At 33.7% G+C, this 72,089-nt stretch overlaps 4 protein-coding genes across 10 annotated transcripts; 2 read left to right on the top strand and 2 right to left on the bottom strand.

Moving 5' to 3' along the window:
- Positions 1-14,725: 14,725 nt before the first annotated feature.
- On the bottom strand, positions 14,726-15,318 carry LOC121251609 (inhibitor of trypsin and hageman factor). Its single transcript, XM_041150887.1, has 2 exons — positions 15,195-15,318; positions 14,726-15,078 (listed from the first exon to the last, which is right to left on the bottom strand). Exons 1-2 carry the CDS (start codon positions 15,211-15,213, stop codon positions 14,885-14,887), a joined length of 213 nt encoding a protein of 70 aa, XP_041006821.1. The 5' UTR covers positions 15,214-15,318; the 3' UTR covers positions 14,726-14,884.
- A 2,156-nt stretch (positions 15,319-17,474) lies between these two features.
- LOC121251485 (myosin-binding protein 1-like) lies at positions 17,475-23,162 on the bottom strand. Of its 3 annotated transcripts, XM_041150747.1 has the most exons (5): positions 22,946-23,161; positions 22,042-22,219; positions 20,850-21,826; positions 19,205-20,732; positions 17,475-17,901 (listed from the first exon to the last, which is right to left on the bottom strand). In XM_041150747.1, exons 3-4 carry the CDS (start codon positions 21,754-21,756, stop codon positions 19,225-19,227), a joined length of 2,415 nt encoding a protein of 804 aa, XP_041006681.1. In that variant the 5' UTR covers positions 21,757-21,826; positions 22,042-22,219; positions 22,946-23,161; the 3' UTR covers positions 17,475-17,901; positions 19,205-19,224. The 3 variants fall into 3 exon arrangements, with proteins under 3 accessions (XP_041006681.1, XP_041006679.1, XP_041006680.1); XM_041150745.1 differs by having other exon boundaries at positions 20,850-22,219; positions 22,946-23,162; XM_041150746.1 differs by having other exon boundaries at positions 19,205-20,726; positions 20,850-22,219.
- Positions 23,163-25,098: 1,936 nt separating this feature from the next.
- On the top strand, positions 25,099-33,140 carry LOC121253248 (iron-sulfur protein NUBPL). Of its 5 annotated transcripts, none has more exons than XM_041153239.1 (9): positions 25,099-25,353; positions 25,434-25,551; positions 26,476-26,598; positions 27,202-27,299; positions 29,438-29,564; positions 30,733-30,818; positions 31,757-31,882; positions 32,539-32,749; positions 32,841-33,140. In XM_041153239.1, the coding sequence occupies exons 1-8, from the start codon at positions 25,327-25,329 to the stop codon at positions 32,704-32,706; spliced, it is 873 nt and encodes a 290-aa protein (XP_041009173.1). In that variant the 5' UTR covers positions 25,099-25,326; the 3' UTR covers positions 32,707-32,749; positions 32,841-33,140. The 5 variants fall into 5 exon arrangements, with proteins under 5 accessions (XP_041009173.1, XP_041009172.1, XP_041009175.1 ...); XM_041153238.1 differs by having other exon boundaries at positions 32,832-33,140; XM_041153241.1 differs by having other exon boundaries at positions 25,100-25,353; positions 25,451-25,551; positions 32,539-33,140.
- A 28,884-nt stretch (positions 33,141-62,024) lies between these two features.
- On the top strand, positions 62,025-66,146 carry LOC121253578 (calmodulin calcium-dependent NAD kinase-like; the record flags this gene model as incomplete). Its single annotated transcript, XM_041153577.1, has 8 exons — positions 62,025-62,277; positions 62,467-62,690; positions 62,790-62,851; positions 63,526-63,747; positions 64,619-64,751; positions 64,972-65,294; positions 65,406-65,550; positions 65,726-66,146. Coding segments are annotated over 8 exons (1,599 nt in total), but the record flags the coding sequence as incomplete, so codon positions are not given.
- Positions 66,147-72,089: the final 5,943 nt, after the last annotated feature.

The following is a 72,089-nucleotide window of genomic DNA, read 5'->3' as shown; positions in this document are numbered from 1 at the left end:
CTCTCATCATGCTCTCATTACTTCCTGAGTCTCTCCTTTTCAATGGCACGTACGTTTAGGACATTCGTCTATGCAACTTGTCCAGCAAATAATCTCACAACTATCTCTACCTGTGAAGGCTTCTCCAAAATCTTGGTTATGCTTATCTTGTTGTCAAGCAAAACTCCACCAACTTCCCTATGCCTCCTCTGAGTCTCAGACCACAGCACCTTTACAATTTCTGTTTACTGATGTCTGGGGTCCTACTCCCATGTTGTCAAAGGGTGGTTTTCGTTATTACTTGTCTTTTGTTGATGATTACAATAGATTTACATGGATGTTTTCCTTAAAATGTAAATATGATTTAGTTCAAGTCTTTTTATCTTTCAATCGACATGTTGAAACACTTCTTAATGCAAAAATACGTGCCTTACAATCTGATTAGGGAGGCAAATTTCATTCTCTTAATACTATTTTATATTCGTTTGGCATTTCACACCGTTTATCTTGTCCATATGCTCATTCTTAAAATGGATCATTTGAAAGGAAACACTGGCATATTGTAGAAACAGGCTTAGCACTCCTTGCTTATTCATCTTCACCTTAAAAATACTAGTCCAGCGCCTTTACGATTGCTGTTTATTTGATTAACCGACTTCCCACACATGTGCTTAATAATAAATCACCTTTTGAAATGTTGTGGAATATATGTCCGGACTACAATTTTTTGAAAACTTTTGGATGTCTCTGTTGGCCCAATCTTAGACCATACAATAAACATAAAATAAACTATCGACCCCTTCCTTGTGTCATCCTTGGATATAGTCCTAATCACCATGGGTATTTTTGTTTTTATATTCCCACTTCCAGAATGTATGTGTCTCGAGATGTCTTGTTTGATGAATGTGTTTTTCCTTTTCAACAGACCATTTCCAATCCGACTTCCTCTACTCAATCAAGTCTACCCATTCCTCTTGTACGGCCCACTGAACTACCTTATATAATCCATCTCCAACTCACTCACGCCCAGCACTCCAACACCTTTTATTCCTTCTGCTTCTAATGATCAAAGCCCACAGCCCACTTCTCCCATTCCATCTCCAGCTCACCCACGGTCCAATACCTCAACACTCAGCCCGTCCAATATTTCTCCAAAATCTTCCACCTCCTTCAGTCCATCCAACATTTCATCAAGGGCTCACTCTACATCTGCAGAAGCATGTATGGCTAATTGCAAGCCTGTCGGTAGCCCAATGTCCCCTTCGACTAAACTTTCAAGTTTTGACTCTACCTCTATGGAAGACCCATCCTATGGTAGGTAGCTTGCAATACTTGCTATTTACAAGACCAGATTTAGCCTTCTCAAGCCGTCTCAGTAAATAGAGTATGTCAGTTCATGCATGCACCCTCTGTTTCTCACTGTCAATCAGTAAAGCGCATATTATGCTATTTGAAGCAAACTGTGGATCATGGCTTAATCATCACACCATCTCCTTCTCTTGCTCTGTCTGCTTTTTCGGATGCCGATTGGATAGGGTGCCCAAATAACAGAAAATCTACAAGAGGCTATTGTGTATTCTGTGGTAAAAGTTTGATTTGTTGGAGCTCCAAGAAGCAGTCAACCATTGCTAGATCCAGCACAAAGGTTGAAAACAAGGCCTTAGCTAGTGCAACCTGTGAACTCAGTTGGGTACAGTCTCAACTTTCAGAATTCGGCATTTTTCTGTCCAAGCCTCCTATTCTCTACTGTGATAACTTGGGAGATACCTACCTCTCAGTTAATCCAGTGATGCATTCCTGAACGAAGCATGTTGATATTGATAACCACTTTGTACGGGATCGCATTTACAACAAGACTCTGCAAGTCTCCTTTCTCTCAAGTAAAGATCAAATAGCGGATGTTCTTACCAAACCACTGTTCACTGCCAGATATTGTTTACTTCGATCGAGCCTCACAGTACTTCCAGGACTGCTTGGCTCGCAAAGGCATATCAGCAATAACACCACAGATGAAGAGGCCAGCACAACGTCCTCAACAAATAAGCCAATTATCACACAAGCTATGGAATAGTCTAGAATACTTTTACCCTTGTATACATGTCACATTCTGTTAGAAAGAATATTCTCATCCTTTGTGTATAAACAGGCACTGTGTACTACACATCATCTTAAGGAAATGCAAACAAAATTCTTTCACTCTTTATTCCTTCTATCTTTCCATCACTACGATAGCGAGAATTGCCACCACCCCGAGAGTTTGAGATTTTAGTGACAGTGAATGCAGCGGGAGACACAGAGGAGTAATCAAGAGACTTTTGGAAAATCTCAAAGCTTTCGGCCTTGGAGACAAGATCCTTGAACTCGGGCAAGGGGGAGAAGGACATCTGGGCAATCAAAAAACTGAAAAAATCAAAGCCTAAACCTCTGAGAAACCAGTGAACTTTGTCGAGATCTTCGACAGGGCGGCCCATGGCTCTAAGTTGATCACATAGGGCTTTGAACACGAGAGCATACTCAGTGACAGTATGAGTTCCACACTTCATAAGCTGCAGATCATCCTCACGATGAAGCTCACGAGTTTTGGAGTGGTGACTGAACGTGTTTTCAAGTGCGAGCCATACCTCACGAGAAGTTTCAAGGCCGATAACTAGTTCAGCAAGATCCTCTTCAGTAAGGGATGAAAGCAGGAGACTAAGCAACCGCTTATCCTAAAGTTTCCATTCCTGGTATTTGGGGTTGGGTCTAGAGGACGAATTCATAGTAACCATGGCAAAGGGCACGACAACAGAACCATAATCAACGTAACCGAGAAGGGCTTGACACTCAAGGAGAGGAAGAAGTTGACTTTTCCAGAGAAGATAGTTGGAAGAGAGTTTAATAATAACTATGTGAATCATGGTGTTAAAGGACAGGGAAGAGGCGTCGGAGGCCATAGAATCGATGGGAGGTTAAGTCACGAGTGGCTCTGATGCCATGAAAAGTTCTGTAAAACCACCACACTTTTAGGGGTGGCAGACGTTTCCATTGATATAGATGGTTACAAGACATGTACAAGATAACAAATATAAGAAGGGAAATGATTTCAAAATCTGCAAATATAATCTCCTACAATCGAGGTATGATTTTCTACAATCAAGGGTCAGCTATGTCTATCATGGAGGATTCTGAAAATCAGGGACAGACTTGCTGGAGGTTGATTTCCAGTTATTCTCTACGTATTCAAGAAAGTATATTTTTACCGGAGAAATTAGAACGTACGCAGATGATGTCGAAACTAAGGTACTGGGCCTGAAGTAACATGATCAAAAGCAGCTAGCTAGCCTAGCCTGAAGTTCGACAAATGGATCCCTAGCTACTAATTAATTACTTCTCGATCGATCTACATAGGCAAAACAGGGCCGCTAAGAGAAGCTGCAGCCCAAAGGAATTATTATTAATTACATGGGAAGCATTAATTATAAACATTAGTGAATACATAGCCAAAAGCAATTAATTAATATAATTTCCAGCATGCATGACTACTACCATGCATCAGTACTCGATCGGTGAGCAATACTACTTGAGTGTTGAGACTCGTCAAGTACTGCAACTACACATCATTCCTCAAAGGAAAATGCTAGCTGTTCCATGGACTAGTATACCAATGTTTTATTTTTTATTTTTTATTTTTTATTTTTTAATAGTTAAAGAAGTGATTATTAGTGAATGTATGTATTTTTCTAAAATATTTAAAAATATTTAAAAAATATATTAAAAAGAATTATAAATACAGTGATCGATCATTATTTTATCGGTTGGCTTTATCAATTCAAGTAGAAGTGTCCTTCCTCGTAATTCTAGATCCGGTGTAAAATTAACTTCGTCTCCAAAAAAAAAAAAAAAAGGTAGTTCTTTAAGCTAGAGGTAGAGTAGTACTAATTATTATATTTTAACTTATTAATTATAAACATGATCAAAAAAGAAATTAGCTCGCATAATTGCCACCTTTCTGAATCATTATGGTCATATCTGGTTAAGTCATTTATATATTCTTTTTTTTTTTTTTTTTAACTTCAATTCAAACATCTTTCAATTTTCGAAAAAAATTTGCCTTTAACTTTTGATTCAATCATTTCCCTAAATTTCAACGAAAATGAAAACAAACAAAAACCAGAACAAATTTTATAAAAAAAATAAAAAAAATAAAAAAAAAATCTAATTTAAAAAATATATATTAATCAAACAACGTTTCAATTTTATCTGTTTAATTTTACAAAATTCAATAAATAATATATTAAAAAATCTTAAAATGTTGTTAAATATTCTAAAAATTTATCTTAAACAAACAATATGCATGCGACCCCTTCTTGATGATCTATAATTACTTTTACAAGGAAAAAATGTTCTAAAAAGATACCAATTAAGCTAGCTAGTGATATAGTTTAAAGCAGCTTAATTGCTAGCAAGCTGGCCCTGGCAAAGCATATATATACATGAATAAATATAGATAGAAGTCACTGTTGGGAGCAACCATTTTGCACACATGATGTAGCATCATCTAGACCACACATCTCTCAAGTCTAAAATAAAAAAGTAGAGAACTAAAAGCAGCCATATATTGAGTGTAAAGTATGCACTGCTACAATAGTTTCTCTCTAGTATTACTCTATATATACATATATATGTGTGTGTATCTTATTATAGATTAAAAGAAGATTTGAAAAGCACTGAATATGAGAGAGCTGATCTAATGCATGGAAAAGGCATCTTACTTTTTATATCAATATATATAAACAGAAAATATGCGGCCACCCAGCTTATTATATATAGAATCACTTAATTTTCGGCCATTTCAAAAACTTTTTAATAGTCGTACTGTATAAACTCAGAAAATTTTAGTTCCTCCCACCTGGCTCGTTTTGTTTTTTTTTTTTTTTAAGCATTGTCTTTCACACCCACTTGCATGTATTATTGTCGGTCTTCGGAGACAATGGTCAAGAAAGCAATTTAATTTATTCCTTAAAATATATATTCTCATTCTCATATATGGTACGAAAGAGATTAAAGACATGATTATGAAAGTACGATAAATTATCCACAAAGAGCTAGAAAAGGCAGAGGAATCTTCTGCATGAGATTAAGAAATGATTGGCCACCACCAATATATATATATATATATATATATGCAGCATGTTTCGGCGCAATTATTAACTTTATTCCAAGATTATTGGGGGTTTTATACTCTTTAATAATGGAAGCAAGGGCGACAACTGATCCTCTTCCTATTTTTTTACCATATCCCTCCCGATAGTGCAATGTAGTAGTAGTACTACAGCCATCCACGAAGTTCCATGAGAGCTAGTCTTTTGTTATATATATATATATATATATATATATATTAATGGAGCCCCGGCCAAGGCCAGGATACGATCTTCCATTCAAAACCCTATCTAATGATGGATTCTGACGATCGATCCTGTTCTTTGTACGTTTCTTTTATTTATTGGAATCTTTTTCGACTTTCAAGCGACGTGCAGAAATTTCTAACAAAATCCCTCCAGAAACAATAAAAATACAAATGATCAAGCTACACACACGCACAGTGCTTAATTTCAGTGATAAACAGGATTTAACTTGAATATTAAGATACCGATGAAATTAATGCAAATGCTTAAGGATCGAGATGACACCCTGCAGAAATATATATCACTTCTTGCGCGCTTAAGAGTTAAGAGAATCACTTGAGATTTTGTCATGATGCATGGCGGGCGCATTAAGGTTTATTAGTACGCTAATGACAATAATAGTATATAGAAACCACATAACCATTCATGTCGATCGTTATACCCCTGGAATATTTTACCCATATATTGAATTAGAATTATATATTAAGATATAGTACTTGAAGGCCGTCTTTAGGCAAATATTGAGTTATGCAAAATTAACCATACAATCATCTGATAATTAACTGATCAGAGACAATAACTAGTCGTGTGTGATTACAAAATGCCTGTTATATATGGGAGTGATCATAAACTAGAGCTGGACTCAAAGGAAGGCTAGGGAGGATGAATTCGACGTTTTCTTTTCTTTATATTAAGTTTCTAGTCTTTTTTTCTTTTCCTTTTTTCTTTCTTTTTTCTTTTGTCTGGCAAAGCTTAAAGTACTCTGGCTAGTAATTGGCTTCTCTGGACATTAACTTATAATGCGTTCATTAAGTGGCCATGAAAGCCGGCCAAGTGATCATTTAAGTACTTTAAAGGATGAATATGGTTAAACATGATTTGCACCGGACTGGACTTGGAACATGAATGGCATGCATAAATGGCAGGCACAGTGATCATTAAGCTAGCTATTGCCAAAGTTATCCATTGAAGAAGATCGTAATGATGTGACAGATCTTAAATACATACATATAATTACTTTCAGATCACTTGGAAAGCTAGCCTGTAATTAACTAGAGAAAGGGTAGTGGAATTGGAGAGAAGAAAATTAAAAGAAAAGAAAAGAAAGAATGAGTGGTGGAAACTTTATATATACTATGACTTTCAGTAGTTTAGAAAACTTATTGCTAGCCGCCGCCATCTCTATATATAATATCATGGCATGGAAACTATATATATATATATATATATGGCATATATCTCAAGATACCTGGCCCACTTCGCATGTTAATTAAGATCAGGTCTTTTCACGAGATTGCGCTGCATACCTCTTGTCCTTTGTGGTACGTGGAGATTGACTTTCCGTAATGATGTCGACGTTCTCGTTGTTAGCTAGATTTATCTTGCTTGGAACGGTAATAGATCGAAGAGAAAGACGAAGAGACCAGAAACATTTGAATTTATATATAGGAACAAGATCATGAACATAATTATTTCCGAAAGATCAGCAATTATTAGTTATTGAACACTTGGTATTGCTCATAACTTATCCAGAATATATATCACGTACGTTGGAAACTGGAAAACTGGGTAATTTTAAGTAAAAGCTAGCTCGATCGTTCGGTGTTTAGCTAAGTACCTAATTTGCATGCATTCAGCGGCCGGCCGGGGTTGTTTACTAGTTAGATATAACGTACGGCCTAGACAATTCTAACCGATCCTATAAATTACCATTCTTTGTTAGCTAGCTTGGATCGTTTAAATTAACTTAAATTTACATGATGTTGAAAGCTATGATCTATTAATAACATGTCATGCATGTGCAATACGCAACATTAATTCTAGCTTAACACACATTATATATATAAAGAGAACATCAAATAAACATTTTGATCCATACATAGGGAATTATTTCGCCTTGATCTGATCTTTTCTAGCAGTAAGCATGAACACATGCGCGTTTATTTTATTTTTTGGTGGGGGGAGGAGTAGTACTTTAAGCATAAGGAAACACACGTTGAGAAGTGACATATATAGGAGCTAGATCACTCCACCAAAACACACTTAACTACTTATAAAGCTCCATCAATATGGTCATGAGCTAGTGGCAATGACCATGATCGCCAGGTGTGGGGATGTAAGTACAAGGGTTAGGGCCTGAAGGCCGTGGTATCTCTCGGCCTAGATCTTGTGGAATTAATGACACTTTTTTTGCACCAAGTAGTACTGATGATGAGTACTTCATCATCATGTCATCCAAAGGCCTTGCATGAGTAGTGACAAGAGTACTGGTGGTGGTAAAGATCAAGAACGCGAGGAACACCGCCTTCGCAGCATTGCAGAGATATTCAGCATTCCTCCAGTACATGAACAGGAATCCCATTTTGCTAGATCGAACTGGAATACTTAGCTTTCAGCTAATCGATCGAGGAAGATGGAAATGTATATATGTTTGATCAAAGGCTAGCTAGCTTCATTGTTGAAGAAATATGTGCTCATACCATGCGGTTTATATAGAGCGACTTCACATAGAGCTCCGTGAAGTCGCTCTATATTGGCAAAAGTTGCCATAGGCGCTAGCTAACTTGATTATAAAGTTTCCATTCTTTTTTTATAATATTTGTAAAGAAACAAAGCAGGAACACCACAAATATTGCGTGCTGATTAGACCGAGTCATGAGATTGTCTTATCTGAACTTTTAGTATCCTCGTTTTTCTTGAATTAATAGTACTCTTAATTAAAGAGGGCCTAAAATTACCAACTCCAAAATATATTAACAGCACAAAATGAGAGACTCTAAGCCCTAGTACTACTGATGCTTCCAATTATAACTCGATCCCATTAAATGAGAAACCGGAAATACAAGAAGTAAATATTATAATTAATCTTAGAGCTAGCATGTACACGACCTCGAGCTCTTTCATATATAGCCTCTACCATGAACAACAATCAAGCACATGATGCAACCAAAAGACACGATCATGATGCAATCCAATTTGTAGGGGTTCGTCAATGATCTAAGCACTTTTTTTTTTTTTAAGGCATCATCATTATGATAACCGTGATGTTATATCTAAGTTCCGCTTTATTAATTGAGAGAATTAAGTTTTCTATTTGCTGTACATTGAGTGATGAATATATTAGAGGGAATTCATTGGGTTGAGATCACGCACAGCTAGGAGGGATGAATTTTGGTGCTTTTCATAGCAAAGGATTACAACCATAAAATAACTCTAAGCATGTACGTATATTGATTTACTGTAAACTCGATCAAGCGGTCCTCTCAGCTCCAATGTCCAGTACGCTTTCTCTTAGAAAAGAGAATTTACAAAAGAAAAAAAAAGTTATATGTATTTTAAGAAATTAGAAATAAGGCGATGATCTGATCTAAACATTTTTTGAAAAAAAAAAAAAAAAAACAAAAGAAATTCTACTTTACAGAATGTATGTGTACCATATCATGATTTACACCATGATCATCAGTACTTATTGCCAACTTCGTTACTAGCTATAGCTCGATCCATAAATACCGTCCACGACGTTGTACCGGCCGACGCGACGTTACTCAAAACATGCACGACAAATTAAGAGAGATATATATGAGAGTGCTTTGATCATTTAGCTTTTGAGGGATTGAAAATCGAGTGGCTTTTTGACCAAAAAGCAGCAGCAAGATACCCATTAAATGGATACGGGTGAAAATGGGAAGGATTTGCTCACATATAATATGCTTTTTCTAACCCTAGACAATCATCATCACCCATAAATTAAAACGCATGCTTTTTGCAACCACTCTCTCGCCCTTTTGTTATTTTGATTTGGATATATTTGGACTTATTCACAGCGCCTGGTTTTTCTTTACTAATTATATATATTTTAACTAATTAAACCGGTGTTGAATGAAAATTAATAGTGCTGCATGCGAGATGGTAATATGGGATTTCTGATTTCTCCCAAATTAATTTCATGTTGGATTTTTCACAGTGATCATGCATGAGCAGATTGAACTTATAGCTAGATCATCATGATTTCATGGTACTTGATCAGTTTCATTTTGTATGTTTATCTAATTGGCTGTTCATGTCAACTATATATTATGAAGTTAGATTTTTTGAAGGAATTACTATACAAATTAAATGAAAACTTGCTAATTAATCGACTCGCTAGCTGTACGTGTACGTGTGTGTGTGTGTATGTGTGTGTTTAAAGTAGGCATTGATGCAACTATATAAAATTTAATAGAAAATTACAATGAAGAATAAATAAATAAACAACAATTAACTATATATATTGAATTTAAATTATAAGATCACGTCCTAGCTTATACCAGCCATGCATGCATTTATGTTCAACAAATGTGTGATGAGGTTTTAGAGTTGATGAGAATTATTAATGAATATCCTGCATCATGATTCCCTGCCAATCTAAGGAAATAATTAAGGATTTCTTCATCTTTAATGAGATATTGATATTGCTAAATGAAATCTATATATAAGTACTACTTTTGGTGTTTGATGGCGTGATTTTTTTTTTTTTTCAATAATATTGGAATCACTTGCAAGTACTTTATATATGAACAATTTTTTTATGTTTTTTATACAATTGCAAGTACTTGCAACGATTGTATCAACGCTAGCTCATACAATTGTATGCTTTTTAAGGAATGACCAACGCTAGCTCCTTTCAACGATCATGTTCTATAATATTATACGTACGTATCATCATAACTAATAATGTTTTTTTAGTGTCTCAAATGTACAACTCTTATGTAAGTTTTTTGTAAAAAAGTGTGCCCCATAAAAAAAAAAAAAAAAAAAAAAAAAAAATACACTTTTTAATGGTGGAGTATACTTTTTTATAAAAGACATATATATATACGAGACTTATACGTCTTAAACTTGCATATATCATTATTGATTTGCAGATCATGCTTGTGAAACTCAAAATGCTTGCTTAAATTCAATATCATTCCTAGTTCGCTCTTAAATATGATATAAGGTTAAAAGGAAAGTTGCCCCCAATTTGAAATAGAATCGCTGAAAAATGATTGTAAGAAAAAAAGCTTTCTAAAAAATAGAATAAATACGTAAATGGTATCTAAAATTTAAAAATATATAAGAGTAAGGAATCGGTTACCAATACTCTTTAAAAAATAAGCCATAATTCTGGATGATCATGACATGTAAAGAAAAACTTTAGTAGAATTAATTGAAGATTCCAGAGAACATTTATTTACTTGTTAAATTAATATATAAACGTCCACTAAATAGTGCTGCTCTAGCTAGCTAGCTCGATGGTGATCATGATCAAAGGCGTATACCTTTCTAGTAATTAGCTAGAGTAATTCGCCTTACCCTTATTTAAACTTAGCTAGGGTCTAAAATGAGAAAAAATATAAAAATATAAAGTACGTTCTACATTATTTATTGCTGTCTACATACATTTTTCAGAAAGTATTGATTAATAGATGTTCATGTAGGACTTATTTCATATATATGTGTGTGTGTGTGTGTGTGTGTGTGTGTGTATATATATATAATATTCTCTTATTTAAAATTCTCAAATTGAGATAATAACTTGAAAAGATTTTGTCACTAACTGCATGCATGTTTAGACATGTTCATTATGACTAGTTGTTCCTTTAATTTTGGAAATTATTCTTCTTAATTATTTATAGAAACTCATGATCGATCATCATGTGAAATAGCTAGCATTTGTCGTTTTCACTAAAAACAATTAATAAAGGTAATCTTGTTCCATTCTTAATTTATACATGTAAGCTTTCAGAGAAAGGACATGATGAGAAAGAAACAATTAGATCATACATGATATTAAACCTGAAGAAAAGAAAAAAGAGTGGAAGATATAAATAAACCGTGCATGCGCGCAGTAGTCGTCACATGATCACGATGTAGTAGTACTACTTCCATCTCAATCGTAGGAATAGTACTACTGAGTCCTTGGCGTATCATGAATTAATTGAACCCATCGGTATATATATAATATTCTTCAAAAAGGATTAAGTTCTTTATTAATATATTTAATGCTAACCGCGGGAGGATGCATGATCTTATACGTAATCACATCACTTTTGATCTCTCATATTTCCATCTCAATCTTGGGAATAGTGTGCGTGCGCATTAGTACTGCACTTACAATTAATATAATATGATTCAAATGATTAACGTGGGACTCGATCGTGATTACATGTCTGTCCTTTACACCGGCCTGTAATATTGCTTCTTAATATATCTAGAGTTGTGTTACACTAATAAAGAGATTATATAAAATTAATATTTTTATAGATTAATGTGATTTGATGTGACTTATTAAATTTATTTTATAATAAAAATAATTTTACAATATGACGAACTACATGAAACTACATCAATTTACGTAATTATTTTTATATAATATATTTATGATTAGAGTATTTCTCATATATATATATATATATGCTAAAATTATATTCCCGACAGTCTACTAATATTAGCATGTATAGGTGCAAGCTGCAAGTTTTTTAGTTTAATTAATTTGGCTAATCAGTGTTCAAGTTTATATGTAAAGCAAGTGAGTTAATAACTAGCATATAATATAGGAATTAGACTACATTTATTTCAATGAACATTAAGGATCGAAGATTCTTTAAAATAGAAATTTACAAATTCATATTAATTAATGGGCACGTACACTAGCTAGCTAGCTATATATAGCCTATGATATATAACTAAGGGCCAAGGCAAGACATGATTCAGTGCTAGCTAGCTCTCAAGTAAAGATATATTATAATTAATGTATGGTTACAATTAATTGCGTAGATTACGTACCCAAAAGTAGTTAAAAGCTTAGCGAATCTTTTGGAGCATTTTGAAACAAATAAAGCAAATGATGTTTGCCAATATTGGACTTTGATCATCAGCAAACCACTATAAAGTCATGACTTGGTGGCTCGATCATCATGTTAAGTTTTAATTCTTATCTCATGGAGATCATGTGCATGTGGTACTTTCTCTCTATATAATAATTACTTGAAATTGATAGTTATTCACTACTAATTACTTTAAAACATTAGCATCCTTCTAGTAACTATCTGCATGATTAGTGGATCGAAGATCAGAGCTGATGATGATAAGATCACTGAGTCGACTTGTCGCGACGATTCTAAGTGGTCTAGCTGTACGTATCTTAAACGAAAACAAAGCAAGCAACGCATCTTCATTTTTGATATTTTCAATTAATGGAACCTCAAAGATGAATATATGCCCACAAGTGCTAGAAAAAGATCAGAAGCTTTAATTATCTCAGAAAATTTTACACTATCTATGTATATATATGTCCAAACGAGTTAACGTTGGCGTGAATGGGAGGATCATGAGATATATAACTATGCAAGAAGATCGATCCAGTACTACTAGGTTAAATTAATCTTAAAGATCATGTGTAGATGAAGTGAGGTAGCAGTACTAGCTACCGCATCGATCTGATCGTAGGTTTAATAATAATTAACGTTAGAGCTTGGAATAAAGAGAGATTTTGTAACTTTTACTTTCAGAGAAGACTCTTTCATAGCTAGGTTTTTGGGGATGAATCCGTTGAACACACCATGTCTGCAAGGATCTGAAAAGGGAGAGATCGATAAGCTTGCAGAAATATAGATGTCAGTGGAAGTTAGCGATTATTAATGTAATTTAATGTTGTAGTATCATCTTGATCAGCAGGATTAACCGGCGTTCTGAAAATTTTCAAAAAAACAGAGGTTTTGAAGAATATATTTTGTTTTGGAAAAAGAATATGAATCACGCATCATCAAGTATTCTTACGAGAGGAAGAAAAAGTATATTCTTAAGTAACATGCATTATAAACGCGCTTTGTTGAATTATAATATGCTATATATAAGAGGTTATTATATTTATAGATGGTGGCTAGCTAATATTCCCAATATGTTAGAGATCATTGCAATTCTCAACAATTATATCTTTATACATTCTGTAAGTGTTTATCTCGGACGGCAAATCTTGAATCTGATGCGGTTGTTCCACAAGCTTTTCAACGATTGGTGTTTGTCCGAGTTCATCATCGTCAAATTCATCTAGCAGAAGAGATTGCAATCCTCAACGTACAGTACTATATATCTTTATATATTCCAACATATATGTATATATAGATCACAGTCAACACAAACAAGAGCACATGCAACTGAGTTTACGACTGATGATGATCATGAGTTACATGATTTCCCATGATGCACAGCTAATCAGCACTTGCAGCAAAGCATAGCATGCTATATATGCTTTGGTGTAGGTTCACCAGTGGTTGGGGCCTGCATATATGCCCCTTTGACGATTCCCAGGTATATATGTAAGTACTGCAAGGAGAGTGACCAGATTAGTGGCACAGGTGACCAAGCTGGCCGGATACAAAATATTGTTAATTCCTGAAACCGAGCAGAACGACTGGTTAGGGATCGGATCAGTGGGGCCTGGTCACCTTCAAACACCGATCTAGTACTTATATATATATATATATATATATATATGAACATCATGCTGTATGTAGTACTGTAATTTATGAATACACACATATATTCGTATGTACGTACAGTACTACGTTCTGTGGAGGGCTGAATTAATTCGTGTAAATTAAAATAATTCCCTTCCGTACGTATATATGCAAAGGATATAAATATGAGAAATTCTATTTGCAGTCCTCACTTGAGGACTATATGTGCAGGCACATTATTAAATAAGAGAAAACATCATTTTAGGAGGGATAGTTTTGTAATTTTAAAAAATTTTAAAGTTAAAATAGCTTAGGCTTGCATTGCAATTCCCATTTGGGAACTGTATCTAGCATTGCTTTATAAATATATATATATATATATATATATATATATCTTGTTCCATTTTCCTATATAGTATAATATATACTGAAAGTACTATATTTATTTTGCAATATCCTGAGTCATTTTTAATTTTCATTAATTTCATGTAATCCAAACTATTAATACCATCAATTGGCATTTAAAATTTTCATTTTTGTCCATTTCGCGGTAGATCATGATGACTAATTGGCCAATTTTAAGATTGTGCCGCCACATGTATTATTTCTCATCAAATCTCTAAAAGAAGTTTTAAATTATCGAAAAGTAGTAGTTAATTTGATCATGTGTGTATATATGTACATATTTAAATATGGCAATTGATCAGGGTTTAAAATTATATAATTTCGAGATAATTTTTAAACCACTCACTTTGGGATAAAACGTCCCATTAACTACCGGGCACCTGTATATAATATAGCCTCCATTATAAAATAAAGTACCTAGCTAGGGCTAGGAATTTGTGGGGCATGGAGTTTATATATTATTTGGACAACAAACGATTTACAAAGAGGCAGCCCGCCAACGTCGTACGTAACCAATGGCTAGTACAATTATTTTACATATTAATTAATTTATTACACAAATCTCCAAGTACCAATTGCCTGGTGGGCATGCATGCAGTACTTTAAGCCATTGAAATGGCCTACCTAGCTAGCTAGCTATCCAACTCGAGGAACTTCATAAACAACACCACTCTCCTTAACCCAAACCCTGACCCTGTCACACCTAAAGTCCTTAGTCACTGGCGTCCCTTCCAGCAGCACAGTTACATGCACGTTGCTATTCTCTGCTTCTATCTTTTCCGCTGCAGCCTCCCCACTTGCTCCAACCAGCTCCGGCCATGAGTTCTTACCTACGTACATCCATCATTTCTTATACATATATTATAATATCGATCTTTCTTTGAGTACTGATTAGTACATGCATGCATATAATATGGCAATATCAGACGTTGGAAACAAAACTTACCTGGACATTCAGATGCCATTGTACGTACGTACACCTTTCTGATCCCTTTCTCGTTCTTTGTAATATATATATGATGTTTGAGTGAGTTCTTCCTGATTGGAAGGGGTATATATAGATGTATGTAGATTCAAGTGGTTTGTTATACAAGTTTCCATAGCATTTTTTTTATTGAAGTTTTCATTAGATAGTCGTCGCAGCAGCTTTATTTGAATATGAATGCAAACGATATCTATGACTTTGCCTCTGGACAGCTCAGAACTGCTTATCCGGCCATTAGATTAGGCCGGCACGACATTGCCTTATTGTGAGGCAAAAATATTGACCTTAGAACAACTAATTAGAATGTTGACTTTTAGAGAATTTACTCTACGGTTGGCATTAATATCAAGTTTAAAATATATGCAATATGTCATGTTATGCATATAGGAAAAGTGATGATTTATAAGCCTATAATTTTCCATCTCCTTTTGGTATAGAACCAACGGCGAGAGATCAGACCGGAATGCATGGATAGAGATGATCAGGATCACTCAAAGCAAAAATTGGTAGTGTGAAAATGAGATACGTACTTCTGATAAATGAAATTGTGAAAATGAGTATTTTATTTTAGACCAACATAAACGACTCAACTTTTTCAATGGTCAAGGTAGTGTTACGTACCAGGCCAGCTTATCTGTTTTCTTGATTCTCCCATTATATAATCATGATGACTTGATGATGCCTACGATGCAACCATTCAAACTTATATATCGAGTTAAGGTACGTGCATTTGGCCTTACTTCACATTAATTATAAGCAATCATTTTAATTGCAAAATAAATATTTAATTAATTTGGTGCAATTGTATTATCTAGTTGGCTGATTGACATTCTAATTGACAATACAAAACTGATCAGGCGTTAAGTGAAACTTCTTAATTCCTAATTTATACACGAAAACCTTAAACATTGCATTCTGTAGTACGTAAAATATAGCCCATGTCAATTCTTTTGAAATTTACTTTGGAACATCAAAATTAAAGTTTGGATATAATTCAGTTACATTTGAAATTTGTAGAATTTAGATAAACATTAATGATAAAGTGTTCAAGCTTTAATAGTAATATAGCTCATGTAGTATTTTGGGTACGAAAAAAGTCATGTTATAGCTAGAAAGCAATGTTCGTTCAAAAAATTGTGTTAGTTTTGTGATTGTTTATAAGATCAATTAATGTCACATAAGGTTATCCATAGTCCTGCCATTTTTTTTGGATCACAAACTTTAAACCGTCACAAAAAGTTAAAATTGTTGTAGTAGAAGAAAGAATGAGAGTGGAGTTACTATAAGAAAATTGTTTATTTATTGTCAGTTATTTCCTATGAAAATGACTATTTTCGTCACAAATAAATTGTCATAAATACTCATTTTTCTTGTAGTGACTAAAGAGAAACTGGTGATCATATATATTCAACAATGTACGTATAACTTAGGATGATAGCTAATTAAGGATATATATATACAACTACATATGATTAATGCCTGAACTACTTGCCTTAGCTCAGAGCTCAGCAAGCTAATTATGGACTTGCTTAGGGCATAACATTGCCTTACGAAAAGAGAGAGAAAAATGGCACGATAACAAAGCATTTAAATTGGGGAGGAATTCCAATGATTGTAGAAAAGGAAGAGCAACCAATTCAATTAGCCATAATTAGCGGTATTTGTTCAAATCATGATTAAAAACAAGTTTTGATAGCTAGAATCCAAGAGAATTACCAAAAACCCCTTCAAATTAAATTCCTTAAGCATAAAGTAAATGAAGATAAAAGGAAAAAGAAATACAACGTCCATCAACAGAATAGTAGTACATTTTTTCGATAGCAAATGTAATAGTTCTTGATATAATTCCTAACTTCCAATATCCTCAATGGAATTAATAAAAATTATTTTGATGTACCAGTGACAATAAATTATTTGCAAGTTACAAAGCAAATTGTATGAAAAATAGTAACAATAATAACACCACAAGAAAGCTCAATGGGTTGATGTGCATTAATTATCATATATTTCAATCTCTAGCTGCAGTGCATGGTATAAGAATTTAAGGCATATAAGTAGTGGTACGTAGTACTCATGTATACAGCCATCAGACACAAGGAAGAACTTAGGATTAATGGAGATGAAAGCTTTTAAATGATGAAAATCACAGGAGGCAAAGGTAGTACGTTGCAAAGGTTGTGAAAGAAACATGAGTAGAACGTTGCACGAACTCTATTTGCAAGTTGCAATATGCTGGGAAAATATCTGGAATTACATTCATCTATAATCTTTATAACCATTGAAATAATTATATGTATAAATTTACAGTTGAAATGGTTTGCCAATGATCGAGCAAACTTGAAAACAAGAAAGTAAGCTAAAAAAGAAATCATTCATTGTACAATCTGACATACCTTGACATCTTTTCAATAACTCAGTAGGCAAAAAAAGGAAGACACAAGAGATTACTTCTATAGCTTATAAACCACCCTAGTTCCTAATAAATAAATCTTCTTCTTCCAATAACTTAATATAGTACTTCTACGCGAAACCTTACCTTGGTTTTTCATATTTGCAGGTGAATTGGAAAAACAAGCCATGACTTCTTCGGCTTACACCCGACAACTGGATTAAATATTCCTTTAGTCTTGTTTGTTTTCTGGATCCCTTGTAGTGATTTGGCATACATCTGAAAAAAAAAATATATATATATATATATATATATATATATATATATAATAGGAAGAAGATGAAGAAAAGGGGCAGACTACCAAAAAAGCAACACAATAAATTCAGACGTGGAGAGATCAAAATTAATACAATCAATAAGGAATGCCAACTACGTCAGAATTTAGACCGACAATGCGGGGATTATAAAGTTGAAGTTGAAATGCAAGTATGACAAACTCGTATGTATAACTAATCAAATTTGCATGAAATTCTCATGTAATTAGTAACTTGATATATATTCACTTAATGAAGGAAACACATAAACAAAACCAGAATCAGCATAGATTTCGTTCGCCTTGAAGGCAAAATGAGTTCACCCATCAGCATGCAGTTATCCTAACAAAAGCTTTGTTTTCCCTGTATGTTAATCTCCACAATATGATCCTAGCCTAACTCAATAACTGAAATATTAACAAGTTGATGTATAATCTCTGTTTTATTAGCTAACACCATGATGTTCCAAATTTTATTAAGGAAATAAATATTTGAAGATTTGTAAGGAAGTCACTCTCAAAAATTTAATAGTAAGAAAACAATAAACCATTTCTCAATAGTAAATGGAGATGATATTCTTTCAAGAAAAACAATCATTTCATTTACTCTATACCCAAGTGTCAATTCAATACCAAGATTTTGCAAGATCTATTTTTCTACATCCATTATGCCAGTCAACATGGGTATTAACTCATTTTCTATCATTTGTCAATCCGAAAAGTTTAGGACATCATCGGAGGAATCCATGTGTCTTTCTTGATCTGCATGATACACCCAAACCCTAATAACTTCACAACAAGGTCAATTGTCCTATTGACTTGACCTTTTGATATACATAAAACCTTAGCTAGACCACTTAGGGATGGAAAAAGTGTGAAGAACCAATCATTATCTAATAATCTTTCAAAAATAGATTTTTTTTTTTTTTTTTCTAATTTAGCAGATCTCTGGAGGTCAATGTTATACCTAAAAAACCTCAACATTGGCAAAAACAAGAGACGGTAAGTTTTATTGGTTCATCAAGGGATGGCATTCATTAAGATTCAGAGTTTTCAGATACTAAAAATATAGAAGAGATTTTTGCTTGTTGTGAAGATTATACAATATAATAATTTTATATTTACTCTGGAACAGACATTAACATTTAAATTTATTACTCAGAAATAAGTAAGAACCAATTAACATACAAAAATATTATATGATAGCGTAATTTTATTAACTAAAATGCGTGTGAAATCAGTACAACTAGATATTTTTAGTATGCTTACCGTCTTACAATGCATTTCATTCAAGTAATAGATTGACATCTCAATCTTATCCCAATTTTCCTCAATTCTTGCAGTTGATGAGCTATCTCCTGAACAAATTGCAATCCCTCACTTCCGTTTCGAAGAGAATTAAGACTCTGTTCAAGAAAATCATTATCTGCTTCAAGTGCTTGCAATCTTTCATTAAGGTCCACTATTTCATTTCCAAGAGCAACAAAATCCATTTCTCTTTGGTGCATCAAATGCTTTTCCCCATTTGAATTGACAAAATTATTCCCGTCACTAATATAGTGATTATCACCATTTGAAGCAGCTGGCCCCTCATGAGAAGCAAGGCTTCCGTTAGATATATGTAAGTCATTTTCCATACACGAACCTTTCCCTTCCATTTGACAATTTGATTGATGATTCATCTCACAAGTAAGAAATTCTTCTCGGTCCTTTATATCTGTCATTAGTTTTTCAGAATGTCCACCGTTAGGCATGTTGGATAGAGTACTATCACAAGAAAATTGATGGAGCTTCCTCTCCAAATTCTTCAAACGTTGTGAAATATACAACTTTTCTTCTTCAAATTCTAAGCAAGGAGTTGCAGCAACGAAAGGTTTATCATCACTGCTTTTAGGTACCTCAGTCATCATTGACTTATAATGGACATTTTCATTATCTATTATGGATGGGACAATAGTACTTTCCAAAACGACACATTCTTTTTTCAAACCACTACTTGTCTCATGTATAATCTCTGCCATCGATTCAGTGGGAAAATTTGATCTATAAAATTCTACCTCTGCTTCCAAATCTTGTATCTCTTTCTCTTTTTCAGCCAGGAGATCATTAGCTTTCTCTAGTGCCTCTACATCATATTCGGCTTGCTCTTCCATCATTCTCAAGTATTGAAGAGCCTCCATATGGAGTGCTGCCTTCTCCTCCTGCAATCTCGTTATCATGGCCATTGCTTGATTTGCCGCTATTTCAGATGCATTTCTTTCTTCCTCTAATTCTTTATACAAATCTCTAATGAATTTCCTGTCTTTATCTACCTGTTGTTTTAACTTATCAAGAATATTTTCACCTTCAATTTCACTTAAACTTGCATCCAAAGATTCAAGACTTGATTCCACGGAGACCGGCTTTTGAAGAGTTAAACTTCCATTAGAATTGGGAGCATCAATTTTCTGCTCATCAGAACCATGCAGTACAGGACTTGTACTACTTGATGATATAATAATCTGCTGAGCAGAAAAATCGTCCGATGGCAATAGCTTTAATTCTTCATTAACTCTATCAATTTCCCTACCGATTGGTTGTCCTATGACAATATCAGATATTTTTGTTTCCTTACCATTGATGACAGATTTGCACACATCTCCAGGATCCAGATGAATCGACTTTATAATAGCAGGGTCCTTTATGACCTGATCAGCATGAGTAGATGTTCCAGATGTTGTACAGACCGAATTTAGTACTTCTTCATTCTCATTGAGAGACACATGTCCAAGGTCACTTGTACCAGTAGCATCTGCAGCTAGAAATTAATGATTTCAAATAAGAGGGTTAATTTGATGATAACAAAGAATACATAGATACAAACACAAACACACAATTAGAGAGAGAGAGAGAGAGAGCGAGCGAGAGAGAGTACACTTCTTTGTTGATGCTCCAGCAGATGGGGGGTTATCATCAAGAGTAATAAGCTGATCAACTGGTGCAATAGAATTGGATCTTTGACAACGAGGAAGCATGAGAGAGCCTTTTGTTGATTCTCCAAAAGATACTTCCATTACATTGGCTACTTGAGGAATGTCATCTAGTGAAATACGCTCAGGCAGTGCAAAATGGTCAAAATTTTGATTGACTTGGAGCCAATTAAGTTCACTCAATCCATGGTCAATAGCAACATCAGAAGCCAAGAATTCCATATCTTGGGGTTGGCTAACATCAGGTTGCACAGACGAATCTACAAGTGAAGACATAGGATTATAATGATGGATTGGCTGCTTTAGATCTAAACCTTTGGGAAGTGTTTTGATGGGCGTTTTTGATGTACATTGAACTTCAGAATCTTCCTTAGGTTCACTTTTTTTAGGAATTACACAACCACCTTCATCATCATCAGTACATGGGACCTCATACTCAGAATCAGAAGTGATCTTCAACTTGGAGTATCCAACATGCAACGAGGGATCAAAGCCACTTTTTCCAATCAGATGAGATGTCTCCGAACTAGGAAATTTATCCCTTATCTTCTTCAACCCATGTCGGCGGTTTAGCTTGCTATGGCTCGGTAAATGAATGTAATTACTAGATAAACCACTCCTAAGTAATTTAAGTTGTTGTAGCCTTTGGGCCTTTTGTCTTGACCTCCAAGGCTTATTGCAACAAGAGCAGAGCTTTGTACTCTTGGAACTAGAAATAAAATCATCATTCCGTAATAAGCTCTGGAAACCATAACCAACAAGATCCATTCCCAATATACCGACCAACAACTTGTGTGTTTCACGGATTGAGTTGTTCTTCATGGCAAATGACAAAAGACAATCTTCACACATTCCACTGCCACCAGCAAGCTTACCATGAATGTGACAAGAAATCAAAGATGATATCTCTGATCTGTGGTTGCTGCAAAGCATATGCTGATAAAATTCAGGTTTTTCATTGCCTAAGAGATGGTCAATCCTTGAGCACAAAATACAAGGTGGTTGTAATTTACAATAACTTGCAAATTTTGTTAGAAAATATGATAATATAGCATCAACGAGCAGCAGAAATATTAAAAACCATTCACAAGCTGCAGATATCAGGACATCTGTAAACCCAGATGAACTCTTCCTTACTTTGACAAATGAGTTTCCAATTGCTGCCATATCCACCCAAACTATTCTAAAAACTGCATGAGTTTCCTTATTCTGTATATCCAGGAAAGGAGGAAAGGCTCAATTTGTCAAAAAGATAGATATCCAACTCCTCCCAGTTCTCAAAGTTGAGATTCTCATCCTGAGCACAATCGTTGATCTAAACACAATGGTAGATCAAAACAATGAAACAACTTAGGAACAACCAAAATGCAACTGTAAGCTTTAATAACCAAAAGACAAAAGTCATTAAGACAATTCGATAATAGTCAACCTAAGATAAAATCTAATTGTAAGGAATATGAAGAATAGATTTTCCTTTGTAGAGAGAGAAAAAAAATGAGGGAAACATATCTCTGAGAAAGGCATAAATATCATGTACAACTCAATTTTCAATATCATGCGATATTCAAATTTTATTGGATATCAATAAAATCAAATAAAAAATACTGATTTTTTAATGCAAGACAAAAGAAACGACTGGGTAAAGTACGGTGTCAAGAATCTTAAAGTGAACAAGATCTTAAAAAATGTGGGCAATTTTGGCGATCCATCATAGAATCAACCAACAAGAACAACCCTTATGGAAACCAAAATATAAATTCAACCACAAGGAAAGCCCACCCAATTAAATGTGAGAAACAAAACCCAAATTCAATTCATGCATGCACATTGATAATATCTTCAAAGCTAGATAAAAACCCGTCTTTTAGGAGATTGTAACAGGCAAGACTGGCACTCCATGAAAGTTTTGAATGTTTAAAAAGTAAACACAAATTTAATAAGGAATAGAAAGACGTAAATAAATAAAGATCAAAAGGATCATAGATAAACACAATGTACATTCAAAAATAAATTCAAGCAAAAATGGACAAAATGTAGGTACCTGGTCAGGAACAATGATGAAAGAACCGAAGGAGGAGAGGCGTAGCTGCAAATTTCGGTAATTAAACAAAAAAATGGCAAGAGAAAATTTAAGAAAACAAAGAAAGTAATGGATGAGAAGAAAGAGGAAAATAAGAAATTACAAGGAGGTCCCTGTTTGTGTCTAGGAAAGTGAGTGACCGTTGAAAACAACAGTTTAGGATGTTTGTTTGGTTGCCATATAGAGGAAAGTTCAAAACTTTCAAAGATGTAGTACAGTCTTTGTCTTTTTTTCCCTCCTCTCTCTCGTGTTTTTTCGTTGCATAGATAGTCTCCAACTTGTCGTAAAGATTTTGGCCGAAATAGAGACCGTATCTTATATTTCTAGTTAGGACATACGTGATAAAAACTTAAAAAGAATAATGATAGTTATAGTTATAGGTACGTAACCATCGTATAATTATTTTAAAAAAATAAATTAATATAAAAATTATATAAAAATAAATTAATTTTTTATTAATAGATCTCATTTTTTTTTTAAAATGACTATACGATATTTATATATTTTATGACTGTATGTAACATTATTCAAAACTTAAAAAGTTCAGATCTAATTGATACCGAGTCCAAACCAATTATTCCATGCAGTCTAAACTAGGTTGGAGTTACGAACCTTATTATTTTGAAACTGGGTAGAACGACAATAAAGAAAATATAAAGGTATCATTTCTCCTGAAATATATGGGAGGATAGCCCAAGACGTCCAAACATCTATTCAATATGCCAACACTATCCTCTTTTTTTTTTTTTTTTTTTTTTTTTTTTTTGAGTTGCCAACCTCTAATCAATACATCCACGTGGTGCTTTTCAAGGTATGATCAATGTATTGTGGATGCGGGACCATTATAAAAAAATCTATTCATTATTTTAGTTCTTATCATCTTTTCATCATCTCATAATATAGTATTAGATGATAAATTTATAAATAAAATGTAATCATTAATTTCTAATCACCTAATATCACATCATAAGATGATAGAAAGATAATAAAAATTAGAATGGTGAGTAGCATTATTCTATTTTTTATTATCTACCTTTATGTCTATTTTACAACTCCTAAATGAATATCTTTCTAATAGTGTTTTAATGGAATTTGCTTTTCCTAACAAATTTCCTTATTTTCAAACTAAAATGTTCAACAAGTTTGGGCAGCACTAGGCTTTCTTTTATCCAATCCTCATTTCAAGTTCCTATATGTAGCAACAAATTAATAGCAAATTTTCTTTTCTAACGCTCATATTTGATTGATTTGGGGAATGTGGATGACATCTGGCTTAATGAATGCAATGAGTTAAGTGAAACCTCATTTGTGTTGTTTTTAAGGGGTTGTTTAGACACTTAGAATATCTTAAAATTCTATGAATAGTAATAAAATGATTTGAATGAAGATGTTTTATTCGATTTTAAAAAAAAAAAAATTGAATAAAAGTATTATAAAATTAAAAAACTATTTGAATATATCTTTTGTTTTCAAATTTGAAAAAATATATTATTTTAGGTGTTTTATTTTAAAAATTTGGGATTGACTATATTTCTAGAAAACTAGTATAATTTTCATCAACTTTTAGTAGGTGCTGAAGTTTTTTCATTTCAATGCAAGGATCATTAAAACTAGTAGAAATTTTGTTTAAACTCTATCAATATTTTGACTTAACAGATCCCTATATCAAAATATGTAGACGTGATTGAACTAAGGATCAAAGTGAGGGGTATAATCAGTTTGGTTCGTTCGAATTTAGATATTTTTTAGAACCGAACTAGTATACATCGATTTTAAAAATTTACGAATTGATATTGAACCAATTCACCACCAAATTCAAAACTTTCGAATTTTCTGATTTTACGGATATATAAACAAAATTATACTCCAATAAAATTTTATTAGTTGATTAATTCGTATGCCTCATTTTATGTTATATTAATTTTATATTATAAAATTAAAATTTATATGTTATATCAAAATTTAAATGTTATATTAAAAATTATAAGATTAATTTATGTTATATTAGAATTATTGCTCAAATATGCGAAAGAAAGAAATATTGGAATTTCCAATCTTTTTTAGAAAAATAATACCAAGAAAGTTTCCTTATAATAATTATTTGTTTTGTTTTTTGGTTACTTACAGAACGCTTTAATGGACCCTTCAAGAAAATTAGAAATTGAAGCGGGTTGCGCGGTGGCACCAGCTTTCTGTAGGACTCGACTTAACACCTACTGAATTAAATCTTCCAGACACAATAAAGATCTCGTCTTTGTCATTTTTCAGTTCAAAAAGAAGCCGCAGCCCGCAAGTGAATTCCTTTACTCCTGTAGGATTCTCATTTGACTTGCAAGGAATTCATGGAGGGGTTTTTCAGGTCTTTCGTTGTAAGTTATTTGCTTTATAATTCTGAAATTTTCGTTGCCGTTATTGTTGTCGTTTGAAGGAATTGAATAGTTATGTGTAGAGGCTTGGAGGTATTAGGAGTTTTTCAAGCGTCAAGAAGGATCTTCATATTGAAGGGGTTAAGCATGCTATAGCCGTTGCTTCTGGCAAAGGTGGTGTGGGCAAGTCCACCACGGCAGGTATTTTTCGGGTTTGTTTTTCTTTTCTTTTTTTGTCGATTTTTGATTAAGATATCGAGTTTTAGGTTATGGTTTTTTATTTTTATTTTTATTTTTTTATGTGGTAATCTTCAATGGAGTGAAGAATTTTTTAATCTTTATCGTAATATTTCCTGGCATTTGAATTTTGACCTATTGGATCGTCTTACATTCGTATAAACTGGCCTTCGATGTGCTTATGATATTCAGATAAAAACTAATTGATGGTGTTTTCGGTGAGTTGATGACACTCTAAATTATGCTTTGGTTTTTAATCATTTGCTTTTTGGCTCAATGGGTTGCTCTAAATTGTGAATTTTGGAGCCCTGGCTGAAATAGATTAAGTTTTGCAAGGATAAGGTGTGGGTCTTGGGGTGGTGGTGGCTACTTGGACTTGGATTCATGGCTCATTGATCACAGTGTTTTTTTAGTCTCTTTCCAGCGGCTTAACAGTTCGGAAAACAGTGCAATTGCAGTTGCATTATATGCTTATAAAGCACGATAACTACCATTTGTGTATATTCAGTAAACATGTGTTATGAAAAAGTAAAAATGAGTTTGATTTCTTTTCCTTTTAAGAGAAAAACGTGTATTACATTTTTTCTAGTTTTTGGTTACGTTTTCCCATTTGAAGTAATTGAATTTCCTTGGAGTAAAACTGGGTTTCCGGAAAAAGAATTTTTTTATCAGTGGGTTGCCGGAAAGAGAATTGGTGGTAGAAAGAACATGGTCAAACTAGCACAACATGTGCTTTTACCTTGTCATCTTTGTAAATGTGAATACGAAGCAACAAATTTAACATCAGGCTCTTTTTTAATAATTATGTAAGCAGGACAAGACACCTACCAATACTTTCCTGCTGGTTCTAGTTTTGTTGTGGGCTTATGCATACTGGTTGGTTTGCAGTTAACATGGCTGTTTCACTTGCTAACAAGTTGAAACTGAAAGTTGGTTTGCTCGATGCTGATGTGTATGGACCAAATGTTCCCATTATGATGAAGATCAATAGTAGACCAGAGGTGACTGAAGGTACTTGTTTCTCTTAATATTACCCATGGTGCTATAGAATTCCCCTCTGTCAAATTTTGGAATGTGTATGAGCAGACACCATGTATCAACTATATCATTGCCGTTGAAACTGATTAGGGATACTCGAACATCGTTTGTTGAGTTACGTTGGATCATTTAATTAGTATGCAATCTTTGTTTGTTTCACCATTACAAACTTTTTAAGACTTTTTTCATGAGCAATTAGTTGTAAATTTTCTTAGTTGTTGTGATCCCTAATATGGAAAGAATTCATATTTACATGCAGTTAGACATTGTTACCTTCGATCCATTTATATGGTCAGGCTGTCGTCAGGCCAAAACAACAAAACAAAAGGAGAAAAAAATGTTGGTTGGGTCCTCTATGTTTGTTCCGCGGTTATTTCATTTATAAATTGATGAAATTAGCTCATTATTCTTCTCCTTAATCTACATTTCATGCCTTTATTTTGTGTGGGTTCTAGCCATAAGTAATCAACTTTTCTTTATTTTTCTTTTTTATATGTAAAAGTAGACACCTTTTCACAATCTGTTACTCAATTACGAACATAGAGACTATTCCTTATGTTTGTTTCTCTCAAGCAGATAAGAAAATGGTTCCAATTGAGAACTATGGAATCAAGTGTATGTCAATGGGATTGCTTGTGGATACAGATGCTGCATTTGTCTGGAGAGGTCCCATGGTATGCCAACATAATTTTTAGTGCCTTTTTGTTATCCTTTCTTGCTTGAAGGTGAAGTTGTTTCAACTCCTTTTATATCTTACCAGCTTAGATGCTAATGGTTTGTGCTTGGATATACTCATTTTGAATAAATCTCTCATTGATCTATAATAGATAATATGGCCCTACCAATTAGCTTTGGTATCTTGTCTGAGATGTGTCAACTAAATTTTTTATTTATGCATTAAACATGTCATCTAATGGGGATCGTAAAGCATTGGAATGATGTAGAGGATGATAGTTTCAAAATCCTTTCTTGCATATAATTTTCAGGGATTGCACACCCTTGTCCCCTTCTAAGAGAATTTACTGATAAAAGAGAAAAACTACAGGATAAATGGTCCAGATATATGAGTAGATCTAAGAAATTGGTATGCAAGTACATTGGATTATATTATTACTGTACGTTTGAAGATATAAAGTTAACAGTCAGTATAATTGTCTTAGTCATCATGGGATGTACGCCAAATTGGTTTAAATGTCAGCCAACTGATTTTGATGGTTATGTCCATGAAAGAGGGGGGGGGGGGGGGGGGGGGGGGAGAGAGGAGAATTAGTAGAAGAATAATTATAAAGAGGATCATGATTCATGTCCTTCTTTGCTATAGATCATGATTCATGTCCTTCTTTGACTATAGCAAATATTACCTCTCTTGTTACCTTGAGTGTTTGATATGACTTGATCAGTCGTCGTGTTACCTGAAGCTTAACATCATGTCTAACACTTAACATTGAGATTAATTTTGGTTGGATTCATGGTGTGTTGAATATAATGTTGATGGTGAAGCTTTGGATGTTGATGATTATATAAGCAATCGAGTGAGGCAGTGATGGGCTCTTGGTTTGATAGCACGGAGTTACGCTGATCAGGAGATGAAGTTGCTTTCAGTTGTTAATTTGGATCAAGGGCTTGACTTGATGTGATGCTAAGCTTTGTGAGCATGGTGCCAGGCTCTTAGATTGGGAAGCAGGGCAACTGTCACTAATTGGTGGCAATGATATAGTTTGGTGTTAAGGCCTTCCTCTTTGCAGCAAGCCCTAACTAATCTTCTTCCTTTCTCTCACATCTCTATACAATTCTCGATGATGAAATGGAGAAATAATGTGAAGAATGGGGTAGAAGCTCCCATTGTGTCTTACAATTTGACCAAGATTAATAAGGCATAATTAGATTCTTTTTCCCGTCTATATAGGTGTAGACCTCATGTATACATCCTGTGTGCTAGGGCTAAAGCCTTTTGCACTTCTTAAAAAAATTACTCCTCATCAAAAAATAAAACTAGACCCTATTTAAATGCAGAGTTAGGCCTAGTTAAGTTGATATGGTTTTGGACATCAAACAATGGAAAATCTTGGGATTCATTGCCCATATTCTTTTGTGCCTAATAATTCATAAGGAAAGCTTTATAGCTGCATTTTAGTGTCAAAAACCTACTACAAGTTGCATCCTGTGTATGTCAAGGAAAAAGCACAGAAAGCGTAACTTGAAATTCCTTTTTATTAATTATTAAATTTATGATTGGCTTGAGTTTGGACATACCTATGTAGAGGATGTAAAAATATTACTTTCTTGAGAGAGGATGAATACTAGATGTATGGAAAAGATGGAAGCAGAAAGGCCAGGGTAAATATAGTGTGAATGTCACTAGTTGATGAATTTGAATCCCTATTTTGTTTCCCTTCAAGTTGGAAATTATTTTTTGTCTGGGGTTAGCAATAAATTGTTTTACATTCATCCAAGGGAACCGCAATGTTAACTTTGATGGTGAAAAGTATGAAATAGATTCTATTGTATTATGTTTTCATTTCTCTCTGTTTCTTGAAGTGTTCTGTAAGAGTTGGAATTTTTCTGAATGTTACTGTCTCACCTTTGACTCTGGCAGCTTTAGTTTTTCATTAGACCTTTTCATGGCAAAACATAGTCTCCAAGTGATTACTTTTGAAGAAACTGATTTCATTTCCCTTCATGAAGGTCTTGCATTTGTTTTTCCTTTCGTTTTGTTAAATGATGTCAACTTGGACCTTGTACTCCAAAGAATCTAGGTTTAGAGTTATTTCATTTCTTGTTCTTAGAAACCTGGTTAGCTGAATCCTTGCAGGTAGGGAATGCTCTTGGAAAAATGGTCAGAGACGTTAACTGGGGGAATCTTGATATTCTTGTAGTGGACATGCCCCCTGGCACTGGTGATGCTCAGATAGCTATTTCTCAATTGTTGCATTTATCAGGTAGTTGAAGAATTTATCAACATAATTCTAGAGGCTTTGGGTCTATTGCATTAATGGGTGTCTCTAAGTGGAGCTAAAATCAGACGCGTCAGTCAACTGTTGGGTGGGTTAAATCTAAAACAGACTTTGTATCAAATTATATGATAATCCTGTATGCACGTGATTCTCAACACATATTCCTTTTAAGTTGAAAACTAATAAAGGTGATCAGCCAATGATTGATGAAAACTAGTGAATCAGCACTTTGCCTGGTTCAGTTCCATTCCAATCCTGTTTTGGTGTAATCCCTTAACTGGGATAAGTATGGAACTTGTCATGATTGATTAGGATGTGAATAGTACAAACTGTAACCCAATGAAAAATTAAATAGCGAGCGCAGGGCAACACAACCAGAAGGATTGTAGCATAACAGAGTCACATTATTGATTCCTTGCCTTGGTTCTGCATCAATTTCTTTTTCTTTCTTTGCTTTTTTGTATTTGTTGGAGGCTCTCTTGTATGCTCTGATGTGTGATGAATTGCCTGACTACCATTGGTTTTCAATAGAAAGAAAAGGTTGAAGGAAAAAAAAAAAAAAGAAGAAGAATAATTTTGCTCCAGCCTTTCTTTTGATAGTATCAAAGCTCACATGAGCTTGGGCTCTACTTATCACTATTCAGATGGAAATACTTTCATTGTAAAATGTCCTTTTAAAAAGTGGCAACCCTACAAAGTCATCCATACTGAAACTGAATGGTGTCTTGGTGCATTTACTGAATAGCTGTTGGTCTTAATTGGACACTAAGAAATTTGATTTCTTTTGTAACTTGGTTGACTTTTGTGTGTTTATATTGTCTCATTAACATCTTCTGATCATTCTTCGGGAACGGTCATTGATGTCTTTTGCATTACATTGAAACTAGTATTTTCCATTTTGTCTTGCGTGGCACCTGAAGCAATAATGGATGTTCTGATAAGACAGACCTCAGGGCATCATCTTCCTTTTCATTTTTGGATATTAATTATTTAACTACTTTCAGTATAATATCACATTCCGTCATTAAATAAAGTGTTCAAATTGTCATTGCATTTATTTGTGAATACCCCCTCCCCTCAACATTTATTGTTGTTATATTTCGTTGTAGAATCTTTCTTTGGTTGTTTTTAACCTTGGTTACTTTTCTGGCAGGTGCATTGATTGTTTCAACTCCTCAGGATGTGGCATTAATGGATGCTCGTAGAGGAGTTAAAATGTTCTCCAAAGTCCAAGTTCCTGTATGATCATCTCGTCTTGCTCATCCCTCTTGCTTTCTCTACCTGAGGCCCCTGAACTTTTGACATGTTAAATTGTTGTCTACATTGTTGATTCTGCTGTTTTGATGCATATAATATGTTTTAGTCAAGTTTGAGTGTCAAAGTGGATGCCATGTGTGAAAGGCTATTGATTCCGATATCTCAACTTCACGTGATTTGCATATTCTCACCAATTTTACAGTTCGTAACATGACCTTGTGGTTTATGAATATTAATGGTTGCAGTAATTGTTAATCGTACGCTAAGAGAGGTAGCTCAAGTCGAGGGAAGAATAAAGGGAGGGCACTATGAAGACGATCTCATAGTGGGATGTTCGGGTCGAGGATTAGTTTTATGGAAACAAGGGGTTGGGGAGGTATTTTGGGCCTGATGTATTTTGGATAGGTTTCATGGGATTTTTGGGTCATTAGGAGCTCTCTTGTATGGACTAGGTATTTTCTTGTATACGTCTAGTGTACTTGTTCACTCCTATTGATATATATATATATAATATTATTACTTATCAAAAAAAATAATTGTTAATCGTTTCTGAGATTTCTGCTTATGAATATATATATATATATATATATATATATATAATAGAGATCTATTCACTGTGCAAACGGTACTAACGAATGGCAAAGGGGGATAATTCAGTGTCTAATAAATGATAATGACGAAAGCATGTAGAACCATGCAAACATGAGGAGATGCATACATTTAGTTTTCTTTTGATGCAACATAGTGCGGCTCTATCTCTCTATCTCAAAGAGAGTTTTGTGAACTGACAAGAAACTTCATGCATCTCATAGCTCTGTGTGCGCATGCGCTCGCGTGCAAAGCAGAGTTTTGAAATTTGCTTCAGATGAAGTACAAGTCCAGTAACCATCATTTAAATGGAATTCGGCTTTCATTGACAGATTTTGGGATTTGTAGAGAACATGAGCTACTTTAAGTGTCCACATTGCAGTGAACCTTCATTCATCTTCGGGAAAGGAGGGACTCGTAAGTTAGCTGCTGAAATGGGCTTGGAATTTGTTGGCGAGGTATGTTAATTACTTTTATTTTGTCATTTGATGGTTGAAACGAGATTTGAGGTAAAACTGGCTCATTACCTAATGATTTTGCTTCATATTTTTTTAGAGTAATGTTACTACTCATTATTCCTTTTACTATCATCCTCTCATCATCTCATGATGTGGTATTAAATGATTAGAAACTATTTATTATGTTTTACTTATAAGCCTATCATTTAATGTCACATTAAGGGATGTTCAGAGGATGATGATAAGTAGATTCTTCCATTTTTTTTTATAATGGGCTTAAAAGGTTTTTGAACTCTACAAAGCTGTTATTACATTGAAACTTTGACCAGGTCAGAATAAGCAACCAATTGGCATAAAACATATTGAACATTATTATATGATCCGCCTCAATCATCAATGTGTGCATCACTTCAAAAACGAACAACAAAAAATGATAGAATATAGCATTCCACACAAAATATAATCTTCGTTATTTGGGTTGCAATGAAACCGGCCTGCTGTATCATTCTACCACATTTGTTCGTACGTAAATACTAATGAAAAAAACATTTGTTCCTACAATATATATGATGGAATGTTGTTAATCAACGGCTTTGATGATGGCAACTTTTCTCACTACAATCATCCACTAATCTGTTTGTATCTGACTGTTTCAGATACCATTAGAAGTAGAGATCAGAAAAGGTTCCGATGACGGTGTCCCCATCGTTATATCGGCGCCTGATTCTGCAGTCTCCAAAGCATATGGTAGTTTGGCCCAAAATGTTATTAACCGACTTGAAGAATTGTCCAAGGATCAACCCCTTCCTGAGATTTTGCTGTGAAATCTTGTGGTTTAAGTGAGATAGTGAACCACCTCCTTCGCCAGTGAACACTTTTGGATTGTCATGCTTTTGCAATTTGCTACGTTCTATGATGATTTGTTATTGATTCCTCTTGAATTTCCAAGTGTACAAAGAGACGGGAGCATAAATGGCAGAAAGCCAATTTTGGTGCACGAGCATGAAGTCACTACAGAGCATATGCACAACACCTGAATTCTTTGGAACTGGGAAAATAAATGACAACTTTGAACCCGTGAGTTTTAAGATTTATTATGGTATTAGTGTGAAAAAAAAAAAAAAAACAAGAGAGAGAGAGCTACTTTTCTAACTCCCTAAATCATGTGATGCATGATCCTGTAAAAGGAAATTTAGTAGTAGAATCAATGTAAGCACGGGTCTTTTCGCAAAACCCACCTTTTTTTCTTTTTTTTTTTTTTTGAAACAAGAATACATTGCGAAGGGTGTAAAACTGATGCTTAATTTACTACTTCAGATGCCACACACTGTCGGAATTCAGGGTGTGTATATTACATCGTATGGTTTAATTGTACATTTTGGCACAATCTTCTTTTATTTACAGCTTATAAGATTACTATGCGAAGTATGATATAAAATATGATAATGAGTTGGGATTTTCGCTTACAATATTTGAGCAATAATGCTAAGACCAAGTTCTAAATGCACAAGCTCTTTGCAAGCATTCTGTAAAAAAGTGAAATCCCACATAAAAAAATTGGATGTTTTAAAATGTTTTATGAAGTTTACTTTTTTATAAAAGGTTTATGTGAGACTTGCACATTTTGAACTTGTATATATATATGATTAGAATAATTCTGAAAGTGCCTACCGAAAGAAAGAGTTGAGAAACCCCAAAAAAATAAAAATAAAAATAATGGCATTCGAGTACTCCAGCTTCGATGGGCTTGTACATTCATACCCAATGGGTTTCAGTGAGAGAATTCCAAACTTCGATGTCAATATTTTTCTTTGCTTTTTCTACCCTTCTTTCCTATCGAGCAAGAGAGAAAAATTATATATTCTCCATCATTCTTTCTTTCAATCTCTATACCCAAGTATTTCTATGACGAAAAAGTATATGAACTCTTCTATCCTCCATACTTGCTTTCCTTCTCACTTTTCCATCCTCCCTACCTAGCTATCAAATGGAGATTCAATTTCGATTTAGATTTTTACCTTTTAAAATCCATGTATGTGATCAGTGATCATGTTTCAACGTAAAACTTCGAATCTAGAACACTTTAAATGTCAACATCAAGGTTGCAGCCTCACAAGTCTCACAAGAAAGAAGATTTTAGTGAATATATAAAGCGTTTGCTATTCTCCTTTTCAAAGTTCAAACCAATAATTTGCTTATGTTTTGACGTTATTTTTTGAGCTCATCTATATCGTCATGTCATTGCAGTTTTTGTTTGTAAATACATTTGAAAGTCCATCAACATGTCTCGTTTGCATTCAAAACTCACCTCAACTCATCTCATCATTATAACTTTCTTAAATTTTCACACAAAATATAATAAACAATTCAATTTTTTCAAATCCCAAAACAACTTTTTTAAATTCCCACACAAAATATAATAAATAATTCAACTTTTATTTTACTATTTACAAATCATCTCAACCCATCTCAACTAATCTCTAAATCCAAATCACTCCATATATCACCCTAATTCAAGCATCATGCTATCACATGGATCCACCCCTTTTATTTATTTATTTATTTTTTGTTCAATGTCAGATCGTGAGCTGACAATCCACCTAAATTAATTGATGTTAGAGAAGATATAATTAACGTTTTTTATGGCTTTCAACATACTGATAAACTATTACATGATCAATTGCAGAACTCCAAGTCATTATCTGAAGATAATGCTCTACCACTAGAAAATTCAAATCTTCAAGAACTTCAGTCCACATCCATATCTTAACTACTTGTATTTTAAATATTTGAATTTAAACTTGTAATTGTGATTTCCAAAGATCTCGATAGATCTCATACTATAATAGCAAATGTAACAAAATCATTTATATTAATACATGGATGGTAAGCTAAAAATTAAGTTGCAAATTCCTATTCATTGAATAATCTTACATGTTATCAGATTCTTCAAGGCTAATTTCCATTTCTCCATCCTACTATGGACCTACCTTCGCACTCTGCTAATACCAACGCTTTTGGTAACTCTTCTTCTATATTATCTCCTACCTTCATTGCTCCAGATTTTTCCCACTTGCTCGCAATCAAATTTGACAATACTAACTACCTTCGCTAGGTGTCTCAGTTCCTTCCTATTCTTAGAAGTAATGATCTTCTTTGGATTGTGGATGGATCTGAACCTTACCCTCTGAAGAACAGCTTGGATGATTGTGGCCTTCCTACTACCACTCTCAATCCAGCCTTTGTCCTTTGGCCAAAGAAAGACAAGTATTTATTAAGCTGGTTTATCATCACCTTATCTGCTGATCTTCTCTCTACAGTTTATGGCTTGCACTCTTTAAGTCAAGTGTAACACCCCACCTAAAAAGCCCATTAAAACTTAACTATTACCTCCCTTAATCTTAGTTAATGTAAGTTGTTATTGTTGGTGTGTGTGTGTGTGTGTGTGTGTATATATATATATTGGGATTATTTTAGCATGAGAATCACATTTTGTATCATTAAAAGATCTATAGTATTCTATTTTGATTATTTTTCAAGAAGTCAATAGGGGAATGGCACTTGGCATCCTTAGTGGGCTAAGTATGGGTGAATTTAGGTATGAGCCCAATAGTGTTTAATCCAGGGCCCTCCATCACTAAGGATGTGATGGACCATGGATAGATGCTAAGAGCCATGACCCATGTGGATTTAAGAAGCTTAGGCCTTTCTTGAAATGAAAGGCCTTAGATATCAGGTCCAAACATGAGGAAGGCATCAGGCCTTTGGCCCTAACTTGGTGATAGTAGAGGCCCTTAGCCCAACCTTAGAAACACATGTCATTTTAACCCAATTTTGGTAGACCTTTGAGGCCTTTAACGCCTTATATGAGCCCACAAATCTGGACATAAGGTCCACTCAATGACCCACACCAAGTGCCCACAACCAAGAAACTTACACAAAAAGCCTTACAAGCTCAACAAGGCCCAAAAGCCTTGTCTTCCATTTTTACATTTTTAATTAAAGCCTACGTACACCATACCATTTGTTTCCCTCAAGTCCAAGAAGTAACCCAATCCCCTAAGGTCCCCACTTGACCATAATTAAGTTTTAGCTTAGGTTAAGGGCATTAATCAACTTACATATGATTAGTGACCTCTAAACCATATTTTGAGCTTAATTTGCCTTTTAATTATTTTCCACACTTTTAATCTGAAATTTATTGATTTGTATCATTCTTAGATCAAATTATAAGTTTAATCTTGACCCAACACATGTCAATAAAGGCAAAGACATGTCAATGCCCAAATCACCACAATCAGCACACATATACACCTTCAAATGCATTACACCAAATCAGCCCCCTAGCCCACACCTTTTGCACCATTCTTTCAAGAGAAATTTCACTATTCACACCTCTTCTCATCCCCTATGGTTCAGTTCTAGCATTGGGCGAAATTCCTCCAAGAAACCGAACCAAAATCCAACCATTCCCTTAGGAAAACTAATTGGAACCAAACTGAGTGTCATGGTGTTTTAGTTTGGTTTTTTTTTTCTTTTTTTTTTCTACTCTTCCTTGAGCCAACACCACACGCCACCTCTCTTTCACCCAATCCCCATGAGCCCTTAAAGTCATCATGAAGTCTTGACCAAATTTTCCCTAAGTCAAACACCACAAACCGAAAGACGTCAAGCTTGTTTCACTTGGCAACCTCACCGTCTTCCATGAGCTACACACACTTGAGCACTTGGTAGTCAATCCTCCACCTTCCTCCACCTGAAAAAGCCTTCAAATATGGTCATGATACCTGCACAAATCAGCCATGGATATAAATCAAAAGTGATGCAAGCAAGAGATGAAAAATTGTCCTGATTTTCATGTTTCTACCTGACGACATCATGGCATGACTTCATGCCTTGGTTTTTATTTTTTCTGCACCATGGCGGCACCTGCACCCACATAACTCAATGCAACACCTGAAAATAAATAAATGATGGAGGTTTGATTACTATTCACCTGCACAAGTGATGACACAAGCTGAAACTTGCATCACCACATTCCACCGCCCACTTCAACCAATCCCAAGCTCCCTTTTCATCTAAAGCCAATGTCTTTCTCCCCTTTTGAACCCTATAAATATCTTTCTCACTTACTCATTTCTCTACACCTCTCCTCCAAGCCTCATCTTGAGTTCTTGAGAGCATTTCTCCCCCTTAGTGTGCAAGAGAGTGAAACCGAGTGAGAGTACAGGTGTTCTTGAAGTGAGTTTGTTTGTGAGCTTTGAGGGCCACGACTTTTGTAAGTATTCTTTCTTATGCTTTTGTTCAGTGTTAAAATGATATTTTAAGTTTCAATTTATGGCATTATAATGAGGTTTGATTTGATTTAATTAAGGAATTATCATGCTTAGTTCAAAACCGGGTCAATTGGGATCATTGATTTCATGAATTGTTTTTAGGTTGAGTTTTAACTATGGCATGTCTTAGAATAATTTTATATGATTCAAGAATGTCTTAGAATAAATATTGAAGGTTTAATTTTGAAGTTAGAAGCATGTCATGATAGGCTTTAAATCTATTTTTTGTTGATCATCTAAGCATGCGTCGGTTTTGACTAGTTTATGCTTAACTTATAGAAGTTTTGATTAATTTACCTAGGCTTGAATAATGTGCATTTAGAAAAGCCTTATGATTGGTATAATAATAAAAATGCATGATTTGATTAAGTTTTTGAAACATCTCTTGGTGGATAAAGGTAGAAACATCATGCATGCTTAATGAATGATTTAATAGTAATTAAGGTCTTGAGCCATGTTTAAGTGTTAGGATGAACTTGTATGACCTAAAATTAAGTTTTTAGTTTGTCATTGAGGTTATTAGTATTCATGGCACTTGATGAAATGAGGTACACAAGCATCCATACCATAGGGGTTAATTAGTTCAAATCACACTTAGGCATTAATGGAATGCATGCCATGGGTTGGGTGTGATTAGCATAGTTGCATACTAAAATTCTTTGATTCTTAAAATTCTAAAGGCATAGACGGTTTTATAATATACTACATAGAAAAAATGAGATTTGGTTAATTTTGGGACTCATTTGTAAATAGTAAAAATTTAGGACCTTGGTGGCAATTTTGGAAAGTTTAAGGGTCTTTTTGTAAATACTCATTTTTTTAACCCTGTTGATTTTGAACATCTTTCTTAGAAGCTCAAATCCTAACTTAGTATAACCTTGTTTACAGTCGCTACGATTTTCCAAACTCAGACAGTTTATAAGTTGGCCTCTAACTTACACTTTAATAATTTATTTATGATTTATTGATAAATACCACGTTTATGATATAAATATCATTTGAGCATGAAGCATTATGTTATATGATACATTGAGTACATGACTACTTGCTTGCATGATATGTAAAATTTCTCATCTATTGAGCCATTTTATACAAAATTGTCATTTTCACATGAAGCATACTTATAAACGCATGTCATAAAAAATATTTCCGAGCATAGCATGAAAGCTTAATTTTTGTCACAACTCCAAAGGCTAGGATGATGATTTATCCTAGTGGAACTCCTCTATCTATTCTGAAGTGAGTAAAAATCGAGTGGTAACCCTTAGGCTGACGAAGAATAGTCAACGAGTAAGCACACCAAAGCGAAGTCACAATTTTATGACACCCAAGGCTGGTGGGTGTATATGTTATGATGTTATGATGTTATGATAATTTTATGTTATGTTATCAATGCATTGAGAACATGTCTGCAAATAACGTAGTTTCAACATGAGTTGTACTACGATCACCAGCAGATACTTACAATACATATGGAGAACTGTGATGATACTATACGTTATGATTAATGTGATTGTTAATAATACTTAACGATAAAGAATGTTATGTTTTTAAAGTTAAATTAAGAAAATGTTCTCTGTAAGAAAGTGTGCCTTCAAGTTTTTCTGAAAAGTTGAGGAATCTGGATGGCAGACAAATACTGATTTTCTGCAGAGCATGCATTCCATATTTATCATTTATCATGCATAATTTATCTTTGTGCACGTTAGTTGTTTAACTTACTGACATTTCAAGTAAATATCACCCCTTATGGACTCGCTATCATTTCTTTCGGGATGATAGAAGTTGTATCAGGACCAAATGAGAACGAACATAATGGACCAGTGGATTTGACTGATTGAAGATGAGCTGGATCTCGATCTAATATTAGATCTTATCTTGATGTTCATAGCTCTAACCCTTCATACCTTAAAGCGTATGAAGGAGTTAATCTAATCATGGAGACTTATTATTTAAGTATTTTGTATTGAGGTTATGTTACCTTATCGTTTGAACTCATGATGAATATTAATGTTATTGGGATGTTTTAGTTCATTCTAGCATCAGTTATAATTATTTACCCTTATTCCGTTGCGATTATTGCATACTGCTAATTGCGTTCTAGGATGTATCACTATAAAAAATATAGGTATTTGCGACGCCCAAAATGGCGGCAATAAATAGGTACTTTGGCCACAAGATAGTATTTCAATGGTATTTCCATCGATTTGTTATGGCCACAAAGTGGCTGTGAAAGAAGCACCACAAAAACTATCTTGCAGCAAGAAATTTTTGGTCGCAAATAGTGTACATTTCCAGTGATATTTGTTGTCGCAAAATGTCATATGTCCGGCAGCAAAAAAAGTACAAACCATGGTTACATATGGTTGCAAATACTTATTTGCAGCCATTTTTGTCGTCGCAAAATTATTTGCAACAAAAAAAATATATATTTCCGACGATCTTTTGATTGCTGGAAATAGTATGCTACAAAATAAAATAAAAAATAGTTATGAAAACCTCTTACAAAAAAGAAAAAAAAAATATCTTACATTATATTACAATATATAAAGCAATTACACAATTATCTAACTACACAATGCCAGATTTCAAACCAGAATTTAAGAGAAGAGAAAAGAAACCATATTAGAGACATAATACAAGACATAGAGTTAGAAACATGAGAAGCCACCTACATGTACCAGGACACAATCAAACCAAGTTATCAAGAAATGTCCTATATATATAAAAGACCTATTTTTTAAACACAAGCCATTTAAAAATTACTAGTAATCCTATCCTAAAACAAATAAAGAATGTGAACAATATATTACAAATACACCAACTCCAATTCACACAGTAGCTAATGATCTCCACAACATATAGAAGCCACCAACCTCAATCAGCACCCTTTTCACAACCAAGATCAGAGAATCCACCCTGCACGATGAGAGCATCGCTCTTCATGAGAGTTGATACAGCTCTTCATGGTTATAAGTTGGATCTTTTTCAATTTCAATGAATAATACAACATAAAATAACTATAATAAGACAACTTTAAAAACCTGACATAAGATAAAGAAAGCTTATCATTAAAATGGATGGATGAATAACAGTGCTTCATGCACATGGTTTCATATATAAAAGCACTTACTTGAAACTCTACAACTTTGAAGGGATCTTCTAATTTGGAAGTGGCAATGAAGGGGCCTTGAGAATATGCACATTTGACATTACAAGCATAAACTTCAAGGGAGGGAGGCAAAACGAAGCAATTTATACCAAATTACTCCATCTTTACGTACAGATTTCAAGTCCCAACTTTTTTTTATAATTAATAAGAGAATTTTGTTCCAAGTAAATAGGCATAGCTCAAATACATAGGAAGTATACTCAAGTACCAACTTTTCTGTACAATAATGGGCGTGCTTTGAATATTCTTGCAACTAATTTCACTTGTTCCAGTTTTGTATTATCCTTGGGCCTGTAATTGCAAATGCAACAAACTCATCTATATATATTAATACACGCATGGTCAGCTCAAAATTAAGCTGCCAACTCCTATTCATTGAATAATCTTACACATACTACACCACACATGCCTGCTGATCTTAGAGCGGCTATAGAGAGGTACCATTGTGGACACACCCAGTAGTACTTTGAAAAGATTGGAACGCAGAAAGTTAGATGAAACCCTCGATAGGGTTGAAATTCTTTGGAAGTTGAAATGTAAAGTCAAGAATTAGGCGAACAATTAAGTTGATCTACATACAAGTCAATTATAATCTCAGCATGCAACATGTGATCTGATTGTCAAAGTCAGCAGACATGCACTACTGATTGTTAAAGTGTTCTCTTTTGGTGAGCGTTTCTTTGCTTTTATAGCTTGATCATTAGCAACTTCATGTGACTCTGTTGAATGTTGCAATTGATCTTATCCGTAAACAAATCTAAAATAATTACCAATAAAATTAGTAGGTACCGGACAAGTTCAAAGCATATATACTACAACTCAAAAAAGTTAAATACATATCGATATATATATATATATATATATATATATATTTCCCCGAATTCTTCGAATCTTAATTATTGAAAATGCAGGCAAACGAACAAAGCCCCCAGAATCCAACCTAATGAGATGTCGAGTTGTAATATTGAAGCATGCAGCTTTGTACGACTTTGGTGTTACGATAACTCCAAAAGGGTACAACGTACCACATGATTTCTTGTCCAAGTCTGATATCTCAGAACAAAACCTTGGAACCCAACCAATCACGTACAATATCCCATGTGTTCTTTAATACATATATTAAAGAAACTAAGCCTTAAAACTCTTTTTTTTGTTCACCTCTCATGAATGAGATTTCTAAAAAGAAAACAAAATTGCAGGTTTTGAAGTTTTTCTTCCCCAACAAAGTAGTAATACAAATTTGGCAACAAAAATGGCCGAATGGGGACTGCCAAGATGTGAGCAGAGGAATGTGGGGACGAACGTTTATGTTTCTGCATGCATGCAAGTTTTCTAGTTTTAGAAAGCATGCAGGAATAATTATGATATCAGTGAGAAGTTCAACATGGTAATCTATATTATCATTATACCTAATAATGTTCAATATATCATGAGTCATTTCCTCAAGTTGGTTCCTTTATATAATCACACGCAAGGAAAGGCTGCAGTGTTCTGTACGTGTTCTATGAATAAGAGTACGTACAAACATACTAATTACTTGTACTTCAGTAAAAAAAATCTTTGCCCCCAAAATATTATCATCTCATATATATTATGCTTAGGCACGTAATTATGTTAATATCCTAATTTATAAATACTATTAAACCATTAAAGGCATGTTGAAGGCCGATATATTGAAGGCTATTTGACACGAGGGACCGAGGAAAAATGGGAAAAATGACCATGAAAATATTAAATAATTTAAAATAAACTGAAATTTTAAGAGTCCAAAATGCTTCATCTTCTTGTTTTTATATATGATTTATTAAAATTAATAGTCGAAAAAGGCCACATTCAAAAACTCCCTTATTAAGATGGGAAGCATCCCATCCAGCTTCTCTCATGTCATGAGGCTCTGTTCCAAGATTTCTTTCTACCATGAAACTCTGAATAATCCTCAGTTATAGTGTATTTGAACCAAATCATGGTTGTTGTTTTTTTAATGTCATTAGCTTCATAAATCTTGAAATCATATGGTTGATGACTAAATCTCTATAGGCATATATAGGCCGACGCCCCCTCAACATCAAGATGCACTTTATCGGAGTAGATTTTTTTATTTTCTAGCTGAAAAATAATGTCACGATTTATTTATTGGTTTGTAATTATGGTACATCTAACCATGCATGCATAGGCCGAAAACTCCAAACAAAAGATCAAGAATATTATGCCTAACTGAAATTGACAGGTATATTACATTTCTTCATAGAAATTATTAGTCATGTCTCGATTATACATGACCTCTAACAAACTCAAAAAAAAAAAGAAAAAAAAAAAAAAAAAAAAAAAGGAAAAATACGACAGTTTTGAGGACAACATGCATGCTTGAAATGTGGAAACAGAATGCTATTCGTAAAGGTGCTTTGACTTTTAGGATAATTGTATAGCACATGCAAGATCTTTAATTTGCACAGAGGTAATGATTCCGTTTGCTTTTTGTGTATAGTTTGATTGGTGATAGATTTGATATTCTATTGTTGTTGGATGTAATATCATAAGAACTTTATTGATCTGCCAGCATTTCCAAACAACATAGGGCCCAAAAAAGCTCATGCATGTTGACTATAAATTTCTCGAATGACAACTTTTTCTATTTGGTTGATTGGAGATTGGAGGTGCATTGGATCTATTGTACTGTAGACAAGAGCTAGACAGTCATGTGTAGTACTTTCTTTTAAAAAAAATAAATAAATAAATAAACTATTTTTTCTGGTGAATATAATTTCGTTGATGAAAAAAAGGAGAAATGCATCAAGAGAGAGTGAGGTCACCTCAAAATAATAATTAGAATGCGTAATATATATGAGATTGATTGATTCAAAAAAATAATCCCAAATAATTGGTCGGAATCTCGATATACAAGTTGATCATCATGAAGACAGTTGTTCGAGAAATAAATATTATATAATTATTTTAAAAATAAAAAATAAAATCTATTATTAAAAAATTAATTTTTTTTACATAGATCTATCATGTATGTTTTATTTATTTTTTTAAAAACGATTATGTGATGAATATACAATTTACGATTATAAATATTTTTTCTCATTTGTCAAATTGCTTGAAAGATTTATTGTGAGAAGATTCCATATAATATATATATATATATATATATATGCATATTGAGTCTAGTTACATCGAGATACTATTTGAAGATTTTCAATCTCGCATTAATGTTTGCATTTAAGATATAATAAGGGAATAAAAATAGAGTAATATTGTTAGATGTCATTTTAAGGTATACAAATTTTGCGTATATTTTTTTAAAAAAAATACATAGAATCCAATGTCATTAAAAAAAATTATGTAAATCTTAGATTTATTCATTCTTTTAAAAATGAAATATGCGAAATTTACATATATATATATATATATAATAGTAAGAGTGCAAATATCATTATTCTCGTAAAAATAACCTCCCAGAAAAAGAATGTTTCGTCGTGCTCTTGAAAAGTGGAGGAAGAACTAGTCATCCTGGAGAATTAGGAGCATGCATGGTTGATTCAACTTCCGATCGAACACCTGTCTACAGAAGAAACAAAAAAAAAAAAAAAATGAAAGTGAAAACCCAAAATCTACAACTTGGATGAAAAGTAAAGGTGTTTGGAGGAGGATGAAAGGTGGAGAGAGATGACAGGGTTGCGGCACGTTAGCGTGTAAAGGCCTACTTGTGCCCCAGCATTGATGTACGTGTTTGCCACTTGTTGTGTAGTGAAGGGCGAAAGTGGGAGGGAAACAGCAGATGCATGTGAAATGACAATAAAAAGACCTACAAGACCAAGAAAATGAGACGTAGATGCATGTGAAATGACAATAAATAAATAAATAAGTAATTAATCAGCTAAGAGACGACTGTTTCAAAAAATGACATTAAGTCCCGTTTGTATTGACATGAGAAATCATATCAATTCAACTTATCTTCTCATTTTATCTCATTTTATCTTATTATTATTTTAAATATAAAATATTATAAATAATTTAATTTTTTTTAAATTTCAAATCAAATTTTTTAAATTTTAAAATAATAATAATATTAAAAATAATATTTTAATAATATTTTATTTTATTTTTAACTTTTATCTAAAATTATTTAATCTTATCTTACCATCCAAACCGAATTAATAGAGACTAAAAAACTACCGTTTGGAGATCATGCCTACATGCATATATATATATATATATGAATATTATAATAGTGCTTGGCATAGTACTACTCAATTAATGAAAAGAAAATATATTTATAATTTTAAATTATATAATTATTATGTAATCGTTTTAAAAAAAATTATATAAAAAAATTAATTTTTTAATAATAAAATTTACTCTTTTTCAAAAATATTAGATGATATTTATATATTAATAGTAAAATTACTCTTAATATATATGGGTCGATGGTGGTCCGAAATCCCATAAGAGAAAAAACAAGAGTGGATCCTGTTACGTACGTACGGCTTGAGATCACTTACCTCTCACTTAAGATTTCGATTAATGTATGCAAGTTAGGTGACTAATACTAATAATCGAATGTAAATCTATACTTAAATTAGAATAATCTAATCTACATATATAGGAATACCGAATAAGTACTCAAAAATCATTAAATGGCCACTCTTAATGGTAATATATTCTAAAATGGAGGAAGATCAGTTAGCAGTACTACTGTAAGCTGAAGCCTAATTAATTGATCAGCTATCCAATTCACATAACCAGTACTATATATAAGATCGAAATTTCTTGTTCAAAAACGTTTTGCGAAATAATATTTATAGTTATAAATCAGTGTGTAAGTATGGTATATTTTTTTAAAATAAATAAATAAATATAATTTACATAAAAATTAATTTTTAATAATAAATATTATCTAGCTATTCTTTTTAAGATGAACACGCCATTATTAATTATTTGTATAATCTATAACGACATTATTCTTTTATAATTCTGGACAGGCATTAGTTGGCCGACCTAGTAGGAGCTGTTGCTGACCATGAAGTTTCACTATTCGTGTTGTTAATAATTAATATATATTCCTTTATATATATATATATATTATAATTTGAATGGTGGGAATTAATCCACGATGAATAATGGTGCCGACAGCCGACAGGAATGTGCTGGCCAGTATAGATTTTCCTTAGCTGGATGTCAATTGATCTCGGTTGTGCTAATTAATTAATTATTCATGTCACGTCTTATCTAATTAATCCACGTACGCATGCCAGCCTGCTGGTAATTAATTATTATGCAAAAAATTAAAAATTTCCTACCGCTTCATGCATTATCGGATAAAAAAAATACACAATTTCCAATTAATTAATTATATATATATATATACATGATATATATATAATATATATCCATTAATCATTTTCTAAAATTACAAGATTAATCGAAGGCATCTTATTGTACGTATTCATGCATCATATATATACACGTGGATGGTAGTACATGATGTGCATCAAAGCCATTTTAGCTAGCTTCTGCAGCCTTTATAGGATGCGTAGGAAGAACTAGCTAGCTAGCTGCCTGTTGATATAATAATTAAGCCGTTGACGTCATATTAATGTACGTTTATGCTGCATTTATCTTTGGAGATAAATTAAAGGGAATTTTTCTCCAATATGGGGTTTTATACAGCATTGGAATACTATAGGTTTTTTTATATTTACTTGTGCATTTTGCAAATGTTGGGTGGTTTTGTACGTGTTGCCATGAAGTACTTGTCTTATACCTAGTAGACTACTTGACCTAAACTATATTGCAGCTCTGCAGAATATATATATATATATAGGTCCATTATATTCGTGATCGTGACACCATTTTCTGTTCTCCCATGATATATAGTTTGGCAATCATGTGTATATATAATTTGAATTGTGACTCCATATATATATAATAAATTAGTGATTGTTTCCAAGCTGGTATGTTATTTATATATGTTATAAGTCGAGTTTGGCAATGTTTGTTTGGCATGATCATAAGTTTAAGACTGTGTTTAGATCGATGCTAAGGTAATATTTTATGGGTCCTATATTTTAAGATGTGTTTGAACATAAATAGATTGATATATGTGTTTGAATATATAAAATAGGGTGAGATTATGAATTTAACTTTTTTATAGGAAGTCGAAAACGTAGTGGGTCTTATCAATTATTGGTTTGAGATGAGTTAGACTCACTCCAACAACAAAACACAACCTAAATGTATTACATGTATACGGGAAAATCGCACATTCTAATTAATAAGATCATTATATCACTCCATCAATTTTTCATATACCTCAGAGGGCAAATCTTAAAGATGGTGCACATTATACCTTATGATTCAAATTGGAGGCTAAATGACATGCAACTTTGATTGATTTAATGAAAGTTATATACGTTGCAAAAAAAAAAAAAATCATCAATAGTTTGCAGGATTATAAAGGGTATATATATATATATATATATATATATATATATATATATGTATGTATGTATGTATGTATATACACACACAACTTTACATATAGCAAGCTCACTCCCTTAATTCAGTCTCGGCCAGCTACGTACCTAATTAATGTTTGAACTCACGTTAGAGAAGACATGAAGTACTATTGTATCATGAGTGAAATATTAGGCATGCAAATGACTTGAAAAGAAAGAGAAATAATGATTAGATATTGGATACATGATATGTAGTAAAACTTGTTTAAAAAAAGTCTTACAATCATTGGAAAAATGTGTTACCCTAGTCTCATGAAAACAGATCAATTAAATGAATCTAGAAATGTATAAAGTCACCTAGCTAGCTAGATATATAGATCAGTAGCTGGAGTTTAAAAAATAGAATCTAATCACGAGGACGGTCAAGAAATTATATATAGCTGCATATATTTCGAATCTACCAATATTTAATGATTCCCCCTATAATATATATATATTATATATATATTCAATAAGGCAGCTTGTAGATCTAAGATCCCTGTTTTACATCGATCGATCGGTATATATATAATATAATATGGTAACTGATTTTACAGCTTACAGCTCTCATCATGTACATAAGAGAAAAAGAAAATTATTTAATAGTACTCCAAACTTAAAGTTCATTAATAATGCATATAGGGTTTCCAGGATCAAGATATATTAAAAGAAGTGCAAGTTAGAGTTGGGGAGTACCCAGCAGCAGCTTCCACAAAAAGAAGAAGAAAAAAAGAGAAATTCAACACGAGAAATTAATATATAACATAGGTCAAGATAAAATTAGCTGCACGCATATTGTCAGTCAGCATGCACAGAGAGACGTTGTAGTAACTTTAAAATTTTACTTTTCTTTAGAAAATGTGCTAGCTGGTCGGGTCCTGAAGACGTTGTAGCTAGCTAGCTGGCTTTAACAGGCCAATCTTGTGTCAATTAAGCTTCGGGTTTAAGTTTGGCATCGCAGCTCCATATGCAATCATTGATATTGAAGGTTCTGTTCACCTCCTCCCACCTCGATCCCCTTTACCCTAGTGGCAAGCAAAAGATATATCCTTTACTTGAGAGCTGAGAACATGAATTACCACAAGCTAGGTCGAGATCCCATGGCCTGTAAAGTAGTCACAACCCTAAAAAATAATCGGCTCCATCCAACATTAATGAAACCTCCCTTTGCTGCAGTTCCAGTCTTCCAGAGATACAATGTCAATGCATCATGTGACTTTCAAATATAAAAAGGAAAATATATATATATATATATATATATATATATATGTATATGCATGGTTGTACGTGTACACACTAGTACACTTGGTAATTTTTGCCGTTTGATAAAACTATAAGCTACTAGATATGTAATCACTCCCAAATTGATGGACCTACAATTTAAAGTAAATTACCAAATTTATTGTTGATATATATATATATATATATATTAGTTATATAATTGACATGAGCAGAAATTTATTAGTCGTCAATCGGCCGGAGTCGATATGGATAAAAGAGCTGTTTAATATTTTAGTAGCTATATATATATATATATGTTGGTGGCAAAAGTAGCCATCCATTGATCATATATATTGGAGGAGTAAGTTTTGATTAATATTCAAACCCAAAAGCAATATTTATATATGTGGATATTAATAATATTGAAGAAATATCTAATAAAATACATAGGCTGGCCTATGTGTGAAATGCAAGTTAGGGGTAGTGTAGTTGTACGTGGAAAGTGGTGTACTATGTCATGTGACCCGAGAAAGAATTTTCTCTCGTCCTTACGTATATAAGGAACCCAAGAAAAAAAAAATAATGCATGGCCATAGCAAGAGCTTCTTTCGTCCTCTCTCTCTCTCTCTCTCTCTCTCTCTCTCTCTCTCATCTCCCCCCCCCCCCCCCCCAAAATATGAAAAGTTGAGGGGAATGTTGTCTGGTTCGAGATCATTCGAGCTCAAGTTAAGCTACCATCTGAATGATTTCGGACCAGGCTTCATTCCCCTCAACAAAATGAACTTTCACCGCCGTTCATCAGTATGGTTTTATCTGCGATGAAGATGTACCGACGTTCTTTGTTACTAGCTGCTAGCATTCTTATCTTCAATAAACCATTTACCTCCGAGTACAGGATCCCTAATTTCCAATTCTAAGTCTATGGCAAAAACATACAACCAACGTCTATATATATATATATATATATATATATATATCGCTAGCTAGCCGGAAATTGGAAATCGGGGCGGCTGCGCATGAGGCAAAAGCACAACCAGGAGCGAGCACCAAGCTGTAGGTAACATTTAATTAGTATTCAGCCAATTCCACGCGTTTTGCCTAAAGTTTTAATAAAAATAAGAACAAAAAAAGTTGAATTAGTGTGTCGTGAACGTCTGACATGTCCTGTTAATTTGGTCGATCCTGATCTATCTTTTGGTCGGTTTACTGAATATAAGTGGTAATTAATGGGTGCCATGGCTTTCATTCTTTCTTTATTTTTTATTTGGTAATTTGTAAGCTTTATTGACAACATACAAGAACCATGTGTTTGCTATTGCTTTAAAAAAAAAACTGTGTGAGAGAGAGCTTTGAATCCTTCCAAAATTGACCCTAGCATATATAACAATATTTATCCTTTCCACATTGTTCACAAGGTGCGGGCCAGATATCAACTCCTGTGGGTCAACTTCTATGTGAGAAAACAAAAACGACAATATATATATATATATATATATATATATATATATATTGGTGATCAGATCTACATGTGAAGCTCATAATTTCAGGTGGGCCATGATCAGGTTTTCTGAAGTTTATTATATATATTAGAGGAGTCCTACTACTGTAGCTCCATGGCATATATACACATGCACTCACACAGTCATGCACAAAATTTATATATAGTTAGAGTGTATATGGCTGTGATTCTCATGCTGAAAGTACTACTACGGTTGAAAAATTGGAATTATCAAAGTACTTCTTTACGGAGATTAAAGACAAGGAGGGATGGAGATAATTGGGGTTGAAAGATAAATTAGAAAGTGAAATACAGGAAGCTGGCCAAGTTCCAACCAATTATATATAGTGCATGCCTTGTCTCCTTATGTATCATTAATTTTAGCTGTGGCTTGCTTCAGAGTGATCTAAACTGTATTAGGGTTAGCTTCTTATCGTCGATCTTGTTCTTCTTTCATGAGTTCATCTCATTCAAGTGATTATATATATATATATATAGATTATAAACCAATACTTCGCGCAAGACTAATAATTTTTATTAATAATATTGTGTTTCTCTGTATTTCTGTGGACATACAAGGAGCAAACAAGCCTTGTGAAAGTTGCTATATATATATATATGCACTTCTAAGATTTTTTAACAAAATAAAATTAAAAAAATGCTTCATCATTGCTATTTCAGTTGGTTAGTAGTCCTTTATAAGTACGATCAGCTGCTATGTCTCTGATTTATCCACATGATTGAGAGAAATCAATGAAGACGGCCAGGTCACTGCCCATTTCTGAAAGGCCAGATCATGCGTATATATGCATGCAGTCCTGATAACATGCCCAAACACGTCAATTATTTTCATTTTCATGTTTCCTTCCCAGTGAATGGACCCCAAAATTATCAGATCGAACCAAATCTTAGCTGCCACAGAACTCTCTCTCTCTCTCTCTCTCTCTCTCTCTCTCATGCATATATACGGATATATGTGTTCTATCACCTGAAATTACGCATGTATTTTCTTGTTAAAAATCAATGATAGGCCAGTCAAAGACTCAAATAAAGAGGAGAAATTTAACATATAGCAGTAGTAATGATCATGAGTCTAGTCTATATGTAAAGGGCAATTTCCAAAGTAAATCATATCACATAAAGTCGCCTAGCTATTTCATCACTTGCACTGTTGCATGTTAGAGTAAGAAATGGATTATCATATAATTATTTGTTACTTTTTGACTTACCCACCAATAATATCTTCAAAAGCATTCAACAGCAAACATGAAAAACCATTCAAAGACAGTTTTGTTGGACATCGCAATCAGTACGTAGTACTACAAGTCCCTGCCATAAAGCTAAACTGATATATATTGAGTCCCTGATTCACCTTCCTAATTAAAATCCAATAAAACTAATAATTAATCATTAGCTGATTGGTTGTTTATGGAACTGTTGTTAATAAATCCAGTCATTTAGGCCTCATCATAATTTTAGTACTTAATTCCTAGGTCGTCCTTTATGTATATACGATCATACTACTACTGTTGCAGCACATCAGAAAAGGCAAGAGTGACATTGTCATCTTAGTGGAGTTTCTTTCTTCTTTTATATTAATTTTTTTGGGATAAGTATAGGTCCGTGATTAGTAGTCAAGTGCAGAACTATTGAATCCACGTGATAAATCAACTTAAATCATGTATATGCGGTCGTCGATCTTACATTTCAATATATATCTTGCAATCAGTGTCCAAATACCAGCTGCTAGCTAGCATGCACAGAAAGCAGGCATAGGTTAAGAATTTAAGGGTGTAGGTCTAAAGTGGGTGGCGTAGTACTATGTCGATAGATCTGATTGACACACATTATATATGTGCTCACATTGGAACAACTTTATATCCTAAAAGTCAGGAAAAAGTCTATAAAATATTGCTTTCAAAATCCAAATTTCGAGTGGAAATTAAGGGAGCGTTTAAGATGGAGATCAGGCGATATTATAAAAAGTCTCATAGGTGGTTGGGCAAAGTAGGATAGGGTTAATGCCAGCTTTAAAGGCGCTGTCTACTTCTCTTTTCGTTGTCAAAGTCCAGCTTCCAAAATCTTGTGAGAATGCTGTCTTCCAGATTACTTATATCTATTGCAAGGTCTGGATTTTACCTTCTGCATGCAATGTCTAAATATACGCATGCATACCAGTACTTTTGGTTGTGGAAAAAGCAGTGCGATATATTTATATATAGTAATTCTACGTATAACTGTAAAATACGTAAATATTACTTAATTAGAGTGAGATCTACTGTTAAAAAATTAATCTTTTTCATTTGAATCTCATGTTTTATTCACTTTTTTCAAAACGATTATGTGACGGTTACACAATTCACAATTACAAATATTTTTTCTCATATAGAGTAATTCTCATATGTACATATACATACATATATATATATATTTGTAACTAGTGAATTAATTGTTAGAACCATTTCAAGATCAGGACTCAAGCATCGGATAATTTGATTGTGCAGTCCCATTTAAGTTTTAGGGAGGAAATTTTTTTTGGGACAATTTTTTGCTAATGTGGCTTTTAGGGATGAAATCAAAAACAATCCGAGTTGTAAATCTCATTCAAACAATAATTTATCGAAGTTCCAATAGTAATATTTAGAAATTATTCTTCCCTAAAAGTGATTTTCCATTAGAAAGGTTTACTATATTCATTTGAACGGTGTTACTTCCATTCAAATGGAATCAATTACTCGTTCCAACAATAAGAGATTTGTTCAAACAATGACACATTTGTTCAAACAGTTATAACTACGTTCGATTTATGTGTCATATGTTCGAATGGTATCATATTCATTCAAATGAATCATATTCCATTCAAACACAATCTTTAACCAAAATATTGCTTGGGATTTAGAACGCACCAATTTTTTTATTTCATATATGCATTCGAGCGGGAATATATGTGGTTGAATGGTCTAGCACAATTTTGTACGTGTTCTAGCAAAACTCAAAATACATCAAATTTTTTTCAAAAATTATGATATGTTCGAACACACTCAAATGCGTTTTTTGTATGTCCCAAAAAATTTTTTTAGAGACAAAATTTTAAATTTCATCCCAAAATATTTTTTGGAATGGGTTTTTTGGAACGAAATGAGGAAGAAAAATCTTTTGTCTCAAATATTTTTTAAGGACAAAATCTCAATTTTTTGTAATAAAAATTTTCATCCCAAAAAAGGAATTTCTTGTAGTGTCAATAGGAATTAGGTGACTAAGATCTCGCATTTTTTTAAATGAGAAATTCTTACTCTTCAATCTTCACAATAATAATTTCAAGAGATTTTGATTATAACGCTAAATAGTCTTTTTGAAGTATAGGTCTAAATTAATATGATTTGGATTTTTCTTAGATGGTTATAATATTGTTACATTAACGTTACTTTATTAATTAACTTTTTGCATGCACATAAATGTTGCTATGTATAACTAGTACAAGTGCAGTTTTCTTTTTAGAAAGAGAGATGGTAACTCCAATTTTATTGATCGCCCAGCTCACTTACGGTGGAGGAAAACAGTGGTTACAAAATAAATGTTTGAGGGTACAAAAATCTCAAAACCAAGCTTTAAAATGTAGTAAGAGAAATATTTTTTACAGGTACAAACTAAAATTTCTATAACTATACATGACTAGCAAGCTACACGAAGTACAAATTAAAGCAATCAATTCAAACCAAAATTAACATGCAAAACAAAAAGTATCAAGAAAATCAATGTATAAATCAGTGCCTAAACCGAGGTAAACTCATATATATTCCCCCAAGTGCAGTCCATGATTCGTCTAGTTATATGGACACTACAAGAAAAAGGGTTTTTCCAGAACTCAAAATCATCGCAAAGACCTCCAATAATCGTTGTATTTGATCAATTTCGACGATTTTTAATTCACTGCATTTTCAACGAAATTAAGCTTTCACTTCTAATCAATTTTAGTGATAGGCAAAACTTGTCGAAAAAATTTACTTTTACCAACTATTTTATTTCGTCGCAAATGCATCAAAAAATGTCGAAAATGGTGTGATCTAACATACTACAAAATCGTTGAAAAAAGTCAAAAGCAACGATAAATATTGTTGCAAATGCTCAATAAATCACCGCAAATGACACTTCTTTTTTCTAGCGATATTATACTATCGTCGCTATTACCTATTTCCAGCGAGTAATTATCACTGCAAATAGACCATAAAATCACTGCAATAGTTTGTGACCTTTTTCAACGATCTTACTTTTCGTTGCACTTGAAGGTATTTCCTACGAACAAAAATCACTGCAAAGGCTATCCCGCCGTCACAAATGGTCTGCCAAGCGACCTAGAAAAAAAAATCAATAACTCAAAGTTTTAGCAGCATCCTGTGGAGAGGAAAATGCCACAAAGCCATATCCCTAACTATGACCTTGGAAATCAACCAAGACCTAAAAGATTCATATGAAAAAACAAAGCCAAAAAAAAATTTGCAACAGGAAACATTTATTATAATTGTTTATCTAAAGAAAACATTTATCATAATTGGCTCTGAAACAAGTCTTACTAAGGATCAGTACAAAAAGAAGGGGCAAAATCACTCCACTTGAAGCTAAAGATATACCTTGCATGATGTTCTTGTTCCAAACTCAGAGAATAATTCCACTTTTAGCTTGTCATCAAGATTTTTCATATATAAATTAGCACTTGAGATTTTTCGTATCTACTAATTCTTTCCTATTCAAATTTTGCCTTCAATTCTACCTCCATTTCCCCTCTATTTTGAGCCCTCCCCACAAATAAAACCTTGTCATCAAAAGTAGTGTCCCCATTCAACTTCTCAACCGTAATAGCAGCATCATTTGGGTTCTGAAAGTTCACAAAACCAAAACATTTGGACTTCTCATTTGTATTTGTCATAACAACTGTACTGGTGATCGTACCATAGGAGCTAAAAAGTTTCTTGAGGTCTTCATCAGTAGTTGTTTCGAGTAAATTTTTCACATAAACATTAGTAAACTTTGACAATCCAGTTGCTTGAGTCCTTTTTTCACGGCGAACAAAAAGTCCAACATAGACTTTTTTATCATTTATCAGCAAGCCATTCAATTGTTTAATTGCATTTTGTACAGATTCCTCATTTTCAAATTGTATATATCCATGACTTTTTGACTGATCATTGTTGTCAACAACCACCTTGGAAGAATGGACAGTCCCAAAGGTAGCAAAAGTGTCGTGCAATGCCTTGTTATCTATTGATGTGTCCAGGTTCTTAATGAAAATATTAGCATATCAAACGTTCCAGAGCACGAGCAGTTGCAATTTAAGTACAACAGGCAATGATAATTCATACCTACATATATTCATGCACACTCATTCATAATTATACATGGATATACGAATCTAGACATGCATAATCTCAAAAAGGTACATAATAAACAAAACATGATACTTTCCTTGCATTAAATTGAGAATTCAATAGAACTCATTCACAAACTCAGCAGCCAAGTAAGTTTGTTTCATAATTGTGGAAGAGATGGGCAATGCTAGCACTTGATTGAAATGAGATCAGAAAATAGTGAAGCAAATAGCACTAATATTTTTTTTATAAGTAAAATGAAATATTATTGAAACAAGTAAATAGTCGTGGCCCATATTTGTAATTGTGATGCTTTAAAAGATTATATCATCTCAATAGACAAATCTCTCTCATCCATAAATCCTTCTCCTCAGGCATAGGTGAGGGATTTTATAGTTCCTGGGAAGCATGGATACTTCAAATTATTGTATATCAAATAGAGATATGGTTGGATTGTTTAATTGAATTTGTTTTTGATATCCTCCCTCTCTCTAACTCTGTCTCTGTAACACAAGAGATGAGTGTTTATATTTTTCCATCACATATATGTTGTATATGCAATGCTTTGATCTGAAGCCACCCCTCAAAACCAGGAAAAAAATCAAACAAAAGAAATGGCAATTGTTTTCCTCTGACATATGTAGAAACAAATAATCTTCGGTTGTAGGCATACTTCCAAAGTTTGAGATGATAAACTGAGTTCACTGAGGTCCGCTCTTCTAATGTTAAAACTTTTTAAATGTTAGACTGGCATTTTGCATTGCTTGGTGGGTTCAATATACATGTACTATAGTGATTCTACTTATTGGTGCATCTCTTCCATTACGTTAATGTGCTTGTTTTTAATGCAACTCTTATATGGCACTAAAAGTAATTCTTTTTGAAAGGAGAGCATAAATGTAAATCTTATGGAGATATCCAAAGTCCATGTAGGATTTTAACTAACCAATCATTTAGAGATTCATACACAGGAAAATCTAGACCCACATATGGAACTTGCAAACATCATATACTAATATCATACTACAATTCAAGATAAATAATTTGTGATTTCTTATTAAATCCAGCTAGACAAGTTTAAAGTGCTAAAAGAAAATGATAAATTAATATCAAACATCAACATAGAAGGGAACAAGAATATGTTTCTAAAACTTGAATTTCTTCACCCTTGCTATAATTTTGTCTTCCCCAGTTGCCTATCTATAGCAAAAGAAAATACTAACATAATTATTGACATCTATCCCACCAATGCATTTACACATGTTTGTGTGTGTGAGTGTGGGCACACAAGTGTCTGCGTGCATGAAGGTTACACCATTCAAAATATAAATCAAGATTTGGACAGATCATTATTGTGCTGCAAAATGAACTGAGACTTTATGCAAGGAGCTCGGCTCTCTAAACTCACACACTCACTCCCTCCCTCCCTCATCTCTCTCATGTGTACATTATGTTTTTTTCATTATTAACAAAGCATGAAATTTCAACTTTTAAAAAAAAACAACTAGGAACATTCCTCTATTTTTTCCACCGAATTCTTTCTGTCATGCTATAACAATAAGCACTCAATCTTCATGATCAAGAATTCCACACTACACTCATAGGTTAATGAGGCATGTTGTAACATATAATTCAAAAAATTCCACACGGGCCCCATTAACAGAGCAGGGGAAATGTTAAAAACTTGACACATAAAAGGCCCCATTGAAAACTAATATCATACTATAAAATCAAGATACCAGACTCAAGAACTTGGTCTTGTTGAAACCTGAAATTTCATCAGCATCTATATTTTTTTTATAAAAGTAAAATATCATCATTGGTACAGGCAAAATATCTGCAAGTGCAAGGATCACATAATTGTCAAGACAACTAGGGCTTTAACTGCATGTAGGTGAAGATACAGATACTGGCATAGACTTCACTTTTTATCATCCCAGTTGTAATTACCCAGTCCAACATAACAGCAGAAAAAAGAAATGGAAAAAAAATTGCTTACAACTCCAATCACAAAAGGAAGCCAACCCTTGTATAAAACCCGTGGGCCTTCTTCCCTGAGCATGATCTATAAAGCGTGGAATATTCCTATGTACTGATAATGAGAATTTTTCATCTGCAATTACTAGACACATGAAATTTTAGATCCAAAATTAAAGGGAATTAGCTATGTCATGTCCTTAATAACCCAAAAGATCCCAGCTTAAACGAAATTTCTTGCCAATTATTGTAATAAATAAAATAACCAAATCTTTCAGGAAATTAAAATATTGTTGTTTGCATCTTATCTTAATATAGAGGTATTAGTGTTCTTGTCAACTTCTATAAAATGGGATATAAAATTTGTATCATTCAAAAAGATAGTACACCAACTTTAACAAGCTACTGAACAGCTTCTATCGATGAATGAAAATGACCACACACATACCTAGAATTGCATTCTAGATTGTGGTCCAACTGCTCCATCAATAATTGCTCCTGAATTGAATTACCAGTTTGTCAAGGCCTGTCAGATTCTTAGAAAATTCAATATTAATTATAACCACAAAATATGATATTTGAAAAAAAATTAATGTGTAAAGTAAAATCTAGGAGAAGGAATTAAAGGATTACATAACTTCTATAGAACCTTCATCTCCTACACTGACAATAGCTCTTCACTTAATTGTTGTTCAAGGTGCTAGAACTCTTTTAAGCCCACGCCAGTCAAATCCTTACCCAACAACCTTCTAGATAATTGGAACTACTCATCATGATATATCCAAACGTTCATACAGTCAATGCCTAAAAAATCCTACAACTACCCAAAGTCTCCCACAATACAAAAGTAGACAACCTTCATCTTCATGTGTGTGTGTGCACGCGTGCGTGTGTGTGAAAATCTATATATATATATATATATATATATATACACATTTATTGGCCACCCACGATCTCCCAATACCAAAAAGTGCCCAAAATACACAAAAAAAAAAAACCCTTTCCCTCATTTCATAAGGTAGTTCATTAAGTCTCTCCACCAAACTAGAGAGACCAGGTGAAAGACGAAAAATTTTCGAAAAACGTCCTCAACATCTTATCAGTTTCATTTTGCCTCTCACGAAGTACTTGCGTTTCATCCCTCATTTCATCAAGCTGCATCTTGTAATTGTTGGCATATTTTTTGTGTTTTTCAATTAAGGCAAGGTAATCTCTTTCTCATTCACAGTCTCATTGTCTTGTCGACTCTGAGATGACCATATTTCCTTGCCCCATTGCGTATCCTGGTCAATGACCAAGTACCTCCCTAAATACACTTGTTGATGCCTCATTGGTGCGTTGTTTAGGCTCTAGACTATTTATCTTGCCAACCATCTCCTTCTAGACGTGGAAAATTTAAATGGTTATTGTTAAATATTGTGATAACTCATGAATAAATCACTTTCAAATATAAAGTAATTGAACCATCTTTTTGTGTAGTAAATAGCCTAATATAAACATTATATTCACATAAGTGTCTTCAGTGGCTGAGGTGACAAATTTACCGTTCTTCTTTGACCAATGAGTCTTCTTATAGAACACCACCAAATTCACTTTCGTAGCCCACTACAATTGTGTAGAATTTGTATAGGTAGATGTTCAATTAAAAACATGATTATACGGAAAATTTGTTGAAAGGAATGACCAATCATATAAAAAAACCCATATGGTACAACCACACAAACACATCAATACGAAACTAAAGACCTTCACACCTTATGATGCAAATGAGTGGACATATACATTTCTGAACAATGCACTCCACAAATACATTGTTCGCTAACAAATAAAACCTCTACCATAAAACAATTGTGCATTTATAGTACTACCATGCATCATCCTCATAAACTAATTCTATCATTCTATATAAAAGGTCTTTCTAACCACTTATTATGTCGTATGGTATGTAAGCAATCCCTAACTCTATTGTCCCACATTCTAAGTATTTATACGTTAACAATTAACTTGTAAGCATGTTAGATATCATAACTTTACCAACTATGTTTCTATTTTTGTAGGAAACAACCTTCTATGCTTTATCAAACTAGAGATGACCTTAACCAATGTGATTCTTCATGTTATGAGCACTCCTACAAACGTCTAATGAAATTGGTGGACCAGTATAAATATAGCAAATGGGTTTTGAGCAAGATTATGGGAGAATAGATGGCAATTTAATCCCTACAGACATATATATCAAGCTTTAGAATTGTAATGATAATACAAACAATATTATTGAACACCACAAATTGAAGAAGAATATAGATCGTTTATTAGTCAGTCTAACATAGGATTGTTTGTATTTTTTAAAAATTTACATTATATGACCACAGTTACATTATACATACACAAACACATAGACAATTTATGCATAAATTGAAAGAGCAAACCACCCCTATTTCCACGACAATATTGGTTAACTACTTGCTATCAACAGCTTGAGTAAAGTGTTAAAAATATATGCTAATTTCTACTTGACCTAAACGGTTTCGTTAAGAACATAAACTAAAAAAAAAGAGTATCTTACCAACAGTAATCGACTCCAACTGAGTGGAGGAGAGGATGGGGAGGAGGAATTGTTGGATAGCCCTTTGCCACCAGGAAAATGGTCTTGCTTGATGTTGAACGAGAGCTTAGAAAGTGTCAAAAATTACACTTTTTGAACTGGAACTGGCAGAAGAGTGAGTCATGCAAGACGATTTAGTGTTTACCGTGCTAGAGAAAATGTGGCACAATAGCTTCCGCGGTTGCCAAATCGGTGGAGTCTCCGTTGTTAGTGGTGGCTTTTGATGGAAGAGACAGCCGTGTAGCAACGTTTTTTTATACTTTTTGGCTCCCCATTAAAAACGCAATTCTAGCGAAAGTTTCCGTCGCAACAAGTTTTAGTTTTTTTCCAGCGATTTTTTTCTGCCGCACTTTGGGTTAAAATTGTTGCAAAATGAATTTCCAAAAAGTTTCTGTTTGGAGGCTGCATCAACAAACAAATCGTCAAGTTTATTGTCTTATTGCGACGATTTTATTTTCGATAAACAAGAAATCGTCGCAATAGGCGTTATTTCTTGTAGTGAGATCAATGTCATGATCACCTCACACAATTTCTACCCGGCAATAGCAATGTCTTGCCACAAACCCCATAACATCGATCATTAAATTGTTTTTAATAAATAAACAAATCGTTGATTCCCGTACCATATCTAAGTACTAATTATTTCTTTAGTGTATACACTATTTTTCTTTGACGAAGTATTAATAGGACTGCTGCCATTGATCATGTCTAATCATGATCTATATATTTCAACTAATATTTTATTTTTAACAATACGAAAGAAAATTTTTATTAATCATAATAGACAAAGACCCAAATATACGAGATATATACAATCTCAACCAATATTAAAGATAAATACTTGGGTCTCAATTTTGGGTCCCAAGCATTTCTACCGATACTTTTTTTTTTTTTTTTTTACTTAGTGATTAAGTAAGTATTTTTTAAAGGTGTTATTATTTTTTTTAAATGTTTAAGATTATAAAAAAAAAAAAAATATATATATATATAAAGAAAAAAGGCATTTAGCCTTATCGGGACATTTTGTTGAGCTACACCCTGAATGGATGTAACACGACTCAATATTAAATTTCTCAAAATAGAGCTCTCCGGATAATTCATGATTTTTTCTATTATTGATCCAACAAAAAGGTTTCTGATCTTCAATTTATTTCTTCGTATTTCATGAATTCAGCTTATATCTTCACCAATCACCGTGAGCAATCATTATGTATATGAGCACTAGCAAAGTAAAAAGTATAATCGAAGATTTTTTAAAATCACTTTTCATGTGCTCCCTTTTTTGGGCTTTTTACTGGTCCATTTCTTGGACATAAATGATGGGCATTTGGAGGCCAATCCGGGCTTTTCCCAAGACTGTCCACCCGTTTTAGTGATTCGTGTGGATATTAAGATGAAATAGTTTTAGATTAGTTGAATAAAATATTATTTTTTATATTATTATTATTTTAGAATTTGAAAAAATTGAATTGTTTATTATATTTTGTGTAAAAATTTAAAAAAATTATAATAATGAGATGAGATAAAATGAATAGAGATGGTTTCTGAATTTAAATGAGCCCTTAGTCTTTCTACCATTGCAGGGTTTACTTGGACTTATTCCTCTTTCTGGAGAGACTTTCGGAAACTAATCCGGGTTTACCCACTTGGATCTATTTTCACATTAATTGGCCCAATTCATACAAAAAGGAGATGGAACTAATTTTATCTATTCTAATACAATCTCGTATATAATATTAATAATTTATGAATGGGGCAGAGAACAACGTCAAAGCCATTCACATTCACAATGCATTTTGACTCAAATTATATGAATATGGAACCCAGAATCCAACAACAGATTTGGCAACCCTACTGCATTTGTTTCTTAAAGAGTGGCAAGAGACTGCATGCGCCTAATCTACAAACGACTTTAATCACATGCAGTTGATGACAATATATATTCAGGTCTCATTCTATTTGGGGAGAGAGAGAGAGAGAGAGAGAGAGAGAGAGAGAGAGAGAGAGATCTGTAATGGGTTTGCTTTTGAAATGAAAATGGAGAAGGTAAATTTCTTTTTTTTTTTTTTAATATATATTTTGAAGCTGACTTGGCACGATGCCAAGTCAGTTTATAACGTCACTTTTGTAGGAACACTTTGTGGCTCTAGCATTCCTCTTGAAATATAAATAGAGACTAGCGAGAGCCATGGAGAATCAGGCTACATGTCATGCACATAAAAGTTGACCCACTACTTTTACGAGTCACCACTTGATCTTAGAATCTGCTGCAAAATTCCTGAGTTCACCTAATTCACATGCATGATGCATTTACATTGTCACAGCAATGGAAAAGGATTGTTTATCTGTGTAATAATTAACTATAAGCTTAAATTAAAAGGATAAAATCCTCATCTTGATCTCTTTTCTTTTTTCTGGATTTTAAACAGACATGCAGAAGGGTAAGCCACAAAGAGCAAATTAATCTTGTCATGAGCCACTATCGTTTTTCAAATGCATCATTTCTTGGGATATATCATTCCTCACATTCTTTTTGACTTCAGATCATGACACCAAGCCCACCTTCACACAGATCTTGGTAGCCTCTTCGATTGGTTTGATAGTTGCTGCCACCGTGCATTACTGTTTTCGGAAGCCAAGAGATCAGAAAGTCGTTCCACGCCTGAGATTATCAAACTCATCAGGACATGGTCAAAAGCTAGAAAGGTTTCCACATTATGTAGGTAATCATCATGTGATCTGAGTGATTTTCCAGAAAAAAATATCAAAAAATTGTGGAGCATCTAACACCCAGTACCACAGCTTCCAATGTGACACTTTTGATAGCAACAAAACAAACCTTTTTAAGACATTGACATGTCCCTGGACCAATTCGATCTTGTTGTAATTTGTGTTTCTTCCCTTATCTACAGCTAGGCAAATGGGATTCAGGGACAGACGAGAGTGTCCACAGCTATGCAAGTTGGCTTCTGAGTACATTAGGAAATCCGAGGGATGTGAGGACAATATTTATACGTTCTTTTCAAGCCAACCTGATGCAGATTCACTCTTTGTGAAGCTTGTGGAGGAGTTTGAGAGATGCATTCTCAGTTACTTTGCATTCCATTGGAGCCATGCTGATCTTATGATTAGTCAGGTATCTGAGATCGAATGACTTGGAACAGATATTTAAAAAAAAAAACAAAAAAACAAAAACAGAATGTTATTTTCTACTTACAATGCTGCAAAATTTCAGGTGTTGAGCTCTGATCCTGAGCCTAAAAGGAAGCTGAAGCACATTTTCATGGCAGCAACAAGGTGGCTATCACTCACATCATCCCTGTTATTTTTATAATCGAAAGTGCTAGCAAATTTTGGAATGAAATGTGAATATTAGAACATCAAAGCATATTTTACATGATAGGCTTTAACTGAATGTGTCTGTACTTGGCAAATCAAGTACATCAAGTTCCTATAAATTGGCTTTAACTGAATGTGTCTGTAATTGGCAAAATAAGTTCCTGCTCACCATACATTTCAAGCTTATATCACAAATTGGAAATGATTATATATATTTTCCTTGTTTTAAATTAACACTGATGCAATAATGAAAGACCATTCTCTTTTCCTGCCTTGGTTTATGTATGCCAACATTCTTTTAGCTTCGGCCTTTCCTTTATGGGCACAAATATTGCTATGCATGATGAAATTGTGTAAGACGCAATCATGATCATTGAAAAGCAATCAAAGAACACATCAAAATGGCACTATATTCTTATTTAAATCATCTACTTGTCATTCTCTAACTACCAATGTTTCCCCCCAAGCAGTCAAACTAATGTGAAAATTTAACCATGAAATATGTTATTCATCATCTTTTTAACCACACCATTATTTCATTGTCCCCACATTATATCACTTATTATTACCACCATTATTTAATGCGGGAAAAAAGATTGAAACTTCCTTGTTCTCCCTTTTTCTTGATTTAGGGAACAGAGATTTCAGAGGGTAACAAAGAACCTGAAGGTGGCTAGAGTGTTCACCACATTAGTAGAGGAGCTGAAGGCAATGGGAATGATAATGAATGATGACTCGCGATGTACCGAGGTGATGGCTCCGGTGGCACACAGCGATAGGAGTCCAGTCATCCTCTTCATGGGTGGTGGGATGGGAGCTGGGAAGAGCACTGTGCTTCAAGATATTCTCAAAGAGTATGAACATTATTATTGTACATTTCATATCCTACTCATTAGACCAGTCGAAAATTCTTCCAGAACCAAAGGTGTGTTTGTGGATATGCATATATACATGTGTGTGTGTGTATGTACGTATGTATATATGTACGTACGTATGTATGTATGTATATATATATATATATATATCATATGTATATATATATATATATCTTGTAAAAGTCACACCTGATTTAAAATTCTCTCTATCAAGCTCCAAGATTGTTTCTGTTTTAGTTTTGATTAACAAAGTTAAAACTTCAAGGGGAAAGAAGCAAGAGCTTGTCAGCAAACCAGATAGTACATATATATATATATATAGATGCTTTTTTACCCCACGATTATAGTATGCTAGCAAAGTCAAATGTGAAGCCTTATTGAATGTATTTCATTCTTAAGATCAAATTCACAGTTGAAATTTTCCAACGCCAAAGATTAAAATTTTCTTTTTCCATATTGATGAAGCAGCAATGTCACAATTATTAGTTCGGTTGGATTTTTTTTTCCCCCTTTGTATCAACTCTTTGAACTATCCGTGGAAAACTTAAAGCAGCTGAGTTTTCGACAAATGTGAACTTAACATTAAAACTCAGAGATAGCTTAAAGTGGCTATAGATAGGATAAAATTCAAGAATTCAGAAGTTCTGCCAGTTCCATGATTCGGTATTGAAGATAAGTAATAGAATATATAGGATAGGTTAAATTAACTATCACATATGATTTTTAAAATATTTGTTATATCTATATCTTGTTATGTAGCCTTAAAAAATGATAGAATTTAGAATTATGGAAGCAATAAAAGAAGAAACAAAGAGCTAATGTTGATTGTTGGTGGATGAAATGTGAACAGGCCATTCTGGGTAGGAGCAGCAGGGAATGCAGTTATAATTGAGGCGGACGCCTTCAAAGAATCAGATGTCATCTATAGGGCCCTTAGTTCCAGAGGTCATGGACATGTTGACATGCTCCAAACTGCTGAACTGGTAGATATGATTCTTCCCCCCAATCCCCCAAAAAAATACACAAACTACCTACTTTATTATTGTTATTGTTTCTCTCTGCACCATTTAGCACCACTTCAGATGTAAAACCAAACCTGATTACACAATACTTCAAATGCTCCTCGTTACATCATTAGCATTGATCATTGTCTATCCTAGCATGAGCTCCATAGGATGACACGACAATTATTGTTTCAAACAGGTTCACCAATCATCTACTGATGCAGCAGCATCCCTCCTGGTGACAGCACTTAATGAAGGGCGTGATGTGATCATGGATGGCACCCTCTCTTGGCATCCGTTTGTTGTGCAGACAATAACAATGGCAAGAAATGTCCATCGCCGCCGTTATCGTATGGGTGCTGGTTACAGGGTAAATGAAGATGGAACTGTAATAGAAAACTACTGGGAACAAATTGAAGATGAAGAACCAGAGAAAGTAGGAGGCAAAAAGAGAAAACCATACAGGATTGAGCTTTTTGGAATTGTATGTGATGCTTATCTGGCTGTTATACGAGGCATAAGGTATTTAGAATACATTTTGGTGGTCTTACAGTATTGAATTTTAGTTTCTGTAAAAGTGTTTTTCTCTCTTGAGAGTTAACACTGATGTATCAAAGTGGGATTTCAAAACAGGAGGGCTATAATGTGTAGAAGAGCTGTAAGAGTAAATTCACAACTAAAATCCCACAAGAGATTTGCAAATGCATTCCTAACATACTGCCAGCTGGTTGACAGTGCCAGGCTATACTGCACCAATGCTTTGGAAGGCCCGCCAAAGGTACACCCATTATACCTCTTGCATCTTCCGTAGCAACAAGAACAGAATTTCATTTAAACCAACCAAGGCTCGAATCTCAGTTGAGTTCTATATATATATATATATTTAGCAAAATGTTTTCACAACAAGTGTGTTGAATTCAACATGTTATGCTGATATTATTCTTGCTCTGAAGTTGATAGGGTGGAAAGACAGAGACAGGACGTTGCTGGTTGATCCAGAAGAAATTGATTGCTTAAAAAGGGTATGTAACTTGAATGACAATGCCAAGTCCATATATGAACTTTACAAGCACCCTAACCCAGCTTGCGAAGCTGGTTCGATTTGGAAAGACATAGTATTGTCACCTTCAAGATTGAATGTTCAACAGGAACTGAAGTATTGCATTCAGAGAATTGAGAGTATGAAATGAAAAATCAAGGGTGCAGGGCCATTACAGTTTGAAACATCTTTGAGAACAGGGGCTGGAAAAAAAAAGTGTCAAATGTCTATATTTGCAAAGAATATTAATCTTTATTGTATTTAATTGATGAGCTTATACATAGAAATCCATTTAAAGACAAAGATCAGTGTTGAGATTTTGAAAACTGATAATTCAGCTAAAGACTTGCCTCGTGAATTACAAACAGCTCCGTGGAGGACTTTTTATTCTTAGCAGTTAAAAGTTTTGATTTTTCCTTCTTTATTTTACCTTCATTCCAAGGTCTGAAATTTCATTTTCTTGCGTTGTTGAGCTTAAATCCAGACGATATATATATATATATATATATATATATATATATATATATATATATATAAATAAGTGTGCGTGCAGCATCAACTTCTCCTTGCATGCTCGGAGGTCATTTTGCATTTGACATAGTTTCACTTATTTTAAACTTCAATAACACAGGCAGGTGAGAGACACCTTAAATAAATATGACAGAAGTGGATGCCACGAGTCTAAATGACGAACAACGTCTAGCTGCATCAGTTTGTAGAATTATTTTTGTATAATTCTTTTATGACTAAAATATTTTTCTAAGCTGAAATGGTCATGAAACACCGCAGGAAATGGAGACTGAAAAATGTAAATAAGCATGAACAGGATTAACATTCAAAATCATAAAGGTAACACCATCCACGAGTATGTTAAACAAACAGCATCAAGCATTGGAAAAAAAAAAATGTGAATTTAAAAAGCTGGTGAAATACTTTTGGCTGCGGATGGCATAGGTTTACTTTTATGAATCAATGATATAATCACTCTTTCAAATGGCTGTAGTCATAGGGTAATTATAATCAGTCTTTCCAGCTGGTGTATGCATATTGAAATTACTTAAGTACCCCTGTAATGCAGCGAAAATATCTACTAATTCACTCAACAAATTAGTTAGTATTCGAGCATGCAATTAATTTAATAATTAAACAATAACATAAAATAAATAAATTGCATAACACTAAGATTGGTATCGAAGGAAAACCCTTTAAAGGACTCTTTAAAGGTAAAACCCTATGAGACAGCCAAACTTAGGAAAGTCAATCTTATTATTTGAAAATCAATTACAAGTACTCATCAATTACAAAACCTTTGTAACTTGATTCTCTTACTTGTCCAAACAAATGACTCATTTGTCTTCTACCACAGTAGCAACCAGAACCTCTGGCGATCTTCAAATATTGTCTTTCCTCCTAGAACTCTAGGAGCTGAAGTTCAATCACACGATTTTCCACGCTCTAAGCACGATCACACTCAAAGAGAGATCACAAATATGAAAATTCACTAAGGAATTTTCTCACTAAACAATGCACTAGAAAGTGCTCTAGAAAATATGTAGATCTGAACCTCTAACGATCTTAACCAATAGAATCCCTTAAATAAACTATCTGGAAAGAGTTCCAATTTCACTAAGATTCTGCTGACGGATAGAATCTGTTACGAAAACGTCTCTTGACGGATTGTTGACATGTCGCGATAACTCTTCTCTGTAGTAACTAATTTCTATTTATCTTTTGTTCTGGATAACTTCTTGATAGTTCGAAATTCTTTCTGCTTGATATCTTCTTTTTGAATCTTCTATCCAGATCACTTGATATCTCCTATCTTTTCGAACATTCAATCTTGATCAAAAGTCTTTTGAACATTTATCTATTTAACCATTTATCTTAGAATTCAAATATTCATAGATAAAGATAAAGACAAACATTTATCTATTAATCTATTTATCTTTGAATTTAAATATTCATAGATAAAGATAAAGACAAATTACATTCATTCAATAATTCAAATAAGTCCTAATCATCTAATTCTAGCCAACAAACTTTTACATCAACACATGGCTCGGTTGCACACGTCCAAACCATATTCTCACTCATTTTATCCACAATTCTTCAAAATTCTACTTTCCATTTAATGAAATCATCAGTAGTAAGTTATCTTTTAAAATTATAACCAACATATATATGCTGCCTTATTAATGTTAGCCAGACCTCTTCAGACAGCTCCAGCTCATCAGCATCTTTGCATTCATACCAGAATCAAGCCACAGATCAGCAAAATTAAAGACCAGCTGTAAATAACATAATGTATTCCATGTTTCCATATTTGTCTTATCATGTGCTGTACAGATTCATTCTTTATGATGCAATCTCTAAATTTTAGGCTACAATTTCTCTTCTTCTAAGTGAACATCTCTTGCAAATGAAGATATCAATCATTTTGGCCATTTCTTGCTTTCTTACAATTAAAATATCAACACATTGCTTTGGGAAGATGAAAGACGAACCCAAAATATCTAATCCAACGCGTTGTAAGATATTAAATCCACACCAGCCCCAGAAGAACTTACATAATATCCCATTTTCTCTCTTTCATTTTTCATATTTCGACTGAGCATCTAGCATCTCAAAGTAAACACATCCGAGCTGTGCCGAGTGTCATATGTAACATGGATTATGAAGAAGGTTTGTGACCATCTAAATTAGGAATTTCTATATTACTTGGAAGATGCGGCTTTGAGGATAAGCGGGTACAAGATGAATCAAGCATTGTGTTGACACTGCTCGCTTCTCAGTCTTGGTGAATGGCACTCCAATCGATTTCTTTAACAGCTCTTGGGGAATAAGACAAGAAGATCTATTTTCTTTTTTATCATCATTGATTCATTATAGATGTCCTTAGTAGAATGCTAAAGACTGCTCTCGATAGAGAATTTCTTTTAAGCTTTTCGGTAGGATGCACTAATAATGGTTTTATCAATATTACATTACGTCTTCTTTTTAAATATGATACTCTTTACTTCTTTTTTTTTATATACGAACCATGGTCATGTTCAATTTTTCAGAGCTCTCATTTGTTTTGAAGCTATCTTCAGCCTAAAAGTGAACTTTGCGTAGTCTGAAATGATCTCAATTGATTTAATGCGTTATTCTTGTACGGTTATGTTATTGTCTTCAATGGAGCTAGTTTCAATGAATTTTTTGGTATCTATTTCTAGATTCTAACTTGTATATAGATGTCTATTTTATATACTTTCTGCGTATTTAGGTCCTCATATTTAGGCTTCGCCCATTTACTTAATTTAATACAAATTTATTTTAACTATCAAAATAATACAACCCGTGAATGTCAAAGTTTGATAGATTACATCAAAATGATGTGAGAAGCCTGGGATAAATGTAAAAAGTTTTACTACTCATTATCCCACACTCCATATTTGTTTTTTTTTTCTACTAAACTAATTAAGTTTTTTTTACTCATCATCCTTGCATACATCGCATACTTGCCAAAAAATAAATAAAATTATGTGTGAAGTGTGGTAGGGGTGAATAGGAACCGATAGAACCAGTCGGCACCAACTGGAACCAGCCACCAAAGTCAAGAACCAAACAGAACCGATCAGGATGCGATGAAAATTTGAAAAAACCGACACTTGTCCCGTTAAGTCACAATTTGAACTAGGTTCAAACCGGTGAACCGACCAATATAATTATATATATTTTTTATATATTTAAGTTAAACGATGTCGTTTTACTTCATTGAAATGATGTCTTTTTATAGAAACCATGTAGAAAAAAAATTAAACTAAAGTTTGAAATGACGTCATTTGGTTTAATTTAGTTTAGGTTTAATCCTTCCCCCCCCCCCCTCTCTCTCTCTTTATTTTTGTTTCTCTCTCTCTCTCCTCTCTACGACGGCGTCAACGCATCTTTTCGAGCCCTCCAAGTCCAGCCTCCTGCCTTCAGCAGTAGTGAGCCCAACCTCCAACCATTCCTCTTCATCGTTCCCAGTTTCAGCAAACGGCGTCATTCTCTCTCCCTCTTTCTCTCAAATTCTCTGAGCCTATTATTTTGTTGATTTTGTTGTGAATCAATCTTGTGATATTTGGTGTAAAATTTTCTAATTTTTTTGTTGTGACTCAATTTTGTAAAATGTGAATCACTGAATCTGTATTTTTCTCTCCATCATTCCTCTCTCTCTCGTTGAGCCACCGACGGCAACGATGAGCCAACTGAAGAAAATTGAGACCAACGTCGATGATTTTGTTCCCCTTCACTGGCCAGTTTCAAATAAGATGTTGGTATTTTTAACAAATCGGTGCAATTTTGATTTCGGACCAGAACCGCACCGAGACTTTCGGTTTCCACCCTTAATGTGTGGTGTAGAGATGATAGTAGAATTTTTCAAATGTGAATCATCATTCAACATTTTTATTTTGAGAAAGTCCACTTTTCCATTAGCCAACATCCCTTCTTCAGTGATGAGCACGTCTTGTCTTCTACAAGCTACTCTCACTCCCTTTTTCTTCGGCCTACCTATTTTGGCTAGCAGAGTGGCTGCGTATTCTACTTGAATATACAGACAGGCTTACAGCACCTTCCATGTGCATCCATTATTTTCATTCCATGAACAACCGAGTACAACATAATTTGAAAAATAGTCTCCGGAGGTCTACTACCATCAGAAATTAACAAGACTCGTAAGCATTATCCATGCTTCATGAAAATGGGCACCCAACATCACAAGTAGGAATGTATATAAATCACCTGAGCTATTTCAATCACTTCCTGCAAAATAGGTAATATCCAGAGCATACATAGACTTAAATGAAATTGCCGTTTTCAAAAAAATTATTAAATGAGCTGTCCAAGCTTTCAATGGACTAAAGAAGAGTTTGACAACTAAAGTCACAATGGTTTTCCAAACTGTATCTTGTCGAGTAATTAAAAGAAGAGTAATGCTAGAGAGAAGTCATTGTAGCAGTGCACACTTTGCACTCACTGCATGGCTGCTTCTAGTTGATTGTTCCCAACACTCACTTGGGGAGATGTGTGGTCTAGATGATGCCACATCATGTATACAAAATGGATGCTCCCAATAATGTCTTCTATCTATATTTATTCTTAAAAGAAATATCTAAAAGGGTAGTTCTACAGCCCCGCTCATTCCTCCCGCTCTAAGTTCCCGTGGCATTTTATGTGGCAGCCACGTGTTTGTTTTAATTTAAAAATAAAAAAGAAAAAAAAAAGGATATCATGTTCATTTTAGAATCTACATCTCTACTAACCCCAACCTCGACAACCTGTCATGCCTCTCATTTCCGTCGTCTCCTCCGTCAGACAGGTCTGGCATCGGCATCGAGTCCGCGCGGCAAAGGATTTCATTTCCGGCGTTCCATCTGTCATCCTCTGTCATCTAGAATCTGAAAACCTTTCTGCACTAGTTGCATCGATATCCCCTCATTTTCGCACATCAAAGAATAGGCGAGTTTGTGTGGGTTTTTTATTGATTTGCATTTCTATCTTTTGTACCAAAAAAATAAAAAAGTGTGAAATGACTAGCATCTATTTGTGACCTAGAATGTTACAGGTCAATGAATCCCAGAGGAATATTGATTTTTTTGCTAAGAACATGGATTTTAGGACTGTGTTGGTGGGGACCTTTAATGGAGAATCCCTTGTGTGGGTAGGCAACAGAGCTAGTACATAAAAGTTTTCTTTAAGCAATCCACGTTTATTAATGTGATAATTTAGTGATATACAGAACTACAAATAGGTGAAACGTTTTGTGTAGCAGTAGTTTTGCTGCAGAACTCCTTTTAAAAGATTGGCGATAAGATTGTTAACAACTTTTTTAGAGAAATCACAATCTCCCTTTGGTACTTTGTGCTTGGAAAGTAGGTAAGAGTCACAAGATACCTCAAGTATGAGTCGTTTCCTCCCCTTTTTTCCTATTCTTTTGGCATGAAAACTGGAAATTTACACAAAAATTATAGCAGAATCACCTATTTTTAATCCCATGACGCTCAACTTTTGATTAGAAAAATCAAGACATAAAGGTAAGGATTTGGAGATAGACAATAAGACAAAGAAAAGGGCAGCTCTGTTTTCAGTTTTTGCTTGAAGAAGACGAACGGTCACAAACTGGGCATCGTCGGTTTTCGATTTTTGCTTGAGAAGACGAACGACCACAACTTTATTCAACAACGATGGATTTTACAAGGGCTCAATTTTTGCTTGAAGAAGCAGATCTAGTTTTCAATTCCCGCTTGAAGAAGACA

The sequence above is a fragment of the Juglans microcarpa x Juglans regia genome, chromosome 2S, assembly GCF_004785595.1.
Source record: "Juglans microcarpa x Juglans regia isolate MS1-56 chromosome 2S, Jm3101_v1.0, whole genome shotgun sequence".
NCBI lineage: Eukaryota > Viridiplantae > Streptophyta > Magnoliopsida > Fagales > Juglandaceae > Juglans > Juglans microcarpa x Juglans regia.
Note: the sequence above shows the minus strand (reverse complement) of the source record. Positions and strands in the feature narration are given on the sequence as shown.

Coding starts and splice junctions, on each gene's coding strand:
- LOC121251485 (XM_041150745.1), bottom strand. CDS start 22,071: ATGGCAGCAATTGGAAACTCATTTGTCAAAGTAAGGAAGAGTTCATCT. Junction 20,733..20,849: donor TGGAGCATCAACAAAGAAGT/GTACTCTCTCTC, acceptor ATTAATTTCTAG/CTGCAGATGCTACTGGTACA.
- LOC121253248 (XM_041153239.1), top strand. CDS start 25,327: ATGGAGGGGTTTTTCAGGTCTTTCGTT. Junction 26,599..27,201: donor TAGACCAGAGGTGACTGAAG/GTACTTGTTTCT, acceptor TCTCTCAAGCAG/ATAAGAAAATGGTTCCAATT. Junction 29,565..30,732: donor TCAATTGTTGCATTTATCAG/GTAGTTGAAGAA, acceptor CTTTTCTGGCAG/GTGCATTGATTGTTTCAACT.